General features: G+C 40.7%; 1 protein-coding gene across 1 annotated transcript; it reads left to right on the top strand.

The window, feature by feature from the left end:
• Positions 1-31355: 31355 nt before the first annotated feature.
• katnbl1 (katanin p80 subunit B-like 1) lies at positions 31356-58700 on the top strand. Its single transcript, XM_073040138.1, has 10 exons — positions 31356-31534; positions 36433-36566; positions 46910-46953; positions 49670-49949; positions 54595-54710; positions 54931-54981; positions 55069-55158; positions 56035-56139; positions 56640-56733; positions 58055-58700. The coding sequence occupies exons 2-10, from the start codon at positions 36447-36449 to the stop codon at positions 58085-58087; spliced, it is 933 nt and encodes a 310-aa protein (XP_072896239.1). The 5' UTR covers positions 31356-31534; positions 36433-36446; the 3' UTR covers positions 58088-58700.
• Positions 58701-62464: the final 3764 nt, after the last annotated feature.

Below are 62464 nucleotides of genomic sequence, written 5' to 3'. Positions count from 1 at the left end.
ATCTCAGGTGGTGACGAGAGGGTGTACTATGCCAACTAGTGGAGTGGTGTCGCAGTACCAACTTTGGCACTCAACTTCAGTAAAACGAAAGAGCTGATTGTGGACTTCCAGAACAGTAAAATGAAGGAACACATACCAATCCTTATAGAGGGATCAGAAGGGCAGGGAGTGAGCAGTTTCAAGTTCTTGGGTGTCAAGATCTCTGACGATCTAACCTAGTCCCAACATATTGATTAGGGACTTGAGAGATCTTCATTAGGGACTTGAGAGATTTGGTATGTCAACAAATTAGGGACTTGGGACATCTTCATTAGGGACTTGAGAGATTTGGTATGTCAACAAATACACTGAAAAACTTCTATAGATGTACCATGGAGAGCATTCTGACAGGCTGCATCACAGTCTGGTATGGGGGGGGTGTGGTGAGGGCTACTGCACAGGACCAAAAGAAGCTGAAGAGGGTTGTAAATTTAGTCAGTTCCATCTTAGGTACTAGCCTACAAAGTACCAAAGACATCTTCAAAGAGTGGTGTCTCAGAAAGGCAGCATCCATTATTCAGGACCTCCAGCACCCCGGGCATACTCTTTTCTCACTGTTACCATTAGGTAGGAGGTACAGAAGCCTGAAGGCACACACTCAGTGATTCAGGAACAGCTTCTTCCCCTCTGCCATCCAATTCTTAAATGGACATTAAACCCTTGGTCACTACCTCACTTTTTCAATATATATTATTTCCATTTTTTGCACAATTTTTTATCTATTTAATATACATATACTGTAATTGAGTTAGTTATTATTATTTTATTCTGTTTTTGCCTTCTATATTATGTATTCCATTGAATTGCTGCTGCTAAGTTAACAAATTTCACAACACATGCCGGTGATAATAAACCTGATTCTCATTCTGAAATTAGTTTTACTTGGGAGTTCATTTCCCTTGAGGGCTAAAGTTCAGTTCCTGGGATATAAGGGAAGAATCTTCGCTAGTTAGAAAGCCCATGTTAGAAAATCAGAAGCAATGGCAGAAATTGAGGCCTCTGATGATGTGACTTCGATAATGACGATTACTATAATGTGACAACGAGGCAGAGGTGGGATCAAATGACAAGTTACCTTATTTACCAAATCAGACCATACATCCCTGGATAAGGTCATATCGGTGAGGATGGTGAATGGCAGGTGTCCCTGAGGGCCTTTAGAGGAATCAGTGCTGGCAGAGTAGATAAATCATTGCTGGGAATGCTTGGATAAAATCTGGAGGGTAAAAATAGAAACCATCAAAGTTGTGCAAACATGTGCCGCTGTATTTTCTCAGTAAACTTCAAAGTTCAAAGTAAATTCATTAGCGAAGTATATATACCATATACAACCTTGAGACTCATCTTCTTTCGGGCAGCCACACAAAAAAAGAAGCACAATGAAATCCACAAAAGAAGCAAGAACAATAATCGTCCAATGTGCAAAAAAAAAGAAAAATCGTGCAAGCAATAAAAAAAGTAACAAATAACACACAAGCCCTGAACCACAGAGTAAGTTCACAGCCACGGAGCCGGTTCAGCTCTAAGGCAAGTGAAACCGATCCAGGGACCCTTTGACTGCAGGCCACACTTGCAGGGTCAGTTCAGTGCTGAAACGAGTGAAGCCAGTCCAGGAGCCTGATGGCTGTAGGGCAGCAACTACTCCCGAATCTGACGGCGTAGACCCAAGTCTCCTGCACCATCCACGCGATGACAGCAGCAAGAAGAGAGGGAGACAGGTCAAACCCAGGCAGGTGGGACTGATTCAGGTGGGGGATCTTGGCTGACACCGAGAAGTGAGTTGAACACCATTTCATACCCCACCCTTGGCTGGCCTCAATGCCTTTGCCTTTTAATCTGATTTGGAGTTTAAATTGGTTAAACATCAGTTTATTTTTCACTTTCAGACACAGTTCCCACCGTTTCAATCCAGCCTGAAGTCAACCTGAAGTTCAAATGCACATCATGCAACGTGAAATTACAGATTGCAGATTGCAGCGATCATAGTCTAGAAGAGGTATACTTAGTAGAATAGCTAGCAGTTTTGTGAGCTCCCCACAAAATGTCACCGTATACCGACAGTGCCATCTGAACAACTGAAAAGGGCATCATGTTCAGCAAGAACATTAAGAGAGCTGCCAAAGTATGAAGCTGAATCTAAAGCACATTGCAGCTCCTGCAATATTAATTTCCTTAAGTTAAGTTAGTCCTTTTTCTGCCTTGTTCATTCTTTTACAGTGTTGCAGTTCTTTATATTTTCTTATCACAACCCATCAGGATATTTTCCCCTCTCCCCCTTTTGCAGTCCTAATGAAGAGTCTCAGCCCAAAAGGTCTCTCCACAGATGCTGCCTGGCCTGCTGAATTCTTCCAGCATTTTGTGTGTGTTCCTCTGGATTTCCAGCATCTGTAGAATCTCTTGTGTTTAGGAATCACTCTGTAATCTTTAGAATGTAGGGGAATGTTAAACAACGCAATCACTAATCCAACAGTAATTCCCTTCAGTTTGTCATTGTTTTGTGACCTTTGATACTCCAGTATTCCAGCAGATTTTTTTTGGTCCTTCTTCAGTGAAGTCAAGCAAAAAATAATTCCTCTTCCATTTCCTTATTTCCCATTATATTTCTTTTTGTCTCAGTCAGTGAGGGACTCTCATTGTCCTCACTTGCTAATCTTTTCCATTTTGCATATCAATAGCCCATTTTTCTGTTTCCCAGCAATTTACTCTCATACTCTATATTCAATTGCTTTATCAACAAAGCCATATAAAATATAACTAATATAATTCATTGGTGAGGCTGCACTCCGACTGCTATTTACACCTTGTTATATGAATGATGGGGTTAAACCAGAAGTGCAGAAAAGATCTATGAGAGTGTTTCCAGGACCTGATGGCCGGAGTTACAGTGAGAGGTTGCCAGGCTGGCTCTTTATTCCTTGGAACAATGGAGAATGAGGCAGGCGCAGGAGCATTTTTGGGACTCCAGCTCCCTTAACTTCCTTTAATACTATGTTCAATTCTTCCTGCCATCTATGGATGTGTCACATTTCCAGCTGGGATTATGTACTTCAAAGGATTTTTTTTTTGCAATCATATATTATATTTTTGAATTCCTATCATTGTCTATCTACAGGAATACTTTTCAACGCACTTAACCAATTCCAGCCAATTCAACTCTCATACCTTTTAGCTTCCTCCTTAGATTGAAAACAATGGTTTTGAATTAAAGTGTACATCATTTCCAGGTTCACTGTAAAATTCTTGTCATATTATAGTCAATCTTCAGGTAAGATGTCTACAACAAGATTATATAGTACCAGATCTAAAATAATCTTTCTCCCGTTTGGTTTCTCAATATCTTCTGCATACACGTCATGAATTCTTTTTCCACTTGTTGCCGCGTATTTGACTTGTCTAATCTATCTGTAAGTTAAAGTCTCCCAAGTTTACATTATCATCCCTGTTACAAGCACTACAAGTTTCCTGACTTATATGTGCTCAATATGAACATTCAGCAAGTCAAGCAGAATCTGTGGAGAAAGAATTGGAGTTAATGTTTCAGGTCAAGGACCTTTCATCAGAATAATCAAGCTATTTCATTATTTCAAATTTTCATGGGCTATTGCCAATATTATCACAATGCATCACTGATATATTGGCCTAGTCACATAACTACTCTGACGGTAAGATTAAAAAAAAACAAGTATTTTGGGGGTGTTACTCCCTTCTTTTCACCATCTAAAGGTATATTAGGCAAGTATCAGAATGTATAGGTTAGTGAAGCCTCAACAATATTCAAAATGCTCATTGCAGTTCAAAATAAATATTGCCTGCTTTGTGGACACAATGCCCATTAGCACTGTGTCATCGCAATATGCCATATAACATTATACATATATGTGTTCTACATTGCCTGTGACATCTACCTCCAAAGCAACATATGTATGGAAAAGCACCAGCCTGTAGAGTCATAGAGAGATATTGGCCCTCTGTCCATGAAATCCACACTGACCATTGAGTATCCATTTTCACACTGATCCTATGCTAACCCACCTTAACAAGATTCGCCCCCACAAGATTCTGCACATGGGGAGGGGGGTGAATTTACAACAGACAATTAGTCTACCAAACTGTACACCTTTGGGATGTGGAAGGAATCTTTTACATCCAGAGGAGACCCAGACAGTCACAGGGAGAACTTGTATTCTCCACACAGACAGCACCAGAAACTAGGATTGAACCCAGATTGCTGGAATTGGGAAGCAGCAGCTCAGCAGTTGCTGTCCCTCTGTTGTACTCGCTGAACTTTCTAACAGCCCCATGGAGTACTTTGATCAAACAGATTTGTGATTCAAGCAGTTGACACATTAAGCATATTCTGAAAGGGCTGAAATGGTGCACTTGCCAGTGTCACCTGCATCCACAGTCATATCTGAGATCTCAGTCACTGGAGAGACACTGAAAATGGCGATATGCAAGCAGACATTCTCCTGGAAACCATCTCAGTGAAGACCCAAAAATTCAAATGACATGAGATTTTATACTCTTAAGATCAAAGCTAATGGCAAGTGATTCAATACAGTTTCAATTCTTACCATGACATTGTTTACTTCATTATTTTGAGATTGACATAGCTTCCTTTGAGTTATATACCTGCAATGGGTGACACCTCTGAATGTTCAAACACCGTTGCTGGGACAAAGTAATTCACATGGATGATCTAACACTTCCTGAAGACAGAGATTCCAGACATCTTCATCATGTGAGAATGTGGTTTATTTGCTAGGCAAAAACCACTTCCGCCATGTCAGACATTGATTGGTCCATTTATAAACTGCAGCAGCTCTTCCCGTTGATTACCTTGTGAGCCACCAACTTCCAGTTCCAGGCACCTTGGGGGGGGAGGTTATAAAATAGCACGTGCAGGAGACTTGCTCTCTTTCTTTCCTTTTGTCTGCAGGGCATGCTTCACAGAACCATTGGGCAGTGGTAGAGTAGTAGAGCTAATAGGACTTGATGTTTCAATCCCTATGGTAAGTCGGCACTCTTGATGTTGGCAGTGGGCTTGGAGTGGTGACAAGGAGGGTGGGTTCCTCATCAGGGTCATCAGGTGGGCACCCTCCTTTGACATTTCATTGATAAGCCCACGACGTCTCCAGAGGGCTCAACAGTGCCACCCAGATACACCCCCCACCTCTGTCCCATCCCCTCCCGTCTTCATCTTGCAGCCCAGTTGTTATCTTTCCTTTTAATCCAGATCCAATTACTGCTTTCTTCTGCTGCATTTGACAAGGACGTGATTGCTTGTTGGTGTGAATAACCCCTCACCCCCATCTTCTTCAATAAACTGGTCGTAGATGTAGTCACGAATCCCCTGCATCCCACTTCTACAGGGAAAATCTTGGTCTTCCAGCCGTTCTGAGCAGCTTCAGTTGCCAGTTCAGAGTACTTGGTCCTTTTCCTCTCATAAGCTTCTTCAACACCATCTTCCCATGGTACTGTCAATTCCACAACATGTGCCAGCTTGGCTGTTGTGGACCACAGGATCACGTCTGGCCGGAGTGTTGTAGCCGCAATGTCTGGGGGAAACACAAGCTGTTTTTCCAAGTGCACGTCCATTTTCCAATCCCGAGCAACCTGCAGAATGCTTATCTCTTTTGATGTTATATGGTGCTCTGGAGGTTGGCCTGCTGATACAAATCATGTGATATGAACATTTCTTGCTGATGTTTGTGGGAGAACATTTGTGGTGATTTGCCTCTGTTCCAATATTGATGCCAGCTGTCTGAGAACTTAGTTATGCCGCCAAGTGACCCACCCCTGGCTGAGGCTTGTAGTGCATCCTCTTAAAATGTGCCTTAGTGATCCAGGTGTTTGACAAAGAGAGCAAGTGGGGTCCAGGGGCATATCTATGGAAAATAGCGTCTATGGCAAGCACTGAAATTGTGCCCCTGTCCAAACATCTGACACCCATCTTTTAGTTAACTTTACCATAATATCAGCTCAAAAACACAAGTCAAGCTTGTTAATCTTTTAATTAACAAATTATGGCACTACATGAAAATTATAACTGCACCTTCCTTGTTTTCACTGATGCACATTGATTTATGATGTGATCAAAGTCAGTTTTTTCAGTTTCTTCTCTTTCTACACTCAGCAGAGCAAGATCACAGAGTCTGCCTTGACCCATGGAGGCTCTCAAATACGAAAGTATTAGTTTTAACTTGCTGAATAATCTCTCACAGCTGGCAATGGAAACTGTGATGGTTAGCATTATCTAAATAGCAATGTGAAGATTGGGGAAGACGCTCTCATCTCCATACTGAACAATAAATTCAAGAAGTTCTTCAGGTCTTGATATTTTCATGTTGACCCGCCTTGATAGCAACATTCTACAATCCAAAATTCCTTCATATAGCTGCTGTCCATCAACATCAGAACTATACAATTCGCCCAAATTTTTGGACTTCTTCGTTAGGTTGTTACTGCAGGTGCTGTAACACAATCCCTTGACATCGAGAAGGAATCCAAACTTGGTGTCAGTATCGTGCAAACGAGTGAACCTTTCGTCCATTTCTCTGTGAAGATAGTCAAGCGTTCCTTCATGACTCTTTCCATTTCCTCCTTTGCTGTTAACCCAGCGTCTCTTGAGTTCTCACCAGCCATTTGTTTCTTTCGTCTCTGACATCTTTCAACTTCAATATTCCATTCTTGACAGAGACTAACTCCTTCTTCGAATGACTCACTGACCAACACTTCTCTTTCATCATAAAAATGATCACAGAGAGCTTTCAAATCCAGGGCAGCATTGTGGAAATTCATGCTAGGATCTTGCAGTCTCTTTTGAATACGGTCAATGCAAATGATTACTTTGTTCCAAAATCCTAGCAAAATCAGAAAATCATAACTCAACATGCGGTTGTACAGCTGCCTTGTGTCACTTCTTGTTTCACTGGTCTCATTTTCATTGTCTATTATGTCCTGGAGAACTTGAAGTATCACCTCAAGGTACTTGTAGACGGGCTTCACTGCTTCTGTCCTTGCACTCCACCTGGTTTCGGACTCTGACTTAAAAACCACACTTAAAAACTGTCTTTGAGTTTTTCCAAGCGCTGTGTTGAATGAGAGAAAAACACGTAGAGAGCTTCGATGGTTCCAGAAAACCTGACCATCATTGTATCATGCTTGGCTGCATGTACACCCACCAAGTTGAGTGAGTGACTGTCGCAATTCACAAACACTGCCAGGTTGCTTTTCTCACTTATTTTTTGAGGAACACCACTTGTGTCCAGCCATCACAGCAGCGTTGTCATAGCACTGTGACTGACAATCTTGAAGCTCCATTTCATCCTTCTACAGCTGTTTCAAGATGTCTTCAACCGAGCTCTCAGCATCCTTCTGGCTTATCTGGATAAAACAAGGGAAGGATTCTCTAACATGGACTGTTTTCCTCTCAAAATCAACTTCCACATACCTCACTACTTCTGACGTCTGCTCATGCTGTGCCTGATCAGGAGTCGAGTCAAACATGAGAAAATAGTACTTGGCTTTACGAATGCTTCTCAGTAAACTCTGGCGAACAGTGGATGCCATCATGAAGATGAATTCATTCTGGACACCCGGTGAAAGATAAGATGTGGATCCAGGATGACCTTCCAAATGAGTGAGGTGTTCTTTTATGACAGGGTCAAAGATGGCCAGTAGTTTCAGTAAGCCAAGAAAATTTCCCACATTGGAGTCATCATCTAGCTGAAGTGACTCAGTGTCCTCGCAAAGCCAGGTTCTGAGTCGCAAGGAATCTTATGCAGTGAAGAATTCTCGTCAAGATACCATGCCACTTCTGCTTTTCCTTCTCAATCTGTGACTGAAATACTGCATCAGTAACTTCTCAGTTTCCAGTTAAATTTCTTTCCATTTCTCTCCACTGTGTGAAGCATTCCCGATGATTCTTGGCATTTTCATGAACACTAATCCTTTCAGGTGCTTTCCACTGGTTGAATCCACTTTCCTGCTCCAATGAAGATTGATGGTCTGACCGGGAATAGAGAACAGATACAAAATACAGACTTTTTAAGAATGGGAATAGACCAGCCATGATCGAGTCATTTCCTCACTACGACCATTTCCCTATTTCCTCTTGAACTAAGTTTTGTTCATTGAGCAGTTATTTGTTGGTAGGAAAGACCCCTCACTGTTCTGGAAATACTTCAAACCCAGCTTTATTATTTCTGTCCTGCTCTCGGACCAGATGGAGGAAGCACAGCAGCTACTGACAAAAGTGGAAATTCATTGCAATAAAGTTGGACTTCACCTAAATGCTAAAAAGACAGAGTACGTGATGTTCAACTGCAACGAAGGTACTCTCAAGACCGCAAAGAATGATATCATTAAGAAAGTCTTCAACTTCAAGTACCTTGGATCAAGAATGATGAGTTTGGAGGCGCTGCCACGGAGGGCTATGAACGACATGAAGGAAATCTGGAGGTCGAACCTGACCAAAAGGTTCAAACAGAGGATCTTCACAGCAGTCATAGAGTCCATTCTCACATACGGATGCGAGACGTGGACACTCACCAAGACCATGTGAAAGTCACTAGATGGTTGCTATACACGAATGCTCCGGATGGCTCTTGACATGAGTTGGCAACAGCACATGACGAACTTCGAGCTTTATGATGACCTACTGATGCTCACTACTAAAATTGAGACGAGAAGACTGCAACTAGCGGGGCACTGTCTACGCCACCCTGAGCTACCTGCCAGCCTAGTCATCACATGGGAGCCCAAGCATGGGAGATGAACCCTGGGTGCCCTCCCAAGAATATGGTCAACACGCTCCTAAAAGATAGTGGCACGGCTAATGTAGATGAACTGAACACACTGATGAGGGAAAGGGAGGAGTGGAGAGTCCGTCATCGTGCCCGACCCTGGCCACCTAGGCCTGAGTCGACATAGTAGTAGTAGTTTATTATTTCTGTTCTCAATGTGTCAGGCAGAATTGCTTTTCCAGTATCCTTGTCGAACTTCAGAAGTCCAATTTCATGCTGTTCAATCACTTCTGGTATGACAGTTCGAGGCTCTTTGACACCATCCAGTTCAATAGGTTCAGTGTGATCAGGTTCAATCTCATTTGGAAAATCTTGTCAATAAACTCAACATCACCAGCACCACCATCATCTTCCCCTCCTGTCATGTCCATGTTCTCTGTGGCAGACTCACTCTTAATCTCGTCATACTCGGAATTATCTAACTTGACTTCCTCCTCGGCTTGTGACGCATTTGTACTTGATCCACCTTCGGATTCTAACAAACTTGTAGCAGGTGCAGGTGACTCCATGGAACATGTTGCACTACTTGTTCCAGGCTTTTCAAAGAAGGGCATGAAGAACTTGCTTGACTTCTTGGCCTCCTTCGCCTCCAACTTTTGTCTCTTCCGTCCTTCAGCTGCACTTTCCTTCTTCTTCGTGAAGAAACGTTTTATGGCTTTCTTACACAATGCTCTGAAATAAGGCCATCCTAGTACTTCTCATCCATGATAATCAAAGACAGATCATACACCTGAAGAAAATTCTTTTTTCACTGTCCAAGGATGGCTTGTCTGATTTTAATAGAAAATGCTCAGTGGCACCCCCCCCCCCCCACTTCAAGTAGCGCCCAGGGCACGTGCCATACCTGTCATACTTTAGATACGCCACTGGCAGGGTCTTCTCCCCACCATTGATTCAGGTTCTGGGGTGTGGGTAGGAGGTCATAAGTGGCTCTGCTGACAAAACTTAGCTGAGATCCCTCCATCTCCCAGATGTCACGCCAGCTGAGATTGCTCTTTTCCAGGCTCTCCCAATTAGTCCATTGGTCCTGCTTGGCCATTGAGACGGCCCTGGTGCTCCGCTCTGCCTCCTCCTGTCTTACATCCTGTCTTCTTATCTCCTCCACCACGAGCGTGTCTTCTGCACTGATGTTGCCTTGTGCCATTGAGGAGTCTTTGGGACGAGCCTGAGCCCAGCTCTCCTAAGTTCCTGAAGCGACCACATTCCTGAAGCGAAGAGCAGACTTTGCACTCTGAACAGCTTCAGATGGGGTCCACTTCCTCCCCGTTGCCACACGGGGGGGAGCCGCTGTTCAAATACCACTATCTTCAGATTCAGTGAGGGTCATGACCAACCTTGCTTTGGTGCATTTGAATTCTTCCACAAGACTTGCAATTGATAATTCTAATTTGCCATTCCTGTACAGTCCAACAGGACTTAAGCATTGTGGAAGTCCAAGCCACTGTTTCACATGTGTGCTGATCACTCTTTCGCGCTTTTCCACCTTGTTGATGGGGATTTCATACACTGTTAAAGGCCACATGAGTCTTGGGAGTATGCCAAATTGGAAGCACCACAGCTTGAGTTTTCCTGGCAGCAAGGTCTTGTTGATGCGAGCTATGTACGTGATGGTTTCCTTTTTGAGTTGTTTAAACTGCTCGGTGTCCTTGAGCTTAGCATCATACCATCGACCCAAGCTCTTCACCGGCATTTCTGACACAGCTGGGACAGGTGTTCCATCAATATGAAATCTTTGATCCATGACTTGACTTTTGACAATGGAGATGCTTCTGCACTTTCTGGGCTTGATCTTCATCCTCGCCCATGTGATGTTTTGATGAAGCTTTTCCAGAAGTCTCTTGGTGCAGGAGACAGTTGTCATCAGTATTGTTATATTGTCCATATAGGCTTGTATCAGTGGTAACCGTTGACCAAACTGTAGCCATTTTCCTCCCGCAACCCATTTTGAGCTCCATTGCCATAGTGAAGGCCAATGGGGAGATGGTGCACCCCGCCATGAGGCCTGCTTCCAGTGGTTGCCAAGCTGTGGTGAAGTCTGATGTTGTGAATCAAACTTGCAGATCCTGGAAGTACTGTTTTATCGGATTTGTTATTGTTGCAGGCACCTGAAAGAATTCAAAAGCAGTCCACAGTAGGGAATGAGGAACTGATCCATAGGCATTGGCCAGGTCAGGGAACAAGACATGCAGATCCTTTCCTTCTTTCTTAGCCAACTGGATCTGATGCCCTATGATGCTGATAAATCCAAGGCATCCCGAGAAGCCTGCTATGTTAGCCCATTTCATTGACTTATCAATGAAATGGTTTTGTTTCAGATACTTTGTAAGTCTTTGTGCCAACACGCAGAAAAAGATCTTGCCTTCTATGTTCAGAAGGTTTATTTGGCAAAACTGTTCGATGGTAGACAAATTCTTTTCTTTTGGGATCAGAACTCCCCCGGCTCTTCTCCAGGTTTTGGGGATCACTTGCTTTTCCCACGCAACCCTTATGTTTTTCCAGAGAAATTTCAGAACATCCGGGGCGTAGACACAATACGGAACACCGTTAGGGCCGGGCACTGATGCTGGTCTTGCCTTCTTCACTACCTCTTTCACCTCACTCAGCTTGGGAGGGCTGATGTTAAATTGATGTTGTGAGGATGAGGTTGGTGGAGTGTCAGCTGGGACAAGTATTGGTTCATCTTTTAGCTCATCAGTGTGAATGATTCTGAGATGGCTTTCAATCTCTTCTTTTGATACTTTCAAGGATCCGCTTTTCTCTTTTGTGAAAATGCCTTTCACATATTTAAAGGGATCTTTTTAGAAGTCTGTTCTTGCTTCTTCCTTCTTATTGTGTTGTTTCCTTAAATCCTCTGCTCTGCACAGCTTCGAGACCCTCTGTTTTAGGTCCTCTTGAAGGAGGTTGATACCCTCCCTTTCTTCTGCTGTTGCTTTTTTCCACGACTTCCTCGGGCCTCTTCTTTCTTTAATAAGTTGCTGGATTTCCTGGAGACGACGGGATTTGGGGGGAGGAGGCATATCCTTTCTGCTGACTTGTTCTTTCACTCCAAATTTCTCCTTTCCATAGCTGTAAATCAGGTCGTCCATCTTCTCCAACTTCTTTTCTGCTGAGCCACTTAAGATCAGGCTCACATCTGCATTGATGGTTTCCAACTCCTTACTTTTAGACTTTGGCCATTTCACCAACGGCTTACATCCTTGCATGTTCTCCACTTTACGATGCGCTTGGCTATGTCTTGGACTGTGCCTGAAACTTCTTCCACATCCCGTAGGGTGCTGATACTCTGTGGACTGTGGGTTTCTTTCTGCCACTGAGTTGCATCCGACTGATTTGACCTTCCTCTTAACAGAATCTGGCCCTGGGTTGGAGATTTTCTACTATTTCTTCCGTCCTTAATGAATTTTAAGACCACAAGTTGACGTTACTTTAGTCCAGCCACACCTACAGGTCTGAAGAACATGTCCAGCTGCTGGTTTCACAAGAGTATTGCCACATTCTTCATTCATTGTTGTGTCCATGCCAAGGTTAATTACCGGGAGGTCAGTCAGAGAGTCTTCTTATGCTCCCACTCTATCAGACTCTGAGGGTATACTTCTCTTTAAACTTTCCGTAGCCAAGTGAGGGTGGCTCTTGTGCCCTGACAAGGTGACGGAGCCTGCTGTTATGGGTAGCTAGCCCATAACAGCCCCATCAGGGTCTAAGGAAACGGGGGGCAATTATATACAGGCCTCCCAATAGTAGCTGGGATATAGACCACAGATTAAAACAGGAAATAGAAAAGGCATATTAAAAGGGCAATGTTATGAAAGTCATGGGAAATTTCAACATGCAGGTCAAATGGAAAATGAGGTTAGAAATGGATTTCAAGACAATGAGTTTGTTGAATGCCTACGAGATGGCTTTTTAGAGCAGTCTGCTGTTAAGCCTACTGGGGAGCAGATATATTTGATTGGGTGTCATGTAATAAACCAGAGGTGATTAGGGAGCATAAGGTAAAAGAAACCTTAGGAAGCAGTGATCACAATATGATTGAGTTCAACTTGAAATTTGATAGGGGGAAAGTAAAATCTGATGTAGTAATATTTCAGAGGAGTAAAAGAAATTACTATGAGAGAGGAGTTGGCCAAAGTTAATTGGAAGATGTTGACAGGGATAACAACAGAACAGCAATGGTGTGAATTTCTGGGGAAAATGAGGAAGGTGCAGGATAGATGCATTCCAAAAACAAAAAAAAATACTCAAATGGCAAAATAGTAGAACTGTGGCTGACAAGGGAAGTCAAAGCTAATGTAAAAGCAAAAGAGCGGGTATACAGCAAAGCAAAAATTAGGGGTAAGACAGAGGAGTGGGAAGCTTTTAAATCCCGACAGAGAGCAACTGGAAGAACATTAGGAGGGAAAAGATGAAATATGAAAGCAAGCTAGCAAACAGTATCAAAGTGGATAGTAAAAACATTTTCAAGTATGTAAAAATAAAAGAGAGATGAGGGTTGATATAGGACTGCTAGAAAATAGGTCCAGAGAAATAATAACGGGGGACAAGGAGATGGCAGATGAACCAAATGAGGATTTTGCATCAGTCTTCACTGTGAAAGACACTAGCAGTGTGCCAGGTGTTGAAAGGTGTGAGGGAGAAGTAAGTGCAGTTACTACTACAAGTGAGAAGGCGCTCTAAAAACTGAAAGACCGAAGAGTACATTAGTCACCTGGACCAGATGAACTGCATCCTAGGTTCTGAAAGAGGTAGCAGTAGAGAATGTGGAGGCATTAGAAATGAAGATTCACAAACCATTAGACTCTGGCATGGTGCCAGAGGACTGGAAAATTGCAAATGTCACTCCACTCTTGAAGAAAGGGGGAAGGCAGCAGAAAAGAAATTATGGACCAGTTAGCCTGACCTCAGTGGTTGGGAAAATGTTAGAGTCAATGTTTAGGATGAGGTGATGGATTACTTGGTGACACCGGATAAGATAGAACAAAGTCAGTACAGATTCCTTGAGGGAAAATCATGCCTGAAGAACCTGTTGGAATTCTTTGAGGAGATTACAAGTAGGATAGATAAAGGGGAAGCAGTGGATGTTGTATATTTGGACTTTCAGAAGGCCTTTGACAAGGTGTCACACATGAGGCTTCTTACCAAGTTAAGAGCCCATGGTATTACAGGAAAGTTACTGGCATGGTTAGAGCATTGGCTGATTGGTAGGAGGCAGCGAGTGGGAATAAAAGGATCCTTTTCTGGTTGACTGCCAGTGACTAGTGGTGTTCTGTAGGTCTTGGTGTTGGGACCATTTCTTTTTATGCTGCATATCAATGATTTAGATGATGGAATAGATGGCTTCATTGCCAAGTTTGCAGATGATATGAAGATTGATACAGGGGCATGTAGTGTTGAGGAAACAGGTAGGCTGCAAAAGGACTTAGACAGATTAGGGTAGTGGTCAACGACCTTTTTAAGCCCAAGATGCCCTACCTCGGCCTTAGTGAAAGGCAAGATCGACCCCAGATCAATTAGTTACACACATGTGCACTGGGGCAGAAAAGACCGGAAGTAAAATCCTACAACCCGATAGTAGAAATAATGCATAAACTCCAGGGGCACCCACTGTTTTTTTGCACCGCAGACCAGTTTAATATTGACAATATTCTTGCGGACCGGCCGACGGGGGGAGGGAGGGGTGTTATACACGACGGGAATACAGCGATACTCAAAGCAAATTCCTTATGCCCAGTCTATTCCACAATTTAGTTTTCAGGGCTCTTGGCACTGAGCTGCTGCCCCGTGCTGCTCACGTTTTTTCCGCTGAAAAAAACTGAATGCGTTCGTCTTTAAGTGCAGGTTGCTTGGACTCAGGGTACCGAAGCAGTTTTGAGGGCTTCATTGCCTCATTAGACAGCCTCCCGGCCAGAACTCCAACCTCTGCCCACCCGCTGCCAGACGCCCTGGCCAAAAGGACAAGGTCACGGCCGGAGGTCCCCGTGCCGGGGCCACGGCAGTCGCAGTCTGGAGAGAGTGACCGACCGAGCGAGGAGCGCGACAGGCCCACACCCGCCCCCCTTTGTAGGATCTATCGGCCGACAAAAGTTCAGCTCGAGGGATGACTTCCAGTAGATCGCAGCGAGGTAGCTGCTCTGCCACTTACGAAACCTTGAGCCTGAATTAGGTCACCTGCGAATATTTTAGCACCTGGTTCCCCACGAACATTCAGTGTGCTAAACAGGTTTAGAGGCAGCGCCCATCTGTCCGTGCTCCAGGCCAATAGCGTCAGCGGTTCCCGCTGGTGTATTTAAGCCAGAGCTTGATAGGTTCTTGATTGGATATGGTATCAAAGGTTACAGGGAGAAGGCCGGGGAGTGGGGCTGAGGAGGGGGGAAAAAAGGATCAGCCATGATTGAATGGCAGAACAGACTCAATGGGCAAAATGGCCTAATTCTGCTCCTATGTCTTATGTTATGCTCCATGTGCACTTTTAGCTAAGTATCCATTTGTTGAATATTTAGTTTGTAGTTTGTGTAACTTGGCGGAGCTTAGATGTTTGATCAAATCTTTTACAGACAGACAGTTACTGTCTGTAAATAAATGATTCCTATGCTTATTCGTATTCAGTGTTTTCTGTCCCAGTCACCAAATCCATGAACCTGTTTCCACACTACAACCCAACATTAATGTTGTGTAAGCGAACATGAGGAAATCTGCAGATGCTGGAAATTCAAGCAACACACACAAAATGGTGGTGGAACACAGCAGGCCAGGCAACATCTATAGGGAGAAGCACTGTCCTGACGAAGGGTCTCAGCCCGAAATGCTGACAGCGATTAATGTTGTGTGAACTGATTCTATGAATATACAGATATCCCAACTGTTGATTGATAAAATAAGCCTGTGACTAAATCAGTAAAATCTTCAAGCTTTCATGAACCCATTCACAATGGTGATATAACTTCGCCATTGTTGCCTGATTGAGAAAGACATATTAATATAAACTCATTGTCTTACATTTGGGTGAAGTATCACCCAAAATAAATAAAAATGTTGAATTTCCCCATGGGGATGAATAAAGTATCTATCTATCTATCTAAGTATATGAGAAAAGTCTCTTCGTCACATCACTTTGTAAGCCATATCTCTTGAACAGCCAGTCTCCTGCTGTTTACCTGCAGCCTATGCACTGAAGGCAGTCCTGTTTACAAAGCTGTCCTTTTAACATCAAATTGATTTCTGCTTGCAATTTACATTAACAACTGAAAACTGGCATTGTTTGCTGTGTAACCAAAACTATGTAGTCAGCTTTGAACTTGCTATTTGCTATGCATGTATCCAATTTAGTAGGAGAATGAAATCTTAAGAATGTAGAAGATAATGGGGTGTTAATGAGAGGCTAGCTAAGAGATGTAGATTATAATGGTGTGTTAATGAGAGGTAGCTAAGAGATGTAGATTAGAACATGATTAAGTCAATGGGTAGAAACAATAGTTGCAACTAAACCAGGAGATTGCTATAAAAAATGCTATGTACAAGGATCGGTGGGCAATCAGCAACTAGCTCAATGACTGTCTCAGCTTTGATTTGCAAATTAAAGTTTAACACTTCTTGAAGAATCTTCTGCGTCTCCTGGTCGTTTGTGGGGCACGAGAAACCACGACAAAATTGGCACATTCCCCCTTTGAGACCCCCCCATAGGGTCTCACACAGAGAAAGAAGACTAAGAGTCCGCGCACAAAAGCCCGAATAAACTCAAGCACTTATTCCCAAATCTCGGGTTAAACTATAATTTTCTGCGCCAAGACCTCAAAGTATTCTCCCCCTGTTACCCTGGGCCGCTGAGCCAAAAACCTGTCCCTTTGTACCTGAGACAGGGGAAAAAAACTCAGAAGCCCTTACAATCTACTCCCACACTGTCTTTTTGCTCTTGTTCATCCTGCAGGTGTTGTAGGCTGTAACGATACATTTTCGGTGTTTCTTTCTCCACTAAGCTTGCTTCAGTAATTGCCACGAGCATCGGAAATTGTTTGGTTGCAGCACACACTACAAGCGATTTGAGACAAGGAAGAAAACAGCACAGCACAAGCGCACAGCTCAATAATATAATACTGACAGTTATTGCCATTTTAGTCAGCCATGCTCCCCATCCTCCGAGTCTACTTTCTAACCAGTCAAATAACTGATGTCCGAACCCTGCATTCTGTGCGCATACCTCGCACTGTGACAAGACAAGTCCACTGAAGCCTGTAAATGAGGTGACCAAAAACCATCCTTCTTTATTTTCTTTATCACTTCCCCCCTTGCACAATGGTCAATCCCATGCGCTTCTGAAATCAGAATCATCAGTAGAGGGGTGGGCGCTACCAACAAACCGTCTTCCATGCTCCACAAGCCTTCCGGGTTCTGCTTGGCCCCCCTTCGTCTCCACATTGTCTGTTCTGCCAAAGTTGCCTCACGTTGTATTTCAATTGGGTTCTCTACCACAGGTTCTGGAGCTAGGCTTACCTGGGGGGCAATGACAGCTGACGTACATCCAGACGCTTTTCTGGCTGCCTCGTCTGCAGCTTGATTTCCCTTTGTTATTACATCGTTTCCCTTTTTATGTGCCTGGCATTTTACTATAGCCAATGCTTTAGGTTTCATTATGGCTTTTATTAAGTCTAGAATTTGCTGACAATGTTGTATGGGATCTCCACTGCTTTTTTTAAAACCTTTCTGTTTCCACACTGCCCTGAACAAATGGCATACTCCATGAGCATATGCCGAATCAGTATAGATGTCTACTTTCTCACCTTCCATCATTTCACACTCAGCTGTCAGGGCTTTGATTTCCACTAGTTGGGTGGAACACGGTTGGGGACAGGACTCCATCCTAATAATCTTATAGCTCGACTGATCCTGCTGCACTACTGAGAACCCTGCATGATTCCCATCATAATCCCTATAACAAGAGCCATCTACGAACAGAACCTTTTTATCAGCATCCTCTAGTGGTTCTGACCGTAAATCTGCTCTCAATTTGGCAAATGCCATCATCTTCCCTACACAATCATGGGGTTCTCCTTCATAGCCCAAAGGGACAAAATCGGCTATATTACTTGTCAGAAACGAGCCATGCTCCCGAATAATGGCTTTAAGACAAATTCAAGGAAACAAAGTTTATTAACAGTTCTGCAGAGCTGGGCCCCCTCAGAGAAGGGAACCCTGAACCTTACAGGGCAGCAGGTTTTATCCTTCTTCCTTACCCCTCCCCTCCCTGACTCGGGAGGTACACAGTGTTTTCCCATTCCATATTTGGAGTTGTTTTTTTACACGTTTCTGTAAAACGATAGTCCATATCTCAGGTCTTCAATGATTCCACAAACAGTTAATCTTGTCAGGGCTTCTGCATTCATAATTAAATCACATTTGTTTACAGACTTTAACTCAGACATAATTAAATCACATTTGTCCTTTGACTTTAACCCAGACTTCTTTCAGAAACGCACATCTTAATTTTGAATCTTACAATTCCATCCTTTTTCTTTTTAAGATGTGCGTTTCAGCTAGCATTTCTCTCACTCCCAGGGGGCCCACCACCCTTCCTCCGCCCCCCCCGTGAGGGTCAACTTTCTTCTTTAATAGCATAATCTTTAGCTCATTCGTCCCATGTTGGGATATCGCTACTGCCTGGAGCTGGGACACGTTATGCCTGACCAGTGCCTGTATACAAGGAATCAAGCACGGCAGGATCAAGAGAATCATTAGACCCCCGCCTGCTACTAGGAGAGCGGTGCGCCACCAACTACCTCCCAGTAGCCCGTCTAGCCAACTCATGTTCCCCAGGAATCTCCAGGTTTGTACTGGCACGTGGGCCAGTTTCCGAATTTTGTCGGATATTTTTAACACGGCCTTTCCACTGTCGTCTATCTTAAGGCAACAGTTTGTAAGATTGTACTTCCCACATACCCCGCCTTCAGAGGCCAATAGGTAATCCACAGCCAGCCTGTTCTGGCATATTGCTGTTCGCATCTGGCTCTGCTGTTTTGCCAACAGCTCCAATGCCAGTGCCGTTTGAGGTATTGCTATTGCCTGAAGTTGTGACACACTTCGTCTTATTAGTGCTTGTACACAGGGAATGAGGCAGGGTAAAAGCATCAAACTCATTAATCCACCTCCCACCATCCAGAGTACTGTTCGCCACCAACCGCCTTTATTATAGACCTGATAGTACGGCTTACCATTTTCCCCAACACCCTTCTGCTTTTATCATAACAACGGTCATTTACATGCGAGTGGGATACGAAGGATCCAGGGAAGACCCTCTGCCCCACTCGTACCACGGTTCTGCACTTGTCACATTTCCCTTCAATTTCCCCGACATATAGAATCAAATATATTACAGTCAATAATGTTACAGTCCACATAGAGTTCATTTTTGCTGCCTTTTTAGCTTCACCACCAACGGTTCTTCACCGGGAACACAGGTCCACTCAGTGCGGCTTTCGGGCTTCACCGGTCCTTTTACCCTGGATGCGTGTGTCCACCCTTTTTCTTTTGTCCGTACAGCCTCCTCTGTTGTTAGCAGGACCTGGAAAGGGCCTTCCCACTGTGGCTGTAACTTCTCCAGCTTCCAGGTCCTTACCAGAACCCAATCTCCAGGCACCATCTGATGTAAAGCAAAGTCGAGCAGCGGAGTCTGGGCCAAGAGACCCTTTTTCCGCAGTTCTGCAAAGGAACGGGACAAGGCCAGTAAATTGTTCTTTACAAATAAATCACCCCCCTGTAGTGTGGGATACCCCTCTATTTTATTCCAATAGGGCAGTCCAAAGAGCATCTCATAAGGAGATACTCCTATGTCCTTCCGGGGCGCTGTACGTATTCTCAGGAGAGCGATCGGCAAACACTTGGTCCATGGTAGCTTGGTTTCCAACATCAACTGGGTTAGCTGTGCCTTCAGGGTGCTGTTCATTCGTTCTAGTCTTCCCGAACTCTGGGGATGCCACAGGGTATGGTACTTCCATTCGATATCAAGTGCATCGCAAATTAACTGGTGCGTCTTGGAAGCGAAGTGTGTCCCCCCGGTCAGAGTCTATGGACCCCACGATTCCATATCTGGGGATTAAGTTCTCAAGTAGTGTTCGAGCTACTGTGGGCGCATCTGCCTTAGTAGTTGGGTATGCTTCCACCCAGCGTGTAAAGTGATCCACGATTACCAATAAGTATTTCCATCTCTGCACTTGGGGCAGCTTGGTGAAGTCAATTTGGATCCTATGGAAGGGTCTCATGGCCAGGGGCTGGCCGCCTCTTGGGATGGATCGCATCACTTTCTTGTTTATTCGCTGGCACGTTGGACATCCAGTTACCTCTTGTTGGGCCAAAGTGTAGATTCCCTTGCATGCATATTCCCTAAGTACTGTGTCACACATTGCCTGCGCTCCCCAGTGGGTCTGTTGGTGCAGTTGTTGGAGTATGTTGCAGGTCACTTCCTTATTTAGCACCTGTCTTCCATCGGGGATTCTCCATTTACCATCAGCGTCTTTCCGGGCTCCTAGTTGGTTCATGTTGTCAATCTCCATTTGAGTAAACACAGGCAGTTTAGTAAGTCCTTCTCTCACTGGTATCAAAGTCAGGAGTTGCACCGGTTCTTCAACTGCTGCCCGTTTGGCCTCCTCGTCCGCCAGACGGTTCCCCACAGCATCAGGTGTCGATCCTTTTTGGTCTCCGGGTACATGCACTACCGCAATTTCAGTCGGTAAGGCCAGGGCTTCCAATGTCATACTTATCATTTGTTCATGTGCCAGTCCTTTTCCCCTGGCCGTTATCAGTCCTCTTTCTTTCCATATCTTCCCAAATGTATGTACTATCCCATAGGCGTATTTGGAGTCAGTGTATACAGTTCCGACTCTCTTTTCCAATATTATCAGAGCCCTTTGGAGCGCGTATAACTCACAGGACTGAGCCGACCATGAAGGTTGTGCCACACCCTTGGGGACCTAATTTCAAGTTTACCAGGGGTTCCTGCCGATGATTTTTCTTCCCCAAGGGGTGGAACCCCCGACCTCCCTAGTCTTCATCTTCCATCATAGCGTACGAGCGCACTTCCCGTCGGTATCTGGGGCACTCGCGCCTGAAGTGTCCCTCTCCATTGCAATAAAAACATCTTAAAGCCTTCCTTAGCCCTCCTCCTTGCTCCTGGCTACTACCTCGATCCAACCATGGTCCCTGTCTCTCTCTCTACTATCTGCGGTTACTTGTCGCACTGTCTGGACCATTATCCTTGCCGTCTTCTGCTTCTCTTCATCCCTTCTTACAAACACTTTCTGTGCCTCCCTAAGTAGTTCACTTAAGGGTTTAGTATTCCAATCTTCTAGTTTTTCCAGTTTTTTTTCTTATATCTGGCCATGCTTTCGATACAAATTCAACACGAATCAGCTGTTGGCCAACCTCCGTCTCAGGGTCTTCGATTTGCGGAGCGGTAGGGGGCACATATGGGGGCGGCAGGTGGTCGAGCACCTCCCATGTATTCTTTTTCTGTCCCCCTTCATTTATCGTTTTCAATTTATAACTATTTGTCGTTGGTAACCAGCATAGGGCATAATCACTTTCTTCGGGTTTAACGTTAGGCTTTGAATTCACGTACAGATTAAGGGCTTGTTGTACCCAATCCTCGCTAGACCCGAACTTAGGCCACCACACAGCCGACCCTTGGAACGGCTGGCGGGACCAGAATTCACAGTACTGTATCATCTTTTTCTTTGACTTCCCTTTTCGCCTCCCGTAATCCCAATTCTCTAACATCCGTCCCAACGGACTATCAGGGGGTACCCTGGGGTATTTTTCATCATTGGCGCCTGGATTTCCTTTACCCTTTTCTCTCTTAGACCCCTTATTCCCCATCTTGAGGACTTGCTCGGTTCCAATCCACCCGCAGGCACCCCGTAATTCCACAATTCTCGTGCACTACGTCTCTGCAGGAATTTAATTTGAATGTGACCCACCTAGCTCGGTCACTCCTGTCCAATTCCGGAACCTGTATTCCCGCGATCGCCCAGGAATTCACCTGCAGGCACCCCGCAGTTCCACAATTCTCGTGTACTACGTCTCTACAGGAGGAATCACCCGCAGGAACCCCGCAGTTCCACAATTCTCGTGTACTACGTCTCTACAGGAGGATCCACCTGCAGGAACCCCCAGCTCCACGATTCTCGTGTACTACGTCTCTACAGGAGGATCCACCCGCAGGAACCCCGCAGCTCCACGATTCTTGTGTACTACGTCTCTACAGGAATTCAATTTCTTACCTGGGTCCTGTGCACAGAAATTACTCGATCGCTCACTGTCTCAACTGCCTCGACAACCCCTCTTTGTTTCCTTGAGTCCGCCGGATATCACTCGCTCAAGCCGCGCGGGGCGACGAGCAAGGAATCAGGGACTGCCGAACTCGGCAGGGTGCACCTTCTCCGATGTCCTTCCTTGCCCCCCTCACGGCTGGAGTGTGGATCCCGGACGAGCACCCCAAGTTGTCAGAAACGAGCCACGCTCCCGAATAATGGCTTTAAGACAAATTCAAGGAAACAAAGTTTATTGACAGTTCTGCAGAGCTGGGCCCCCTCAGAGAAGGGAACCCTGAACCTTACAGGGCAGCAGGTTTTATCCTTCTTCCTTACCACCCCCCTCCCTGACTCGGGAGGTACACAGTGTTTTCCCATTCCATATTTGGAGTTGTTTTTTTACACGTTTCTGTAAAATGATAGTCCATATCTCAGGTCTTCAATGATTCCACAAACAGTTAATCTTGTCAGGGCTTCTGCATTCATAATTAAATCACATTTGTTTACAGACTTTAACCCAGACATAATTAAATCACATTTGTCCCCGGACATAGTTAAATCACATTTGTCCTTTGACTTTAACCCAGACCTCTTTCAGAAACGCACATCTTAATTTTGAATCTTACATTACTGGTAGTGCATCTCTGTATAATTATGTCTGGAAATGTCAATAGCATCTGATACGCTGCTATCCTGGCTGGCGTCAGCACAAATTTCCCTCTTTCCAGCAATTCTGCTACTTTGTGGTGTGTGTACAGAGTCACAGGATAGCCCAGGGTTACAGATGATGCCTTTTCATATGCATAGTACAGCGCCGCCAATCCCTGATAACAGGGTGGATACCCCCCCGAGCCACCTCATCTAGTCTCGTACTGTAGTATGCTATTGGCTGCTTTGCTTTTCCTGTGCCTGTCTCTTGTGTTAGAACTGCTGTGACATAACCCTCCTGTCGGTTGGATACGTACAAATGAAAAACCTTCTCGTAGTCAGGCAAAGCTAACGCTGGTGCTGACTGTAATTCCTGCTTAATAGTATTGAAAGCTATCTCCGCCTCTCCATTCCACTGTAAGCCGTTCTTCAAATTGGTATGTCCTGCTTCTTTCATGATCTTTCTCAAAGGTGCCACAATCTCAGCATATTCTCCTATCCAATCTTGAGCTGTACCCTGCCATTCCCAAAAACGTCATCATCTGCCCTACAGTCTGGGGTTTTGGGGCCTTAGTTATTGCCTCAATCTGATCTGGTGCTATCGCCTTCACTCCCTTGGATATTACCCTGCCTAAGTATTCCACTTGGTGCGTGCAAAATTGCAGTTTCTTTTTGGATACTTTATGTCCTCCGTGCGCCAGCTTCTCTAACAGAGTTATAGTGTCCTGCTCACACTGTTCCTTACTGTGGGAGCAAATCAACAGGTCATCCACAGACTGTAACAATGTACTTTCCAATGGTATGCCCTCTAGGTCTGCCTTCAACACCTGATTAAAAACATGTGGTGAATGTTTAAACCCTTGCGGCATTCTGGTATGGGTATACTGAGCACCTCTGTAAGTAAATGCAAACAGATACTGACACTGGTTGGCCAGAGGAATGCTGAAGAAAGCTGAACACAAATCAATCACTGAAAAGTAACTTGCTTCTGGTGGAACATTAGTCAAAAGCGTGTGTGGGTTGGGGACTACCGCTAGCCAGTCCTCTACCACATCATTTACCGCTCGCAAATCATGCACCAATCTCCACTTAGATTTATCTGCTTTTAAGACCGGCAGCAACAGGGTATTGCATGGACTGTTTGTTCTTTTTAAGCACTCCTATTTCAAGCAACCCCTGCACTGTCGATGCTATTCCCTCTTCTGCTTCTGGTCTTAGAGGGTATTGTGGTCTCCTGGGTGGAATTGCTCCCCTTTTCAGGCTTATTTTTTTATTTTCCTAGCTGTTTTTATTTTCCCTACGTCCGTGTCTTGCTGTGACCACAGAATAGATGGCAACTCATCTAACCTTTTATCTTTCTGCTGGCCTCTTTCCTTTCCCAGCAATGGCATGTGTGGTTGGGGAGTTATTTCGACCTCTCTCACTGTCCCTACCATATCTACACTTACCATTATTTTAATGCAATTGTTGTCTTCTGATATCCACACCTCCGGCGTGATTTTCCTCCACACTGTTACGGTTTCAGCACTCTTAACTAAGGGTCCTAAGTCTTTAGACTGATATCCCTTGTTTACCAACAACGTTACATGGGGCGCAGCCTCCGGTATCCTGTACCATTTTTCTAAAAAGGTGTTCCACTTAACTTGTAAAGCTGCCCCTTGCTTTCCAATTACAACAGCCTCCCCTTCCAGGTGCTGTTGGGTACATGCCTCCAGGTGCCATCTCTCCTCTAACTCCGTTCTGAGTCTCGTCAAAAATCACTGTACAATGTAGCTCAGATTTGGGCATTACAGCCCTGGGTAATATAGCCTGCATGCCCTTTTTCCATTTTTCCCAGGTTTCCTGAATCCGATCTGCGATGTCTCCTATCAAAAAGGCATTAGCCTTCTTGTCTTCTCGCACTATCAATTGAGCCCCTGCTCTTTGCACACTCAGCCCATTTCTGGTGCATTCTAATTTTAATTCCAGTTTCAACAAGGCATCTCTGCCTAACAAATTAATCGGAGTTCCTTTAAATACTAGCACCGGCAAAACAATTCCTTTATTTCCCATTCTCAACTGCACTGGAGCCGTGCACTGTGTCAATTGTGTTTTCCCCGAGAACCCTACCATCTTAATAAACTTTCCTGACATGGGAAGGTGAAGGGCATACTGTGGCTCCAGTATCTATCATCATTGGTGTCAGTTGCCCTTCTAACATAACCTGAACAATGGGTTCCTCATCTGCCTCCCTTGTTATCATTGGGTAATGTCCCTTCCCACTCGAGTTCTAGGGGCACCCCTAATACCTCGCATAGGGGTTCACAGGTCCGCTTGGGCCTGTGGGGGCTGGTCCTTGGCTAAACTTTAGTTCCCTTCTTATCTGTTCCTGCTGGTGTGTGACAGGCCATGGTGTAAACGGACAATCTCTTCTCATGTGACCTGGCTGATTCCATCCCTAGCACAATCTCTTTACCTCTCTTTCCCCCTGTTTCCTCACGGGTCCCCTCTGCCCATAGCTCCTCTGTCCCCCTCCTTGGGACTTCCAGTCCTGTCTGGGCTGTTTGAATTTAGTCTGTTCCTGATAGGGCATTTGTGGGAATGCTCCTCCAAAGACGTTGATTATTGGCATGGGGTTTTCCAGCCCTTGTCTTACAGTATGATCGGTTCCTCCATATAGTGGTGCTTCATCCAGTTCGATGGCTGTACTCGGACCGGTGGTTGCTGGCAGCGTCTTTTTGCTTTTCTCTTTTTCCTTCTTTTTGAGTTCTTCGAGCTGCATTTGTATTAACTTTCTTTGCACCTCTTCCTGCTGCTCAGCCAACCTTCGTTTGTCTTTCCGGTATTTCTCAACCGTATGGACTATGTGGTCCCCCTTTAAGGTTTTGGGGTCCACTTTGGGTGGATAAAGCTTCCTGAGGGCCTGCCATACCCTCTGCCTCACTCTGTCAAACCCGTCTCCATCAGTTCTCGGGTCATTCGAGTTCACTATGCCAGCCATTTCCGTTAGTTCGTTAAATTTGGAGGTTCCCATCAACCTTATCAATAGTGCCTTCAAATCTCCCATAGCTAATAATCGTCCTGCCGTTTCTTCTTCAAAGGCTCTAATCCATTTCCCTGCTCCTTCATGTAGATTGGGCAGAGTGTTTTTCTGCCCTTCTAGGTCCTGGGATCCCCAAGGGATATACTGCACTTGTCCTGATCCTTTAACTAACAACGGCATCATTCTTCCTCCTTCTTCCCACCTGCCCTGACTCTCCTCCGCACCTGACTCCCCATCTGTCTCAGGGTATGTCTTTACTGCCTCCCACACAAATTTCTCCGGGGTCCTCTTCTTCCCTCGGTCTCCCTGTGGAGTCCTTCCTTTCTGTCCTGATTCAATACTTGGTTGGCCCCTGGAGTATTTTTCGCATCTCCTCTTGGCAATCCCCTCTCAGTAACTTATCTAGCTCTCTCTCTACTTCAGAATCAGAATCAGAATCAGAATCAGACTTTAATCGCCAAGTACCTATGCACATACAAGGAATTTACTTCTGGCAGATGTTGTCTCTCTGCTCATAACAATAATAATGATAAATATAAATGAAAATATAAATTGTACATACAGGTAGTGCAATCCAAGTAATAGTTAGCTGACAGTTAACCAGCAGTTAACTGTTCAGCAAAGTGACCGCAGTAGGGAAAAAACTTCTCCAGTGCCTATTAGTCTTAGTCTGGAGGGATCTGAAGCGCCTACCAGACGGAAGCAGATCAAACAGTCCGTGCGCAGGATGGGAGGAGTCCTTTATGATGTTCCCCGCCCTCTTCTTCAACCTGGAAGAGTACAGGTCCACAATAGAGGGCAGGGAGGCTCCAATAATGCGCTCGGCAGTCCTCACTGTGCGCTGTAGTCTGGTTCTATCCTGCTTGGTGGCGGCTCCAAACCACACAATGATGGAGGTGCACAGGACAGACTCAATGACTGCAGTGTAGAATTGCAGCAGCAATTCCTGAGGCAGACCATATTTCCTCAAGAGCCGCAGGAAATACATCCACTGCTGGGCCTTCTTCAGGATGGAGCTGATGTTCTGCTCCCACTTCAGATCCTGAGAGATGGTGGTTCCCAGGAACCTGAAGTTCTCCACAGTGGACACAGGGCTGCTGAGGACTGTGAGGGGAGACATACAAGTCGCTCCCCTATCGCCTCCTTCTGCTCTTCTAGGCTTCTGCCTCCTAGCTCTTCCCCACAAATTCTCGCATCCTCTCTCTCTCCACTTAAATCTTGCTCCTCCAATGAGTCACCTTCTCTTTCTTCCTGTCCGTGTCTGTACACCTGTGGCAGGGACTCCTCATGATCCTTACTTGTGCTTGATTCCCTTCTCTCTTGTGTTTCTCCAAGACTCTCATCTCCTATCTTTTTTCCACTTCCTCTTGAATGCCTCATCTCTTCCTGCCCTGATGAGCCACTTTTTTTTCTAGTCTTTTATTTCTATGGTATAACCGATACTCCTCATACTCCATTTCCTCTCTCAAGTATTTCATCCGTTCAATCTCTTCTTTCATTTCTCTCTTTGCCTGTTCCACCTTTATCCTTTCTGCCTGTATCTCCTTCCATATCACCGCTTTTTCCTTCTCGTATTGTCTTTTTCCCTCCTCATTATCCCAAACTTGTACTTCTCTCTACATGTTTACTGTTCCCGTCAGCAGGGGGCACTGCTTAGGGGTTCCTTCCTCATTATAGGGAGGGGGCTTTTCTGTTTCTTTCGCATCCGGGTACGGAGCTGAAGCCAGCTTCTCACCGTACACTTCTCTCTCTCTAACAGGCTGTTTCTCCAGCACCTTAGTGTCTTCCTCGCTTGTAATCAATATTCTACCTGTCCTCCTCAGCCTTTCTCCCTCCGTTCTGAAGAGTTTTAGCACTTCCATTTCTCGTTCTCTTTTTTGCCCTCTTTTCTTAGATTTATCTTTTGGTTTGTAATTTTTAATTAGTGCCTCCATTTCTTTGCACAAGCTTACATCAAACGTTCCTTCTCTTGGACATTTTGTGACCAGATTTTTGGTTCTCTTTTCCCATTTTTCTGAAGTTTTTGTGATCTCATATTTATTTACCGGGATTTTTTTGCTCAGAATCTCTACTGCCGTTCCTTTACCTGTCATGTTGTTCTCTCTTTTTAAGGTATTTCAGAGATTCACAGTTCATTCACTGGATAATATTATTTACTCTAATTCTATGCCTAGTCTAGCGTCTATCTACCAGCTCTTTAAACTATATATTGGACTGTCCTTGTTTCCTATTCTGTTCTGCCCGTACAGACCTCTATTCAGAGCGGTCGGTATCCACAGAACTTTCTCTTTGCAACTCGTCTATTCAGACCCTTATTTCTTAAGGCAGTATCCACGAGGATTTTCTCTATTTTCCTTTCCCTGCCCGTTCAGACCTTCGTTTCATATGAAGCGGTATCCACAGGGATTTTCTCTATTTTCCCTTTCCCTGCCTGTTCAGACCTTCATTTTATACGAAGCGGTATCCACAGGGGTTTACCAACACCACGTGGAATTTTTCTTCACTTAACTTCTTATTAGCTTATTTGTACTTACCCTCACTGCAGTGTTCTTGATCAATCCTCTGAACCTCCTGTTAACCCCCAATTCTGCCAGATTCTTTGGACCGAAGAGACCCTTCAGCAGTGGTTCCACACTTCTGAAACTCCAAGACCTCCCCAAAACCAACAGAATTCTTAGTCCAAATTGTCGCAAAAAACACTTACCTTTTGTTTGGGTGCACCCTTAATTCTGTTAGCCTTGTGGGGGTACCTACAGGACTGGGAAGCGTCCCCAATCTGCCGTTTCCTTTCCGCGGGTTTCTTTCCGGTCCTGCCACGGTCGCCAATTTTGTCGTGGTTTCTCGTGCCCCACAAACGACCAGGAGACGCAGAAGATTCTTCAAGAAGTGTTAAACTTTAATTTGCAAATCAAAGCTGAGAGAGTCATTGAGCTAGTTGCTGGTTGCCCACCGATCCTTGTACATAGCATTTTTTATAGCAATCTCCTGGTTTAGTTGCAACTATTGTTTCTACCCATTGACTTAATCATGTTCTAATCTACATCTCTTAGTTACCTCTCATTAACACACCATTATAATCTACATCTCTTAGCTAGCCTCTCATTAACACCCCATTATCTTCTACATTCTTAAGATTTCATTCTCCTACTAAATTGGATACATGCATAGCAAATAGCAAGTTCAAAGCTGACTACATAGTTTTGGTTACACAGCAAACAATGCAACTTTTATACCTGCAGTCTATGCACTGAAGGCAGTCCTGTTTACAAAGCTGTCCTTTTAACATCAAATTGATTTCTGCTTGCAATTTACATTAACAACTGAAAACTGGCTCTTGGTTGAATTAATATCTGCAATAGTCACATAATTTTTTTAACTCCAGAAGATTGGAGGATGGCAAATATTAGTCCTTTGTTTAAAAAAAAAGTAATAAGAATAACCCTAGGAATCATAGACCAGTGTATCTTACATCAGTGGTGGGCAAGCTACTGGAGAGAATTCTTAGAGACAAGATTTATAAGCGTTTGTAGAAGCATTGTCTGATTAGAGATAGTCAGCATGGTATTTTGAGGGGCATGTCGTATCTCACATGCTTATTGACTTTTATGAGGAAGTGCCAAAACTATTTAATGAAGGCAGAGTGGTGGATGTGTTGTATACAGTCGGCCCTCCTTATCTGCGGATTCCGTATGCACAAATTCAACGAACCGCGGATCGGGAAAACCTGTAAGTTCTCTCTCCAGCACTCATTGCTTGCGCATCTACAGACTATTTTTTCTTGTTATTATTCCCTAAACAATACAGTATAACAACTATTTACATAGCATTTACATTGTATTAGGTATTATAAGTAATCTAGAAATGACTTAAAAGTACAGGCAGTCCCCAGGTTATGAACGAGTTCCATTCCTGAGCCCATCTTTAAGTCAGATTTGAAGTTGGGATAGGTACATCCGGTATTATTTAGCGTCAGTTAGACAAACGTTTTTTTTTAGTATATAGTATATATTTTACCTTTCTATGCATATGTATTTCAATAATTTAACCACTGTGCTGCTTAGTAATAATTGTAGCTTTCATCAGGGCAGGGCCTTTCACACTCTCCATTAAAATTGTTCTGATCGTTGACTGACTGCAGCCTCCACTTTTCCAATGACCGATGGCATTTCACCTCTTTCCGATCGCTTTATTACTTCCACCTTATTTTCAATCGCGATCGTGAACAGAAACACTGCAGATTCAGAGCTGCAACGTCAGGTCCTGATATCCACCGCATGGAGACATGTTAAATAAAGCCCGGTGTTCCGCTGGGTCCTAAAGACCACTGCACCGATACATGATAAATAAGGGGCTTGAGCATATGTGATTTTTGGTATCCGCGGGGGGTCCTGGAACCAATCCCCCGCGGATAAGGAGGGCCGACTGTATATATTTTAGTAAGACATTTGACAAGTTTCCTCGTGGTACGCTCATTCATAAAGTCAGGAGCCATGGATCCAGGAAAACCTAGCTACATAGATTCAAAATCGGCTTGTTCACAGTAGGCTAAGTGTGTTAATAGATGGAGCGTATTCTGCCTGGAGGTTCATGGCTAGTGGTGCTCCACAGGGATCTGCTCTGGAACCCCTCCTCTTTGTGATTTTTATAAACGACTTGGATAAAGCAGTGGAGGGGTAAGCTTGCAGATGACATAAGGTTGGTGGTGTTGTGGATAACGTGGTTGTTGTACGTTACAGCAGGACATTAACAAGATGCAAGACTAGGCTGAGAAGTGGCAGATAGAGTTCAATCAGGACATGTCTGAAGTAATACACTTTAGAAGGTCAAACTTGAAGAACATGTACAAGGTTTATGGCAGGATTCTTAGCAGTGTGGAGGAGCAGAGGGGGGCTCCATGTACATAGATCTTTCAAAGTTGCTGGTCAAGTTTACAGGGTGGTTCAGAAGGTGCGTTGGAAGGAATTCATAACGCTTTCTGACAGTCTTGTCAGACTAGAACCAAGCCAGGACACTTTCTATAGCTCACCTGGAAATGTTTCAGAGAATCCTCACGGACATTCTGAATCATAAGGTGACTACACAGATGCGCTTACTGATCACATCAGTATGGAAGGGATCAGGTGAGACTGCTGGTAATACAAATGCAAAGGGATTTGAAGCTCCCACCATCTCTACAGCAACTCTGTTAATGAGGATTGGTTGCATCCATCTTCTTTTAGGTCATCAATCAACTGTTAATATATACCCTTGCATTACATTTTATATTCAAGAGTTAGGACTTATTCTGGGCAATCTCTCCTCAAAATTTCAGTTATGCGATGTCTCAGAATTTCAGATTTCAATAGAAAATTCAGATCCTGAACAACGTAGAGTTCATTTGCCCCTGTCTATAGGGGACTAAAAGCTCATGCATTACGTGTGCGTTTTGATAATTCTCAGAAGAGATGAACTGCTGACAGTGCTGAAGATTGATCAACAGGCCGCGCCTCTGGGCATGCGTGCTGCCGGCTGTCAGCCGTTTGCACCAACGGCCTTGGTCCTCCCGGCTGGAAGAGCAGAGCGATCCCGTGATGCTCTGGGTTCTTTTCAATGGCGCAGGGGTAGGTCGGCGGTGACTGACGCCCATCCTTAAGGGTTGGATGAGTGAAGAACGGCGGGGTCAGAAGGACGCCTGGCCCAGTTTCTGGCAACTGGCAGACCCCGGTGAAATGCTGTAAGATGTTAGGGTGAGTGGCCGTGTTCCTTGTAGCGGGTGCCGAGCCTGAGGCCCCGCACTGACACCTCAGCTGTGGGGAATGAGCCGGTTAATTTCCATTGGAATTTCTTTGGGGAGCTGTATAAACCCTTTGTACCGGGAGAAATCCTTATTGTCAGTATAAAACGTTTTTGATACCCACGTCTGGCGTGCCTCAACTGTTTTATAAAACATCACAACGTTACTGATTTTTAAAGTTGGAGACAAATCTCAAATGGTACTGAAGGACCCGCCCCATCAACGGCGAGTCTGCATTCATTTGGATCCATTTTGTTTGCATGGGAGTGGCTGTGAGAGAATTTATGGGAAAAAATGTTGTCACAGAGAGATTGTGTGTTATCGGGTAGTTTGGTATTGCTGAGATAGAAAAAATATTCTTTACAAAGTTAATTAATCACTATATACATCGTATATATGCATATACATTTCATAAAACCAAGCTGAGTATTTGAAAGTGGCTTTGCATTTGTAAATTAATAGTGAATTCAATTTCTAAGGACTTCGGAATATGAATGAGGTCTAGGTGTCAAGGAGCCGCCTCTTCTATCATTGTTATGGCATATATTACTTTTTCATTTTCATGCATTCACAGCTTTCCAAAGGTTTAAAACCCTTTGCACAAAGGAAGCTTTGACTTCTTTTTGAAATAGCTGATCCCTTGCCTGAAACTGCCCAAATACCAGTGATAACTGCCTATACAAATCTCTCAGAACCTTGTCTTAATGACATAATACTTCAATTTTTCAAAATTCAATGCAGTTTATCTACACTCATCACTGTTCATATAACAAACATCTCATCCAGAAATCTATTTAGTGAACCATTATTGCACTAATCCTGCATATTTAAACTGCACCAATTCCAATATTTGTCCTTCCATCCATGCAAAGGGAGACTATAAATGCACAGTATATTCGAATTTAACAATATCATCACTGTTACAGGTTTGTATTATAAGACAACTTTAAATTCACACACTTAATTAAAAACACCTTTAATGATAAATTCATTTAGAATGCAATGTAATTTCAAAAACTCCAGATAGATGAATGTTGATATTTTTCAGCATTGTGGGCGATTTCCTTTGCTGGTTTAACGTATCATTAACTTGAAGTGTGTAGTGCTCTGTCACCATCTGAAAGCTGAAATATGTCCATTAAATATATTGAGTTGAACATAATGTAAGTTACATTCATCCTGGAGATTTCTCTCACCTTAATTTTGTGGCTGGGGTTAGAGAGTAGAGTTCAAAAGTCATCTCCCTGTGTGTCAATACCAGCTTGCTATGGTACCCTTTTAATTTAAGACAACTAGTAAATGCACTTCACAGGAGCATTGTCATCAGAATTAGACATTATTCTGTATAAAAGTGAACTCTATGGCCCTTCAATCATAGTGTTTCATTCAATAAGGAAGGCTGATCAAATATTTGGTTTCAATCCCGTGAAGATAAAAACACTAGGAAACAGTTATGGAAATGGGAAGTTTTGAAAAAAGTTTGAGTGGCTCTTGAATGTAATGATTTTCTAGATCAAGGTTAGAGGAAGTGTGAATACCTCTGTGTTTAGGGCTGAAGGAGATTGCATAGATTAGGAAAGGCAAAGTTGTGATGGGTTTAGAAATCCAGAATGAGAAGCATAGTACCCGGGCATTGCTGACTGTCACTGGTTCTCTGTTAAGCTGTTGCTTAGCTAGCACATTAGACAAAAACATGATTGTAAATGTTTTGTTACAACAACCTTCTGGATGCCACTCAAGTTTACAAAACTTAAGTCAATGAAAATGAAAAAAACTCTAGATTCTATAAATCTGAAATAAAAATAGAAATTTCTGGAAACACTCATCAAGTCTGCAGTCTGTAGAAAGACAGTTTTGATGAAGGGTCCTGGACCTGAAACAATAGTTTTTCTTTCTGTGGATGCATCCAGATATGCTGAATGTTTGCAACATATTATGTTTTTATTTGAGATAGTCAAGAGTAGAAACAACTTGCTCAGTGGAGAAGAGGGAAAACAATTTAATTTTAACTCTATCTTCAGAGTTATGTTGCTTGTGACATTTATTTCCTTCTTTCATCTCAGATACTTAGCTTTTGATTACTGTTCAGTAATTTATAATGTGAAAAAGCAGACAATGTCACTTTATGAAATAGAAGTTTCAGAAGGAGTAGATCTGTAGACATGATTGCTTCTAACTGTACATAGCTTCAATAATTCTTAGTAGGGGCTCCCTGCAGTATTGTTTGAGTGCTTTTAACCTCTTACTTTTTAATTTCTCCAGTCCATGCTGCAAAATGATGGACAGTCATTCAGTTAATGTGGAATTCTCTCTTCAATTTCACATTGTCCATGTACATGTGGAATATGAATTTCATCTGAAGGCAGATCAACATTAACCATATTAGTGTTCTGCTTTTTTTAAACATTAAAGTAATTTTGCATTTTATTCACTTGATTACTAAAGGTGCTAGACAAAAAAGAGTAACTATATTCTAAATTTGCATTACTGATTAATGTGGTAACTTGTTCAGTTTTCAAAACAAGTTCAATTGGCGGCTATTCAAAAGGTCATTAAAAGTTTCAGAATTTTATGGATTCGTGTTCCATTATGGAGTTCTGAAAACATTTCACACTTTGTGTAGCATCGCGGGATTACTTGTCTTGTCTGCTTAAGCTTTAATAGATCTGCCATTTACCATGGCAATGAAAAAGGAAAGAAAAAGTGCTCTTTATTTGCACACTTTGCATTTTGAATATGGCCCAAAGAGCCCAACTGTAATTAAAGAGTAGTTTTTTGCAGGAAGCATAGAACCAAGCATAGTACAGTGAAGTTTTAATGTCCAAATATCCTGGGTTGAAGGATAAATAGTAGTGAAGGTTATGGGGTGGGTGGGGGGAGTATTTTTTTTAAGTGGTGGTATAAGATCTCTTGTATCAAAGAGCATCTTCTCGTGCTTCCTGTAGTGCTATTGTACCTGAATGAAAATTGAGTGGGATTGGAATTTTCAATAGGGTAAAAAAAAATATGCAAATTTAGCTGACTGGCATTATTTAATACTTTTTTTCCTTTAAAGTGACTGGAGGTACTTAGTATGTCAAGCAGCATCATGAAGAGAAATGAATAATTGTCATTTCCGGCTGAGCCCCTTCATTAAGACTGAGAAAAACAAAGGCAGAAGCCAGAATAAAAGGGTGAGGGGGTGGGTAGGAGAACAGGCTGGCTGGCAGATCCAGGTGAGAGGGAAAGATGGGCAGGTGGAGGAGGGAGGGGAAGTGTAAATGGTGTGAGAAACAGGAAGGTGATTGGTAGAAGAGTAAAGGGCAGATGAAGATTGAATCTGATGGGAAGTAGTCCATATACAAGGCAAGAAATATTACAGTTATTAATGCTCAAAGCTAAATAGTGGATCAAATCTCATATTTTCTGAGAATGCAGATGAAAGTAATTTAGCCCATTGAGTTTTTTGTTGCTCGATCAACCTCACTACCTAACTTGACGTCTCACCTCATTCATCTTGGTAGTCTCCAACCTGCGGTAAGACATTGATTTCTTTAACTTCCAGTAACTACTCCTCTCTTTGTTTTCCCTTGTATCTCAGGCCTTTTCACACTTTCTCTTTGAACTTCCTCACTCTCAAGATCTTTCCATGACCCACACCTTCCATCCTCTTGTTCGCCACCTCCTTCCTTTCAGTCCATGGGCTACTGTCCTCTCCTATCAGCTTTTATCTTGTTCACTCCTTTGCTTCTTTCACCTGTCAGCTTGTCCCCACCCTTTTTAGCTTTTATGCTCTTTTCCAGTCCTGATGAAAGGATTTGGCCCAAATATCAACTATTCATCTCCTTCCATTGATGAACTCCTCCAGCATTTTGTATGTGTTTCTCCAGATTTCTAGCATCTGCACAATATTTTGTCTTTTTCCCCTATGCTTAGCTGAGTTCTTGTGAATGTTAATTATTTAATTGATCTCCTAAAATTGCCATTCCATGTCTGTGTATGTAGTCATATGAGCAAGGAATTACTACAATGGAAGAATCATCAGCAACACCACCGTGGTGGTTAATCTGAGCAAAAAATATTTATAGATGTAATATTTCTTGCCTCTTAATTTTCTCCAAAGAACAAAATGAGGTTAATTAGGGAGAAAACCCCAGATGATGATGCTTAATGTTTGATGTATCTGATGGCATTAAATTGAGGGACAGTTATTCGTTCTTTCAAATCCATGTTTAAGGTATATGTTTTGGAACAGTTAGCATGTTTTTTCTTTAATTTGTTTTAAATATTCTGAAGTTAATGGCTAGTGAGGACTGAAGAGTGGAGCATATGAGCTTCATATCAGAATGGAGTGGAATCTGGCATTTAAAAGATGTCTGGTTGGGTATCATCAGCATCCAATTTATCCCTGAGCGTATAGTCATTCATTCCATTAGAATATTGTGCCTTAACTTCTTAAATTACCTTGTTGCAAATCCCTGGCCCAGTGTTCTCCAACTGTACCTACAGCTAGGCAGGCGATCTTAACCCTGCTTGCTTCTGTGCTTGCTGATCTATCTTGGCTCATCTGGCTAAAGCTAATACTAGCTGCTTCCTTTCTTTTTATTTTTGTGACACTTAATGCGTCTTAAGAAGATTTGAGTTTATAAATAGTAGGCACTTCTAATGAATGATAATATTAAGCCAAAAGGACCAACTCAGTAGTTTTTTGCCATTTGTAAGAAAGCTGAATATCCCAGGATCAAGGGCCATAGAGAGAAGCAAATCAAGAATAGCATTGTTCACAAGAAGCATTCATTATTCATTGACTTTTCTGGGAATCAGCTAAAGGGATGAGTATATATTAAATATTCTCATGTGTTTCCAACCTAGGATTGCAAGTGATTATGGCATCTAGAACTCAAAATGTCAGGCAAGGTGTGTTATTTGCAGTGGAGGATGAACTTATTGAAGAGAAGCAACTTGGTAAAAGAATGCATTCTGATTGCGATGAGACTATGAAAAAGGTGAGGAAAATGCATATTTAAAAGACTGCACAATATTGCACATACTGTATTGTGAGAAAACTCATTTGATCAATGGTTATGAGTTTCCTTTTTCCACTATGGTCAGCTTGCTTTATGGTATGAAAGCTTGCTTTCTCACCAGTTTCTTCTGTAGCCAATGCTATGATGTAACCTACAGGTTCTTCATTCTACATTAAGAATTTTATCATTGTTTTTCATTGGTCCTTGCTGTAACTTCCGGGTAACATGATGTCCAGATCTTCAGTTGCTTCAGATGTTGTACAGGCAATGATGGGCTCCCGGTCTATAGAGATTACAAGTGAAGACCATAAATCGCTTGTCTATGTGTATAGACTAGCAGTGTATGGTGCCTCAATCACATTTGTCATCTTTTATCACTTCGTCATTTCTGATTGAAGCATAACCTTTAACATTTTCCTTGTAACTACTACAAAATATCTATAACGGGTGAACTTGAATGATAATATTCATGGCATTGTTTCCTTAGGGAACTGATTTAGATGCATTTTGATAAAAAGCACCAAATGCAATATGAAAAGTGAATTAGAAGTGACGTTAAACAAATTACAGTTGGCCCTCCTTATCCGCGGGTTCTGCATGCGTGGATTCAACCAACCGTGGATCAGGAAAACCCAAAAGTTCTGTCTCCAGCACTTGTTTTTTGTGCATGTACAGACTTTTTTTTCTTGTCATTATTCCCTAAACAATATAGTATAACAACTATTTGCATAGCATTTACATTGTATTAGGTATTATAAGTAATCTAGAGATGATTTAAAGTATATGGGAGGATGTGCATCCTGGCAGATCGGGATCGATTTTTTAAAAAACGGTTCTCTTAAGTCGGAACAGGTACACCCGGTATTATTTAGTGTCAGTCAAACATTTGTCTTAGTATATTGTATATATTTTACCTTTCTATGCATATAAAACACTTAAGAAACATATGTATTTCAATAATTAAAGCACTGCGTTGCTTAGTAATAATTGTAGCTTTCATTGAGGCAAGGCCTTTCACATGCTTCATTATTCTCACTTTATCCTTTAAAATTGTTCCGATCATTGACGGACTGTGGCCTAACGCTTTTCCAACGACCAATGGTGTTTCACCTCTTTCCGATCACTTTATTTCCACTTTATTTTCAATGGTGATCATTTTCTGTCAACGGAACAGAAACACTGCGGGCGGCAGGTCCCGAGCTCCACCAGGTCCTAAAGTCCACCGCACTGAGACAGGTTAAATAAGGGTCTTGAGCATCCGCGTTTTTTGGTATCCGCGGGGGGTCTCGGAACCAATCCCCACGGATAAGGAGGGCCAATTGTATATATTTTATATATTCAGCAGACAAAAGGAAAACCAAGTGCTTTAGTTAATGATCTTGGAATGACTCGTGATCTCAAAATTTTCTTTAGGCTGTAAAGTTATCAAATATTTGTATTATTCAGAAGGATGGAAGAGAAAAAGCTGATGATTATAGACCTTTGGAACTAATTACTACAACCTGTAAACAATGAAATAATTAGACAAATCAAAAGCAAATAGATTTAAAGGATGAATCCTACTGTGCTCCTTCCAACGCAAGTCAGAAGTTGGACTTTAGTAAACTGGAAAGGACCTGTACAACTGATCAAGTTGTGTATTTTGAAGTTTCTAATAACATAATTTCAAAGAGAAATTATGGGTGCTAAGTATGAAGTTCCAGAATGCATTGGAAGCTTCTAATTGCAAATAGTAACAAGAATGGAATTGCTAATGACTTTTTAACTTGGAGGTAGGAAATACATAATGTCTATGCAATCTACTGACTGAGATTAATGTTGGCCCGCAGTGATCTAAACTGGGGCTTCCCTTGCTATATTTATTACTGATGTGAAAGATGGAATTCACTGATTTGGGTGGTAGAGCAAGTAATGAAGAATGGGTCAGACATTTGGAAAGGAACAGTGATACATTAATGGTTAAAAAAAAATGGCTGAAGGAGTTCAATCTTAGTCCAATGACTCAGAGCTAGATAAGCTAAATGAAGATGTTGTCAGAATTGTAAAACTAAAGAACTGAAAAGAATCTGAGAAATTTACAAGTCCGTAGACATCACTTAAGGCTAAGAGATAAATACAAAAATTATTAAAAGGTGAATGGATTTTTAGCTTGATCAAATGAGTTGAAGTAAGAAAATATGAGTTATTTTAGAGGCAAACAATTTTTTGTCAAGACTATATTTAAAACTATGGAATTCAAATCTAAACACATCACCTCTGTCCTTAAAGTGCCAACGTGTATGGCATATACATTCAGTGGTCACTTTATTGGGTATCTCCTATACATAATAAAGTAGACAATGGGTGTATGTTCGTGTTCTGCTTCAAGGTTCAACATGTGCATTCAGAGATGCTCTGCTGTTTGCTACTGTTTAACGTGTGCTTATTTAAGTCACCCTCCTTCACGTTGTTTGGTCTGAAAACAACTGAGCCTCTTGACCATGTTAGCATGCTTTCTTGCATTGAGTTGCTGCCACATGACTGGCTGATTAGATACATTTGCTCGTTAATGTAAATATCTAATAAAGTGACCACTGAGTGTATTTGCCAGAATAATGCAAGAATAAAATCATGAGAGTGTCTGATAATTGTATTGTGAAGATTTATGAAGGGTTAAAATGATTTAATTGATTCATTAGAGTGGATCAAAATTGTTTCTTTTGATGCCAGTTTGCAGCCCAAAAGTCAAAAACTTCAGAATTATAGCTGGAGTAATTTATACAAAGACAACAGTAATGAAAACTTGAAACTTCCTTTCTATGCCTGTTGAAGCTAAATTATTTGAAAACTTCAAAACTCTGAATCTTCATTAGAATATGAGCCTAAAGTACAAGAAGTGGGAGAGTTCTATGTTTCATCATAAACTCTTTGTGGTTCTTGGACGTAGCAGTCTTGTTCTTGTGACCTGGAACACCTAATGACAGAATACTATCCATTCTACTTACTGTGAGAGTTCTTCTGTGATCCTGAAATCCTCAAATACCACTGAAGGCTGATGTTAAGCAAGCACTTTGTGTTGAATGCTACGATGGGCAGATAAGAAACACCCTACCCCAGTGTCTTTCAAATCATTGCCAGGGACTTCAATCAGGCTTGCTGGAAGAAATCTCTGCCCAATTATCAACAAAATGTAGCACCAGGGGTCCCAATACACTCGACATTATTACTCTATAATTAAGAATGCCTCCCATTCCAATGCATTTTGGGATATCTGATCATCTGCCTGTCCTACATGCATACAGGCAGAAGCTAAAGAGCAAAGTTCCAGGGGTAAAAACGATGGAGGCGGTTGAGGGAGGTAGAGGAGCAGCTACAGGATTGCTTCGAGTTGGTAGACTGGGCCATGTTCAAGAATTCATTAGAGCATCTGAACAAATGTGCCATGGTTGCCAAGGACTTTATAGTCAATCATGGACAAGTATGTTCCCACAAGATCATTCAGAGTCTTCCCCAACCAGAAACCTGGATGAGCTAAGAGATCTGTAATATGCTGAGGGCCTGATCAGTGGTGTTCAGGTCTGGTGACCAAATAAAATACAAGAGGTCCAGCTACAACCTCCAGAAAGCCATCTGACATGAAAAGTGGTAATTCCTGACCAAACAAATCACAGGAGGATGGTTGTAAGCTGTAGCAGGGCTTGAATGCTATCACTTCCTGTAAACAGTGACATATATGACAACAAGGTTTTGCTCCCAGGTGAGCTCATTGCCTTTTTATGTCTGCTTTGACTGACAAAACATAGAGGCATTTTCATGAACTGTCATAGCCTCCGACGACCTTGTGATTTCAGTCTCTGAAGCCAACGTGAGATCATCCTTCAGGAGAGTAAACCCACAGGAAGCATTTGGCCCAGATGGGGTACCTTGCCAAGTACTGAAGACCTGTGCTAAACAACTAGCTGGAGTGTTCACTGATGTGTTTAACCTCTCACTTGGGCAGTCTGTGGTACCCATCTGCTTCAAGCAGGCTTCAATTATATCAGTGCCCAAGAAGAACATGAACCTGCCTCATTGACTATCGTCCAGTAGCACTTACATCCACTGTGATGAAATGCTTTGCTTAAACTATTACAAAATTTAAGAGAAGTTTGAATAGATACACGTATGGTAGGGTTGTGGAGGGCCATGGTACCTGTGAAGATCAATAGGAATAGGCAGTTTAAATGGTTCTGCATGGACTAGATGGGTTGAAAGGCCTGTTTCTGTGCTGTACTTTTCTATGACTCTGAGAGGTTGGTGATAAAACAAGTCTACACCTGCCTGAGGAGTGACTTAGATCCACTTCAATTTGCCCACCATCACAACAGGTCACAGCAAATATCATTTCATTATAATCAGAATCAGGTTTATTATCACTAGTATGTGTCGTGAAATTTGTTAACTTAGCAGCAGCAGTCCAATGCAATATATAATATAGAAGAAAAAGCTATAAATAAGCCAATTACAGTATACTTATATTGAATAATTTTTTTTAAATCCTGCAAAAAAACCCAGAAATATATAATAGAGTAAGGTAGTGTTCAAGGGTTTAATGTCCATTTAGGAATCAGATGGCAAAGGGGAAGAAGCTGTTCCTGAATCGCTGAGTGTGTGCCTTCAGGCTTCTATACCTCCTCGTTAAAGTTAGTCTGTCCTGAGCTTTATAGGGCTTATCAGGCCGGTCGGTGCTTATGCCAGTTTCCATGACGTGAAGTGACTGAGAGTACAAGATTGCCATTGAGGAGGAGGTGCAGGAGCCTGAGGTCCCACACACCAGGTTTAGGAACAGTTATTTGCCCTCAACCATCAGGCTCGTGAACCAGAAAGGATGGCTCTCAACTTCACTCACCCAATGCTAAACTGATTCTACAACCTATATATTCACTTTCAAGCACTCTACAATTTACGTTCTTGATATTTATTGTTTGTTTGTTTATTATTATTTTGCTCTTTTTGCATTTGCAGTTTGTTGTCATTTGCACATTGATTGTCTTTATATGTAGTTTTTCATTGATCCTGTTCTGTTTCTTTGTACTTACCGTGAATGCCTGTAAGAAAATAAATCTCATTAGTATATGGTGGCATATATGTACTTTGATAATAAATTTACTTTGAAATTTTAACTCGTATTTTTCGGATCACTTCTCCAGTTCTGATGATCATTCTTAGAAATGCAGTTCTGCTTCTTTTCTCCACAGGATGAATGCTACCCAACTTATTGAATGTTTCCAGCACTTCTGTTTTTACTTCAGATTTTACTATCTGAATTTTTTGATTTTCAATCTCTAATCCAGAACACTGGTCTACCAATCAAGAAAACAGTTCAAATCTTGCCATGGCAATCAAAAAACTACAGATGCTGGAAATCTGGATTGAAATGGGAAATGCTAGAAACACTCAGCAGGTGACGTAGCATCTGAGGAAGGAAAAATGGCTACTGTTTCAGGTCTGAGACCATCAGAACTAGAAAAAAGCCAAAATAGTTTAGTTTCCAGTAAATGGGATGTTGCAGGTAGACTGGGTGGTAGTACAGGGTATACACAATGATTTCATCAGTCAGGGCATTGAGTATAGGGTTGTGACATTATGTTGCAGTTGTAGAAGTCATTGGTGAGGCCACACTTGAAGTACTGTGTACAGTTTTGGTCACCCTTTTATGAGAAAGATGTGTAATCTGGAAACACCACAGAGAGCTTTACAAGCATGTTACCAGGACTAAAGAGTTGTAGGGAGAGATTGTCCAGGTTACATCTTTTTTCCTTGTAATGTGGAAAATGAGTGTTAACTGTGCAGAAATGTCTAAAATTATGAGAGACCTAGATAAGGTGGACAGTAAGTCTTTTTCCCAGGATAGGGGAGTCCAAAACTAGGGAGCATAGATTTCAGGTGAGGGGGAAAGATTTAAAAGGAACCTGAGGAGCAAATTTTTCATGCACAGGCTGGTGAGTATATGGAATGGGCTGCCATAAGTGTTTGATGCAGGTATGATAGAATAATTTAAGAAGAACTTGGATAAGTACATGGAGAGTTGGGGTTTAGAAGGATATGGGCCAGACACAGGGAATTGGGACTAACTGGGTTGGTAATGTCATTGGAATGGACCAGTTTGGCTGAAGGGCTGGTATCCATGCTATATTGCTCAGTGACTTGTAGATTAGGATAGGGTGAGTTTTTGTATTGTGCAATTAGATGAGTTAATTGGATCACATCATGCTTCTTTCTGCATTGTTACTGTTTTTCCCTTGTATTAGCTCAAAGTACTGATGTGAAATAATCAGTGGAAGCCATGCAAAGCATAAGATTTTTTTTCTGTCTCTTGTACATATAGCTATTACAATTATGTACAACTAATGGCAGGGTTATGTGGCATAGCCAGCAGACAAAGGGATCCTAATAGAGAAAAATAGTCAAAATCACAAATGATGACTTTTTTAAAAAAAAATGAAAGGCCAGTTCTGAAACAGACAGAAACAAAGTGAATATTTAATGTTGGAAGATTTGATATTGAACCCAGAAGTTGCACTGTGCCCAGCTAGATAATGAGGTGTTATTTTTCAGGCTAGCGTTGGGTTTCATTGTAACAGTGCAGGAGGCAATGAACAGATAGGTCAGTGTAGGGTAGGAAATGGAACGGCGAGTAAATGGAAGGTTATGGCTACTGCTGCAAATTGAAATCGTGTTGTGCAAAGTAATCTACATTTTATTTTCCCAGTATAGAGGCATCTTGCTCTCTCTCCCTCCCTGCCATTTCCATTGAGACTCTCAAGCTATCATTGAGTCACCCTCTTGTAGATGCTGCCTGACCCGCTGAATATTTTCACTATTTCTTGTTTTTACAAATCTTTCTATAGGTGTGGAATTTAAATGCAGTTAATAATGTGGAACTTTTTTCAAAAATAGTTATTAGTAGTTATGATCACAAAATTGATCTATTAACATAATCCTTGTCCAATGGATCTGATAATGCCAGAGAGGCCAGTGCAATCAAAGATTAGTAAGCCATTCTTTATGAAAAGTAAATAAAAACTACAGATGTAATCATCTATCCACTCCTTGTTTTTGTTTATTTTTATTCACTCCTCTTTTAAGGTGTTTATGATGTTGCTAGATCATGAAAAACCTTGTCTTTCAATAAAACCAGTTTGGGCTTAAATCCAGGCTGGTTGCTTAAATCGGTTGGTCACTACTAGCCATTAGTGTTATTTAAGGGAACAAAGCTTCCATGTCTCCTTGGTCTGGCCTTTGTTATCTGTAGGCCTACCTGATCTTAATGCCCTTTTAAGATAGCCAAGCAAGTCATTTGTTATATCATAACCAACTACTATGTTTGGACTGTAGCTGTTGAAAGTGAACTGTCACCTCCTTTTGAAGGGAAACTAAGAATGCTCAGTAAATACTGTCTTCCTATCTATGGCTAGCTCCCAGGATAACGCATAGGGCACACAAAAGACAAGATCACTTTGGATAGTGACAGAATCTGTACCTTAATCTTTTTCTAAAATTTGGGTCCTTCAGTATTGACGTCTCTGTACTGAAAGAACAACCTAACATGGGAAGGTTAATAACGTTTTAGCACTATTTTGCATAACTCATTTTCTTGTTATCAAGGAGCAATATCAGAATCAGTCGGGTTTAATATCACTGGCAGATATTGTGAAATATGTTGCTTTGCGGCAGATGTACATTGCAATAGCAAATTTTAAACTGTATTTATACATATACAGACAAAATTAAATAAGTAGTGCAAAAAGAGAGCAAAAAATAAAAGAAGGTTGTGAGGTAATGTATATGGATTCAATGTCCATTCAGATATCTAATGGCAGCGGGGAAGAAGCTGTCCCTAAAACATTGTGTATATCTTCAGGCTCCTGAACCACCACCTTGATGGTAGTAATGGAAAAAAAGGTGATGGGGATTGTTAATGATGGATATTTCTGTTACGAGATCTTCATGAGACAGTGATATTAACAGCACAGTGGGCAGAAGCAAATACTGTAAAAAAAAACCTACAGAAGTATATAACTATGTTTACTCTCAGATTTTTTCAAAGATTTAAAGTATACTTATTATCAAGGTGTGAATGCAGTATACAACCCTGAGATAAGTCTTCCCCACGGACAGCTACGAAACAAAGAAAAGCCATCGAAAACATTCAAAGAAAAACATCAATTCACTCCCCTCACATGCAAAAAAAACACACAAATGGCAACCAAAAAATGAGCAAAAAATCATAATATAAAACCCAAAATTGAAGGAGTCCAGCATATTCAGTTCAGCTCTGTTCATTATCTGTAGGCTGCCCTGATTCAAAATTGCCCAAAATACCAAAAAAGGAGCGACCAGAAACACATCATAATGTGAACTACAGATCCAATCCACAAACCGTATCGATTAAATCTTGTGCAAGACTCGGACTCTGGCACCATCCTCTGACAGCATTGAGGAAGAGAGAGTCAATTTGAACACATACCTTGCTTTGGGGGGGGGGGGGTGGGGAGAGAGAGATGCCTTCCTCCAGTAGCAGTGAGTAAGGGGCTGGACACCTGCTCCACCTCCGCACTCGCCTTGATTATTTCAGTCTTCCTCAGCGCTTTGATAGGTGAGATTGGAGTCAATCATGGGCTTGTGCCCAATCTCCAGGCTTCTTGGCCGTGGCCACACCACTTGCACGAAACCTCATGGAAAACCCTCGAGACAGCAGAGCTCCAGATCATTCAATCAGCCCAAAAGCACAACACCAAAATGTAGATCGCATGCTCCAACAGTGGCAGAACCACATTTGAAAGAAAAATAAGACATAAGAAGTGAAAGTAATAGTTTCATGATCCATCTGGAGGATGTCACCCTTGGATTGTTTGCTGGCACCATCTTTGAAATCTGAAACCCCTTGATTAACTTCCAACTTTTAAATATCCTACCGTGCCTCAAGTGTGTGGTGTTTTGAATTTTGATTGGCTTATAATTCTGAATTTCCTTGTTTGTAGGATTAAACCTATCTTCTAATAGGTTAAAACAAAGATTGTCACAACAATAGTCTGGAAACTTGTACTTTGTGACCATCAAGGACCACTTACCTACTAACCATACTCTAACCCATTTAACTTTTCCCACTTTCTCTCAACTAAACCCCAGAATCTAATACTGTTCCACTTACTAAGTAGTTTACATTGGTCAACTAAAGTGCTTTTGGGATGTGGGAAGATACTAGAGGATCCAATAGAAACTATGTGGTTGCAGTGGGGAGAGGAACAAAACCTCCTCTAACTTTATTCTGCATTGTTTTTTTTCTTGTTCTATTTCAATGCAATGCACTGATAATATGAAATCTTCTGTATGGATGCCATGCAAAACTTTTTCACTGTTCCTGAATACATAAACCAACTTAATGTCTAAAGAATTAATATGATAGCATTCATGTGGAACATTTTGAAATAAAGTTCTATGAATTATAAGTTCAGTTTAAGATATGCATGAAAAATAGAACACAAGGCTACTGTGCAGTTAGCATATCTGTATTCAATACTTCTGGAAACTTCATTTAAAGAACAGTGTCATTCATTCAAAGTATTCAAATATTAAATGGTCTTTATTTTAAAAAGGACGTGTTTGTCCAAACTTAGACCAGTTATCGACTGCTTTGAAGTAAACCAGGCTATTCATTGTACTTGGATCTTAGAATTTCAAACAAGATTCCTAGTTTTCTACATAAATTATGGTGTGTCTTTGGAAGCTGTATCGATATTCTCATATTATTTTTAATTATACAGTGGAAGCTTGGCTACCTGATACTAATCCGCCAGCCATGCATTTTCTTGGTGTTTTGTCAGAATGTGCTGTTTAATGAAGTGCTCGTATTTTACGTAATTACAAAAAATTCCCACCCCCCCAAACGAAAGCAAAATAAATCTTTCTACAACTTTATACGCAGTTGTCATTAAAAGTTGATTATTGATGGGAGAGCAAATCTCTGAAACACAAAATCTAAACTTTCATTTTCATTAATGTTCACTCAGGGGGACTTAAATTTCACAATTTTATAATTTCCAAAGTTTGTGTAATTCCCTTAAAATTCTTGAAGTGCCATTTATTTATGGCTCTAACAGACAGCGGATCCAACTGACAGTATGCTCCATTTATGAAAACCACATATTTGCAAAATTATTTTTAGTTTCCCAATTTTCCATGTCTGTCAGGTTGTTTATTTTCTTTGTAATGTAACACATTTAAAACATGAGGATAGAAAAGTAACCAAGGAAGCTACTGCCTCAAATCTGTAAATTCATAAGGTCTTTTTTTTCTCTCAGGTTAAACTTTCGGAATGTAAAGAAACGACTCCTAAGATTCTTCGGTAAGAATACCTAACTTTTGCTTGATGACCCTGATCTTCAGTTACAATGTAACCACCTGTAAATTTAATTAAAAGGACAACATATTTTGACTGAATTTAGCTTCATACATGATTTTCAGCTGTATCACTAATACATAGAAATATACAATATTATATACTAAAGTACGATATTAGTTGGACAGATTTCACTAAAGTTAATCGGATATAAGAAAGTAGATCCATATTTTGGTGCCAAGACTCATTTTTGCTAGCACACAGCTTCCAGAGCTAAACAAGTACTAAGAAGTAGCTTGGTAATCTAGAGAAACAAGTTGGAATTGGTTTGTCAGATGATGAAATCCTGAGGGGTGGTGGAGGGTCAAGAGCAGCAATGAAGGAATTGACAGCTGGGTAGAGGTCTTGTTGTACAGGAAAACTCTTACTCCTCATCTCTTTAGGCATTTACAAAATCTTCAAATCCCCCTTTATAGCATGCAGTGGAAGCTACCATATCCTTCCACCCTTTCAAACCCCCCCCCCCCCCAAAGTAAATTGCATTAAGGTAATTTTCAATATTTAACCTGCTACTGAATTTGCAAACAGCAGGAAAAGAGATAGATATTGAAGTCTCTTCAAATCTCTCAATTGTCTCTGGAGTTTCTTTGGATACTCTGATGGAATAAGCAGGTTTTAAGGTGTACCTTTTATCTCAGTACAGAAACTACTTGCTCTACTGTGAAATAAGGCATGAAGGTATTGAAGTGAAAGCCATACACACATGAAAAGTTGTTAAGGGGAATGTAATCGCAAAGAATTCCTTGTCATTGCTGTTAAGAGTACTAGCATTTTCTCTTAGACACCCACAACATTGCAATGTCATTTATGAAACCAAGTTTGAAATCCAAAATGAAAATCAACAAAAGCATATGCTGGAAATCTGAAATGAAAACAAAATGCTGGGAAAACTCAACAAGTCAAGCAACGTTTATGGAAAAAGAAACAATCAATGTTTCTGGCCTGCAACTCTTTAAGCAAATGATGGGAAATTGAATTCTTCTCATGTCACCTCTGCCTTGTCTATTTCTTTAGACACGTGTCCTTATGCCAAATGGTAGACCTTTTCTCCCCACTGCAGAATTCTCAATCAGCTGAACACCTCTCACCTCTGCCTTATACTTCCTCAATCTGGCCGATAAAATGTTGCAAGCCTTAATTTTACCACTCCACCCACTCATTCTGATTATCTCCCTAGGATTTGAAGAATTAGGTACCCCAAGAACCAAACCCAATTATTATCAGGTCATTATCAAAACTGACGAATGGCACTATTGTAGTCTGTTGACCCCTAATTGCAGCAGCCAATTTTCAGCTCTCACACACTGTCATACCTCCCTCTAGTCCAAGACACCACCATTGGATATCAGGTCACTATCTCGTTTATAGCCAGAGCCTGCTCACTCCTGCTTTTGATCACTAAGCTTATTTCTTCTTAATTTGACTCCATTCTTTCTCTTCTGTGTTTTCTCATTTATTCCTGCTTTCATCCATTACACTTTGGATGTCCTCTGCCACCTCAACAGTTTCCAATTCCCTGGTCCTAACTGGTTCACCTTCACCAGGGATGTAGACTCACTACACTTCTGTTCCACATCTAAGGGGTCTGAGGGCCTGCTTTTTCCTTGAATAGAGGCTCAACCAGTTCCCATCCATCAGAACATATTATTTGCTTGGCTGAACTAATAAGGGCATCAAAGATTACAGGGAGAAAGCAGAAGAATGGGGTTGAGAGGGAAAATATATCAGCTGTGATCAAATGGCAGACAGTCTTGATGGGCTGAATGGTCTAATTCTGCTCCATTGTCTGTGGGTATGAAATTCTCCTCACGTGTAACTTCACTCTTTTTTTTCCAATCTAAGATGTAGCTGGGCACTCACCTGGATTCAAGCTATACCTGTCATTTTGCAGATCAAATGGAATAGTCTCTGTTTCAGTCCTACCTTTTGGAACTCATCCCCCAAACTCTTCTCAACTGCATTGCTGCTGTTTGGTGCACTTAAGAACTCAAATGTCCTTACAGCCAGCTTCCATCTGCTCTTCTCCGTACAAGGTCCATCTCAGACTCTTCCTTTCTAAGTTCAATTCTGACATAGCATCCCAGAACCAAAAACCAGTTTCGTTCTATAAATGCTGAATGACCCCATGCGTTTTTCCAGTAGTTCTTTGTTTTATTTAAAATATGAAATGTCCCAATACATTCTTTTTCCACTTGATTAAAAATTACCAACTGCTTTTACTCAGCCTCTCAACTGGAAATGTACTTGGATGATGGTGAGAAATATATAAAAAATACACAATAAACATTTAAATACCAACATTGTCCTTAGAACTCCATAATAGAAATAAACCGAATGAACCATTAATACCACTGTATAGTTTGCATTTGATTTATCTGATTTAGAACTCAATGGAAAAATCAATGATTTGAATTGATACATTTCCAAATAGAGAAACTCACGTGCACCTGAAGTGCTTCTGCAATGACCAGTAAAGTACCACCATAAGATTATGTGGCTGTGTTCCATCCCAATGAAATGGGAGAGAAGATTTTGTTATTTTTGTAGTTCTAAGTAGAGAAGGGCCACAATAGAAATACTTTCACTTCATGTGTTTTATTGAATATCATTTCCTGGAATTTATAAACTATAATCTTGAGCATTACTGGGTTTGTCTCCACAGATCATCTACTGAAGAAGCCGAGGAAACCTTACCTAAAACAGTCAAAGCAGTGTGCTCTAAAAAGAAAACTAGACATCGAGTCCAAAGAAACGTGGACATCAAAAAGCAGCGACCAAGCTTTTGGAGCTGTGACATGGCAAATAAAGAAAATGAAGTTTTATGTTCAGGAACTGTACCTAAAGTATGTAATGACAATCGCAACTCACAGCTGAACTCTGGTGAATTTCCTGCTTCACAGACTGACGGTACTTCTGTGACATATGCTGATTATTTTGCACAGGTAGGATATCTATTTCTGTTATCACATTACAAAGTTTTTAATTTATGCCTCTTTCTGGAATTGAGCAAGTGTTTTGAGTGGAGAGCCCTTTTATTAAAGGTAAAGCAGATGGGTACAACATTCCATCAGTTGTGAAATGGGTTACAATCGCAGAATGTTTGAACAATGCAGCTTTGGAGACTTGTCATCAGTCTAAGCCTGTACAAAATAGTTTGTTTTTGTTCGGTTCTGTTTCCCACCTTCCTGGAAACCCATATAAATGTTTCCTCTTTGGGTACACTTATCCAATTTTTTTACAGAATTATTGCTGAATCTACTTTCACTATCTTTTAAGCAATCCATTGTGTATAAAGAGAAATAAAGCATCCTCATCTTAACTCCCCCCCCCCCCCCCCCCCCCATTCCTCTTGTGGTTTTCTGAGTCATTTGTCTGTCTTCTCTGGTAACTGACCGTTCTGCCACTAGAAGTGGATTTGCTTTAACAAGTTAAACTTACTTTGAACTTCAACTAAGTCTGCACTAAATGGAACAGGACAATGGATAAGCAAGCAAATGGACTAGCTCCATTAGACAACTTTGTCAGCATGAACGATTTGGGCCAAAGGATCTGCTTTTCATCCTGTAAAGCCCTAGGACTTTAATAGGCATTTTCTTCCTTACTTTTGCCCCACTCAAATAAAGTTCCTTATTCCAGGTCCGTTCTAGTGTAGCCCTACTGCACCCCCTCTAAATTCTTGACATCCTTTCTGATGTGTGCCCTGCTTTTAGGAAAATTATTGCTACCTTGGCCTTTTCAATGATTTATAAAGGTTTGGTATAAACCTTTGTTTATAAAGTTAATAGTACAGCTTACTTTTAGTTTTATAGGTTTCTCATCAGTTATTATGAAGTGAACTATTCTGATTCCTTCTGCACTGGTATGTGGTCAAACACCACTGGAGACCCACAACAGTGAATATTATAATCCATACTGTCCAGTGAAGATTGGCTGGCTAATTTACATAGCGAATATAAATTAAATTGTGGTAAGTGATTACACAATGATATCAGTGCTCAGGGCCTTAACCTTTCACAGTTTACATAAATGGATGTTGCTAGACAAAAATCTATCAACTGGAATATAGGAAAATTAGAAATTGTTATGGCAGGAAAAAATTATAAGTATGTTGATTGGTGGGGGTGTTAATGGTTATGGAGCAAAGGTGGGAGAATGGGGCTGAAAAACTCAGCCACAATTGTATGGTGAGGCACACTCAATAGGCCAAATGACATAATTCTGCTACTTTATCTTAGTCTTATGGTCTTGTATTATATAAATATTATGAGCTTCTGTAATTTTGAGATGCAGATGGATCTGGGTGTCCAATTTTCACAACACTACTATATAAGTAAGCAACTAATAAGGGAAGTTAACAATATCATTGTATTTTCCTAGTCAAAATAATTACGGCATGATTGAAATTATACTGCAGAAATATAGGGTGTTATTGGGACTACATCTGGAATTCCTTATTTTAGGCAGGATGCACTGGAAGCCATTCTGGGAAGGTTGATTTGATTGATAGCTGGAATAGATGAGTTATCTTACAAGGAAAGGTTGAACAGGCAAATTTTGTATTCAGTGCAGTTTAGTAAAACAAGTTGTGATTTGATTGAAACACAAGATCATGCGGCTTTTGAAAATATGCGTAGAGCATTTCTTCTGTTGTAGAGGTTAGGAGTAAGGATCACTATTTAAAAATGAGGGTCCACTCCATTATGATGGAGGTGAAGCAGGTATTTTAATCCCTGTTTAAGAATATTTGGAACTCCATTCCTCAAAGGATGGTGTAAGGAGAGACTTTGAATACTTTGAAGGCAGAGTGGGATAGATTCTTGATAAGAACCAAACTGAAATATTTCCATGGGTTTGATGGGAATGCAGAATTAAAAGTTGCAGTCAAATCATCCATTCTCTTTTTGAGTAGTGGAGCTGGCTTGAGGGACTAAGTGGCATACTCACATACAGGGTTTACTATGTGTACATCATCTTTATTATAATGAACTTGAAATGGATAATCTTGTCCAACACAGTTCATATTGAGACATGACTAGGTTTTGGTATAGATGATTGAGAACTTGCTTTAAAAGAAAACACCTTTTAATGAATACTTAAGCCATTCTTCTGTTTTAAGATGGTATATGACAAATTTTGTCCTGACCAGCAAAACGTGATCTATAGTGGAATTATCTTTCTAATATCTGTAGGAAATTTCTGCTTGCCCAATACTGACTAGGTAATGAAACAGTATTGAAGAAGTTGGAGAAAGATAGTAGTGAGGGAGAACTACATGTTATTGGTATTGGCAAGAATGCTGAGGTAATGATTGCAACCAATCTTGGTCTGTTCCTGTCATTATCCACACAGTTATTTCTGAACTCTGACCACTGGCAATGATCATTTATTCATTCTTGCTCAAAACCAACACCACACAGAACATTGCGCTAATCAAACCGTAGTCTTCTGTTCAGGTGAGCTACCTTGAAATCAACTAGTGTTCAGACCTAGCTGTTTCTTGTTTATGTCACATTATGCATTGCATTTACAGAGCAAATCTTCAGAAGCGGCAAATCTAGGTTTCAAACTATTTTAGCATATATTAAGTTATTTCCTGATTCCCATTTGCAATCAAGGAAATAGCAAGTAACACTTTTGCTATCATCAAATTTCAGCTGTCAACTTCATTTAATTTACTTAACTGGTGTTTCTTCTAATTGCCTTCGGAGCATGATGAAATGACAGACAACTCTGCAATTAGCTTTGTGTTTTTTGACTGGCTTCACCTACATGTAAAGTCAGCATTATTTACTTTACTGCCTTTGGGCTTAATACTTCCTAGAAACCATCCATTAAGTTGTTATAAATGGCTATTTCTAAATCTGTGTGGTATGGTCTGTTGTGGTTGAATATGATAGTATGGAGAATATTCCAAAGTTATTCCATGTACCACATGTAAACTTGAGTTTTTTGTTAATCCCTATTCAATATGCATTACATAAGTAACTATTTTAAATCTGAGCCAATTAATAGAGGAAGTTATTGGATGGTTCAAAGTAAAGAACAAAACATACATTGCATAAGTAGTAGTTAGTTATTTACTGTTCCTTATTAAATTAGTAAACATTAATGCATTGAAAAAATAAAATGGTCTTAGAAATATTCTCAAGCATTCCTCTAATTACAACCTGTATTCAGGTTTTTAAAAGATGAAACAGAGACAAGGATGAAGAAACTAAACAGTATTAACTATAAGCAAATTTAGCTGTCATGGTACAAATGGGTGAAATTCAACCTTCATTAATCTGTGAAATTGACAGTTTGGGATTTTATCCTAATCTTGGACTGCAGTTTTCAGTGGAACAGTGAGAAATCATTTTGAATTGATATGGATATAAATTATTTACAAACCATGCACTCAAAGTGCTAGAGGAACGCAGTAGGCCAGGCAGCATCTATGGAAAAAAGTAAACAGTCAACATTTCGGGCAAAACCAAATTTTAAATATAGTTCATTATTTTTAAAGGTTTGTGATACTTACTTGTTTTCAAGCATTTATTTTAATCTTTAGGCTCTGAATTGTTAATTAAAATTGTTTTTGATTTGCTATCTGTGTGAATAATTCAGTCTGATTGGCTAGTGGAAGTCAACAGGAATTATCCTTTATCTAATACCATAAAACCATTTAACAATTACAGCACAGAAACAGGCCATCTTGGCCCTTCTAGTCCATGCCGAACGCTTACTCTCACCTAATCCCACTGACCCACACTCAGCCCATAACCCTCCATTCCTTTCCAGTCCATATACCTATCCAATTTTGCTTTAAATGACAATGTTGAACCTGTCTCTGCCACTTCTACTAGAAGCTCATTCCACACAGCTACCACTCTTTGAGTAAAGAAATTCCCCCTCATGTTACCCTTAAACTTTTGCCCCCTAAGTCTCAACTCAGTCCTCTTGTTTGAATCTCCCCTACTCTCAATGGAAAAAGCCTATCCACATCAACTCGATCTATCCCCCTCATAATTTTATATACCTCTATCAAGTCCCCCCTCAACCTTCTACATTCCAAAGAATAAAGACCTAACTTGTTCAATCTTTCCCTGTTACTTGGGTGCTGAAACCCAGGTAGCATTCTAGTAAATCTCCTCTGTACTCTCTCTATTTTGTTGACATCTTTCCTATAATTCGGTGACCAGAACTGTACACAATACTCCAAATTCGGCCTTACCAATGCCTTGTACAATTTTAACATTACATCCCAACACCTATACTCAATGCTCTGATTTATAAAGGCTAACATACCAAAAGCTTTCTTCACCACCCTACCCACATGAGATTCCACCTTCAGGGAACTATGCACCATTATTCCTAGGTCACTCTGTTCTACAATAGATTGAATACCCTTCAATCAATTTCTAGAAAGTTCTTGGACAAGACAAATTTTTCACCACAGCAATTGCTAAATCTTTGTGAGGGGGCTTTCTTCAAGATCGATGTAAATTGTCGTTACTTTTCCACAGGACATAGATTCTGGAGCAAAAATGCACAAGTTAACGTTTTTCTGTCAAATCGTCAATCTTGCTGTTTGATTCTCTATTGCAGATTTCCAAGGATCATGCTACTATGACACAAGTGCTATTTGGTAGAAACCTAAGACTTAGTGTGGCTCTGACTTTCTGGCAAAAAAGTGCAAGTGAGCTAGTAGCTTATTTGGTCAGGTAATTGTCATTCACCATGTTTTATTCATCTTTCACATTGGGTTCTGTTTCCTCTCCAATACAAATGTATAATAACACATGAAATCTTCATTGTTATGCCTGAATGCAGTATACAATTAGCATATCAGAACTGTAAGAAATAGTGCACCTTTTATATTGATATTATTTTAGTGTTTCAATCGTTTTTGTATTTGACATTGAATCTTTCTGTTATCTGTAGAATACGGGACACTGCCGTTGTTGCAGATTGTCTGCCTGTACTTACAAAGAGGTAATATTTCACATACTATCATTAATTTTTACCATCAAGATGCTTGTGGTTTAGTCAAGTAATTTTTAATCTTGTTTTTGGTTATAGTTTGGAAGAAGAGAAAGAAAGCATCTCCATAGGTTGTTGTGTTGATCTATTACCGTTGGTGCAAGAATTATTAAGAAGCAGGTTTGAAGAGTAAGTATATCTAAAATTGTAGAAAACAGCTTTTACGTTGTGCCTCTGAGTTGGGGATTGAAAAACCAAGGAGGAGAATTCACTTTGCTTGTAAAGATAGTTTGCAAAGCTGACTGTGATTTAGTTGACAATATTTTTCAATACCCAAATGGAAGGGTTTTTGGAAAGAAATTAGATCTGACAATTCTGTTTACTCATCAGTAACTAAATTGTAACCATTTTATTTTTAATTGTAACTCTTTACAAATTTAAGTTGCTTATTTTAAGAAATCCAGACTGGATCACTTGCCTCTATTCATGAAATATACATGAACCTAATATGGTGTGCACAGCAGCTGCATGATATCTGTTGGGCTGGTGTAAGTACCAGGATCTGCTCTTGAATGCATTATGGCAACTCCAGTCAGTTTCTGTCTAGTTAAATAGTGCACCAGAAATTTCATGGGTTAGACCAAGTTCAGACTAATGTCTGTAGGGGTAATGAGTTCAAAAATCAATAGAAATTCCACACTATTGAGGAGTTAGGTAGTGAGGTAAGATTTACTTTGTGGGGCTCGATCAGTAGGTGGTAGTTTGCATTGCAGGGTTTATAACTATGTTTGTACCTGAACCACATCAGCACAACGCGCGCTATTGCCATGGGAAATGAATAATATAACACCTACAGAATATCAAATCAAGTGATCACAGAAGCAAACTTCATCTAATTTGCACGTATTGGACTAATGTAAAGCTCAGACTCAGCTTACCTTTGATTATCATCACAACGCACAAATTTTATGAGAAAGGTCTTTGTTGTTTCATGATCTGTTAAAATGTGTAATAGTAAATATCTTTGCTAATATATTTCAAACAATAAATCAAAATGTTTTGCAGATACTTGATCGTTGGTTTGAACTGGCTATGGGCTGTCCTTAAGCGATGGTGGCCAGAGCTATCCGCAAATGCAAAAAATAGTGATGCAACCAATGTAGAAGACCAGTAAGCAAAAACTTTTGCCTTTTTAAATAAACATAGAAACATTTCTTTAAATATCCTCTGCCAATCAAACCCAAAAAAATCCTTTCTTTGTAGAAAATGTCTTTCTGTCGGATTTTAAAGAAAACATGCTTGTAGATTTTACTAAGTTCCTATTGAATTGCAGGTAGCAATCACCAGTGCATAAAACTTTTGCAGACCCTCAGTTAGCTACTGTTGTCATTGAGTTTATATTGCACTGAATTTATTCCACAGTAGCAAAAACTTGAAAGGAAGTTATTGTATTAATTGTTGATCATTTATGGCTGGCCTCTGTGGAGAATTCATCTGTGGCTCTTCAGCCTCATTCTTTATAGTTGTATGATGCCTATTAGAATATATTATTTAAAGGCTTCTCCCCAGATTGGTATATTAAGTACTAAAGTGTAATTTTTCTTCTAAACATATTCATTGACTATGTTAACCAGAGAAATTTGAAATTTAAAATTATATATTTCTTCCAGAAACATTGTGATTATGAAAGATCAGTTACGACAGCTACGAGAACAGGGCTATCATTTATCTTCATTTCCAGGATATACTGGAAAAGTAGCTAAGGTAAGAACTGTTTGCTAATGGTATCTTTGCTTTATTCAGTTTTAACTACTGGTCATTGGTGAGGCAGTGCCCTTAAGCACTCATCACAAACCTTTTCTGAGATTTTGAATTTGCAATTATTTAGAGAGTGCTCTCTATATTTCTGGAACATGTGAACAGGGCAAGATGAAACTGTAGCCAATCAAATTGAAGAATCTGCTCTGAGATGGACAGAATGTAAATTGAGTAAATTGAAGCAGGAATAATAAATTGGGTTTAACTCCAGGTAGAGAAAGCAAAATGAAGGTCGAGAAAGAAAGATAAGGTTGTGAAACAGCACTTACAGTTTAGAAATGAATCAAAAAGGTTTTAAAATTATTTAACTTTGACATAATTAGTCTTGTGTGCACATAAAATTAAGTATTCCAAAGTAGAAAAATTGGCACTGATCTTCCACTGACCATTGGACTTTTCAAGTTAGTTGCTCAGTTGTTCTTGGAACCTGCACCTACTGTTGTGGCATCTGAAGTAAGACAAGACTGCAGCATATTGTTGAGGCACTGCATTTATCACACCAAATCTGTAGAAATCCTGCCCTAAGGATTGCTCTGAGAACTAATTAAAGTCCAACCCACATTCACAAACATTCAAAGATCCTCAAAAGCTACTTAATATTTGAATTAATTGAATTTTTAAAAATCTGACTTTCCAATTATTGTGTTAGGCAATCTTTAGAAATGTACATTCTCCTGCTGATTTTCACTGTTCACTGCAGAAAGCAGTTAGCCTAGGACTGGTGATCAGTTGAGCAAAAGTTCAGAACTTGTTCAGGAGTCCTAAACTTTATGCCCACAACTGTCACATTTTGTAGTAGCAATAACTTGCCTTCAAGGTGTCAATTTATTTACATAGCATAGGTTTTTCTAACATTTTTGATAGTTAAGTATTGCTGTTTTATCTTGTGTGATTGATTTGTTCATTATTTCTGTTCCTTTGCATGTCAGTTTTCAATTCAATATGATTTGTACCAGACAGGTACATCATTTAGAATGTGTCTTGAAATGTATCTCAAGATGGGTAAACATGTTTTTATCTAAGTTACCAACAATATTGCAAATTGACAAAATATATATTTTGCAGTTCCACCTATAGAATCTGGATACATATGTAAATTGCCAATTGTGAAAGTACTAACTATGTCACCTTATTAAGACAGTAATGCACAGCTATCTCACATCCATTTAGTTTTAATTATACTTAAGTCAGATTTGTTTCCAAAATGAGCTTCCAAGGCTCATGCAAGGAAAAATTTAATGATTTGAAAATGTTTTTGTTTCTGCAGAGTGTGGGAACATACCTGGAGCAGTTATACTAAGTATATGCAGCATCCAGGGGACTTTATTTTCCAAGACTATCAGCAGTAACATCTGCTTTACGACTCCACATAAATCATCTTGTTTGTTGAAATGTTTGGGAGACCAGCACTGCAGGGAGTAATCAACAGTAGCTCGGCACTACATTCATTGCTAAGAATGTTCTAAAAACCACTATTGAACCATGTGAGGCTACTTCATATTGAAGTGGTTTATTAGCCAAGCAGCATTTAACTCGACTCCATGAGCTGACAAAGTGACACTATTCTACTTTCCAGATTTATACAGCCTAACTTGGACAGGAGATCTGTGTTCTTCAATATTGTCATACCAGTGCCAATCAGCTGCCACTGAAATGCTGCTTCAGTGCACTTGGACACTATGAATGTATTTTCTGTATATTTGATTCAACTTTGTAAAGTTTGCAAATGACAGTAGAGCAGTAAGTTATCATTTCAGTGAAGTTCCATAGTTGAGCATGCAGTTGTTTACTAATCATGTCAGCAAGGTGACCTTAACAAAATGTGCATAGTACTGTATTCTTTTAATTGTACCATTAAAATAGACATTTCATGTGAGTTTGCACTTAAATAAATGTTCTGACTTTACATAGTATTCATTCACAACATTTGCATAGCTTTCTTATGAAAGATTATTTGTTGAACCTTTTGCATTTGCTTTCTTTGCGGAAACAGGTCCTTTGACCCAGCCGTCGCAAAGCAAGGTGCCCATATCCTGTTGAATCCTTCCTATCTACGTACCTGTCAGAATATCTTTGAATCATGAATAAATAGCTTTTCAGAAATTTCCTGTATATCAGTGCAGACAATTAACATGTTCTCTATGACATAGTTTACCATTTGCTAAATTGACAGATTATAAAGAATAACAAACTGGGTTGGTTCAAGTACTTATGACTGTAATCTCAGTTTTAGGAATTGCTGACTGAAGCAAACACATTTTAGCTTTAAAAATTCGAAGCTCGGAACCAAAATATAATTGTTTTTAAAATATCATTGAAAATTACCATTGTTACAGTGCTGATATCATTGTTACATTGATACAGTGGGTAATCTATTTCGATTCACTTTTGCTTGTCGAGGTTTCTATAATGTTTCAATGGACTTGCACCCTCCTGATAAACTCTGTAGGGCAATCTTTTGAAAGAATCCCAAGATTGTATCTGTAAACCAGACATTCAATTTGCTCATTAATCAAATCTAGATGTAACAACTGCCCTGATGAAGGGTCTTGGCCTGAAACATCAACTGTTTGACCTGCTGACCTCCTCCAGAGTAATATACACAAAATGCTGGAGTTCCAGCATCTGCAGAATCCCCTGTGTTTATGTAACAACAATTGCTCTTCTAGATAATAATAAAGATTATAATGTTACATAGATACTTCATTAATATTGGAAACATAAATCAGTCATTATTTACATATTTCACATTGTATTACTAAGGTGGCCCATTTCAGTCTGTTGAGTCTTTGCTGACTCATAGAACTACTCCCTCATTAAATTTTCCCAATAATTTGTAATCCCATATTGCCATCAACACCCCTTCACCTCCACAGTGTGGCAATTTACAGTCACCAATTAACCATTTTAAAAAACAACACAGATCTTTGGGATAAGGGGAAATAAGCGTGCCTGGGGGATGGGATGAGATTGCTTTGTGAGACTCAATGAGAATGTGCAAACCACACACACAGTATCACCTAGATATTTAACATTCTATGCATCTCTAGTCCATGACCATCAGTGATTGGCTTGAAACTCATTGTCTGCTGCAAGTAAGCTTGTGCATAATGACAATAAATTTGACCTCGATGTTTTGGAATTATTTTAGAATGATTCTTGTACATAGAACTTAAGATTTTTCAGGGATACAGCACTTTCTAGATACAGCAGTGAAAGCAAGGAGTATATTTTGTGCTCCTCTCTAGAATGGAACTTAAATCCATAATCTTCTAACTTGCTGATTAACATGTGAAATTGATTCCTGGAAGAGTGGTGCAGGTGAAAAGCCTGGAATTATTCAATATCCAAGTGTCGCTGTTTTGTAATAGGAGCACTCTCAAAATCACTGCATATTAAGTGGTAAAAAAGTGAGGAAGTGTTACAATGAAAAAATTTTTCCGTTGGAGCAGTCTAATTTATGAGAAGTAGTAAATGAGGAGGGTAAAGTGGCTGTACATTAATTCAGAGGATCTGTAAAATGTGTGGACTTCATTTTACATCCTGGTAATACAAAGTCTGATAATGTTCATTGAGATTTTAATAATGAGATCAAAAGTAATGTGTTCAGTCTGGATATTTGCATATTTTGAATATTGTATAAGGGCAAAACAAATATGCTGATGTATCCTCACATTTACATTCAAAATACATGAAGCTATTGCAGTACACCAAGCTAACATAAGGCAACTACAAAATGTCTTCTCCCCACCCACATAAGTCATAAAAAAATTATATGTAAGAAATTGGGATTCCTGACCTGCCAGTGTAGTACTGTATACAAGTACAATCTGTTATCCCTTATTTCAGTATATGAGAAGAAACTTAACTTCATGAGTTAACTTAACTAATGCCAAGCCATTTTGTGCAGATAGCACAGTTTCTTAAATTTAAAATGTAAAGCATTTGGAATATAGTAAAATTTGAAGGGATTTTGAATAGGTTTTAGCTATTCTGTTTGTTATAGTAGATAATGACAAAAAGCAGTGGAATTTGGCATAACACCAAATCTCATGTTTACTGCACAGGCAAACTGGAAGAAAAGGGTATCTTCATGGAATAATTTGGAGATCTCATGCCCAGCTAAAACTCCAACATACCTTATTTCTTTTTTTCTTCCATTTTCTTAATAATCATTAAGTATGATCTAATACCCAACAGAATGCATTTACTTTGTTTACCAAACCATGTAAGTTTCCTTTTTAAAGTAACAATGATTTTTGAAATGATCAGAATAATTATTGTGTAGACCTATACTGTTTAAGTGGACTTTGTCCTTTAAGAATTCACATTAGCAGTAATTCGAACTGATCAGATACAGGGATAGCTAATGATGATGTTTGCTTTTAATGGAAAGAAGTTTTTAGTATAGATTTAAGGAATGAATTTTAGAGGTGGCATCCTGATCTGGTATAGCAATGGTAATGCACAGGAACATAAGCTGCAGAGATTAGTGGACTCTGCCCAATACATAATAGGTGCATCCCTCTCAGTCTCTGGTTGTACCTGCAAGAGGTGCTTCCTCAAGAAGGCAACATCTATCATCAAAGATCCCACCACAGAAGCCTGAAGTCTCACACCACCAGCTTCAAATGGCTACTTCCCTTCAATCATTCTATTTTTGAACCAACTGGCAAAGCCCTAATCAGTACAGCTAAGCAACACTTGGCACTAGAATGGGCTTTATTTCTTCTAATTGTATTTTATAAATGAGTATAATTTATGTTTATCTTATTGTGAATCTTGATTATGATCCTATGTGCCTGTGATTCTGCTGCAAGTAAGTTTTACATCACACAGATGCATATATGCACTGCATATAACAATAAACTGGAGTTTGACTTCATGGCTCAAGAAATAGCTGCTAATGTGCATAAAGATGCATAAATTGAATTTTAAAGCAAAAACTAGATGTTGGAGATCTGAAATAAATACGGGAGAGAAACTCAGGTCAAGGCAACATCTAGTGGAGAAATATGTCCCTGGTCAATTATTCTTCATTAGAAATTAACTATGTTTACCATAAAGATGTACGAACTAATCACAAGCATTAGAATTCATTTCTATTGTTACAATGGTATTCTGCTTACCCCAAACTTAACTTGCAGCCCCATTATCTTCTCTCACAATGACTGGGACTCATACTGTAAAGTGCTGCATGGGAAAGTGTTTGTCATATTTGTTCAGGAAATTTTCCTTATTCTGTACATAGAAGTCTCAGCTAGAGAGTGTGATACTAGATCTCTTTAGAGAATGAGACGTCATGTGACAGAAGTTTATTATATAGGGGAACATGTTGCATCTAGTGATCGTCATGCCATTAGTTTCAAGGTAATTATGGAAAGGATCAGACTGGTCCTAGGATTGAGATCCTAAATTGAAGAAAGGCTAATTTTAATGATATCCAAAAGGATCCTGGCAACTGTGGATTGGGACAGGTTGTTTTTTGACAAAGGGTTACTTGGTAAATGGGAGGTCTTCAAAAGTGAAATTTTGAGAGTTCAGTGTTTGTATGTTCCTGTCAGAATAAAAGACAGGAATAGCAGTTTTAGGAAACTTTTTTGAGAGATTGACGCCCTGGTTAAGAAAAAGGAGGTGGATAGAGGTATAGGCAGTAAGGAACAAATGAGGTACTTGA

The sequence above is a fragment of the Hemitrygon akajei genome, chromosome 3, assembly GCF_048418815.1.
Source record: "Hemitrygon akajei chromosome 3, sHemAka1.3, whole genome shotgun sequence".
NCBI classification, from domain to species: Eukaryota; Metazoa; Chordata; class Chondrichthyes; order Myliobatiformes; family Dasyatidae; genus Hemitrygon; species Hemitrygon akajei.
The sequence above is the reverse complement of the archived record's forward strand: the minus strand, read 5'-3'. Positions and strand labels throughout refer to the sequence as shown.

Coding starts and splice junctions, on each gene's coding strand:
- katnbl1 (XM_073040138.1), top strand. CDS start 36,447: ATGGCATCTAGAACTCAAAATGTCAGGCAAGGTGTGTTATTTGCAGTG. Junction 36,567..46,909: donor GCGATGAGACTATGAAAAAG/GTGAGGAAAATG, acceptor TTTTTCTCTCAG/GTTAAACTTTCGGAATGTAA. Junction 55,159..56,034: donor TTAAGAAGCAGGTTTGAAGA/GTAAGTATATCT, acceptor AATGTTTTGCAG/ATACTTGATCGTTGGTTTGA.